Source organism: Arachis stenosperma, chromosome 10 (assembly GCF_014773155.1).
Source record: "Arachis stenosperma cultivar V10309 chromosome 10, arast.V10309.gnm1.PFL2, whole genome shotgun sequence".
Lineage (NCBI taxonomy): Eukaryota > Viridiplantae > Streptophyta > Magnoliopsida > Fabales > Fabaceae > Arachis > Arachis stenosperma.
The window spans coordinates 132,444,398-132,515,827 of NC_080386.1; the positions used below are offsets into that span (position 1 = coordinate 132,444,398).

The 71,430-nt window shown below is 32.0% G+C and overlaps 8 protein-coding genes across 18 annotated transcripts; 2 read left to right on the forward strand and 6 right to left on the reverse strand.

The window, feature by feature from the left end:
* Positions 1–439: 439 nt before the first annotated feature.
* Positions 440–5,151, forward strand: LOC130955186 (putative disease resistance RPP13-like protein 1). The gene is made up of 2 exons (XM_057882006.1): positions 440–4,294; positions 4,743–5,151. The coding sequence occupies exon 1, from the start codon at positions 684–686 to the stop codon at positions 4,272–4,274; it is 3,591 nt and encodes a 1,196-aa protein (XP_057737989.1). The 5' UTR covers positions 440–683; the 3' UTR covers positions 4,275–4,294; positions 4,743–5,151.
* A 152-nt stretch (positions 5,152–5,303) lies between these two features.
* On the reverse strand, positions 5,304–9,399 carry LOC130955187 (probable protein arginine N-methyltransferase 3). Of its 2 annotated transcripts, none has more exons than XM_057882007.1 (7): positions 9,014–9,396; positions 8,018–8,557; positions 7,789–7,886; positions 7,319–7,397; positions 6,945–7,205; positions 6,680–6,847; positions 5,304–5,989 (listed from the first exon to the last, which is right to left on the reverse strand). In XM_057882007.1, exons 1-7 carry the CDS (start codon positions 9,317–9,319, stop codon positions 5,528–5,530), a joined length of 1,914 nt encoding a protein of 637 aa, XP_057737990.1. In that variant the 5' UTR covers positions 9,320–9,396; the 3' UTR covers positions 5,304–5,527. The 2 variants fall into 2 exon arrangements, with proteins under 2 accessions (XP_057737990.1, XP_057737991.1); XM_057882008.1 differs by lacking the exon at positions 5,304–5,989 and adding an exon at positions 6,167–6,378 and having other exon boundaries at positions 9,014–9,399.
* A 653-nt stretch (positions 9,400–10,052) lies between these two features.
* On the reverse strand, positions 10,053–13,543 carry LOC130956109 (uncharacterized). 2 transcript variants are annotated; one of them, XM_057883140.1, is made up of 9 exons: positions 13,360–13,543; positions 12,704–12,802; positions 12,497–12,620; positions 12,022–12,135; positions 11,836–11,892; positions 11,469–11,515; positions 10,827–10,955; positions 10,452–10,506; positions 10,053–10,345 (listed from the first exon to the last, which is right to left on the reverse strand). In XM_057883140.1, exons 2-9 carry the CDS (start codon positions 12,800–12,802, stop codon positions 10,329–10,331), a joined length of 642 nt encoding a protein of 213 aa, XP_057739123.1. In that variant the 5' UTR covers positions 13,360–13,543; the 3' UTR covers positions 10,053–10,328. The 2 variants fall into 2 exon arrangements, with proteins under 2 accessions (XP_057739123.1, XP_057739124.1); XM_057883141.1 differs by lacking the exon at positions 13,360–13,543 and adding an exon at positions 13,072–13,312.
* Positions 13,544–17,786: 4,243 nt separating this feature from the next.
* On the reverse strand, positions 17,787–23,814 carry LOC130955635 (transcription factor TGA2.2-like). 7 transcript variants are annotated; one of them, XM_057882546.1, is made up of 12 exons: positions 23,730–23,814; positions 23,088–23,240; positions 22,554–22,640; positions 22,247–22,323; positions 21,929–22,126; positions 21,469–21,543; positions 21,189–21,248; positions 20,507–20,584; positions 20,338–20,389; positions 19,902–20,173; positions 18,807–19,055; positions 17,787–18,354 (listed from the first exon to the last, which is right to left on the reverse strand). In XM_057882546.1, the coding sequence occupies exons 2-12, from the start codon at positions 23,092–23,094 to the stop codon at positions 18,208–18,210; spliced, it is 1,302 nt and encodes a 433-aa protein (XP_057738529.1). In that variant the 5' UTR covers positions 23,095–23,240; positions 23,730–23,814; the 3' UTR covers positions 17,787–18,207. The 7 variants fall into 7 exon arrangements, with proteins under 7 accessions (XP_057738529.1, XP_057738528.1, XP_057738531.1 ...); XM_057882545.1 differs by having other exon boundaries at positions 23,088–23,151; positions 23,730–23,798; XM_057882548.1 differs by having other exon boundaries at positions 23,088–23,180; positions 23,730–23,747.
* A 4,613-nt stretch (positions 23,815–28,427) lies between these two features.
* On the reverse strand, positions 28,428–29,137 carry LOC130954538 (uncharacterized). The gene has a single exon (XM_057881293.1). It carries the CDS (start codon positions 28,981–28,983, stop codon positions 28,576–28,578), a length of 408 nt encoding a protein of 135 aa, XP_057737276.1. The 5' UTR covers positions 28,984–29,137; the 3' UTR covers positions 28,428–28,575.
* Positions 29,138–42,379: 13,242 nt separating this feature from the next.
* Positions 42,380–54,275, reverse strand: LOC130955861 (E3 ubiquitin-protein ligase KEG). Its single transcript, XM_057882846.1, has 16 exons — positions 53,242–54,275; positions 52,106–52,468; positions 51,781–52,011; positions 51,487–51,618; positions 51,072–51,408; positions 50,813–50,970; positions 48,665–48,822; positions 47,925–48,046; positions 47,647–47,781; positions 46,919–47,043; positions 46,628–46,732; positions 46,281–46,514; positions 44,945–45,278; positions 44,664–44,852; positions 44,243–44,548; positions 42,380–44,023 (listed from the first exon to the last, which is right to left on the reverse strand). Exons 1-16 carry the CDS (start codon positions 54,009–54,011, stop codon positions 42,809–42,811), a joined length of 4,914 nt encoding a protein of 1,637 aa, XP_057738829.1. The 5' UTR covers positions 54,012–54,275; the 3' UTR covers positions 42,380–42,808.
* Positions 54,276–58,972: 4,697 nt separating this feature from the next.
* On the forward strand, positions 58,973–64,593 carry LOC130954629 (metal tolerance protein 9-like). Its single transcript, XM_057881386.1, has 6 exons — positions 58,973–59,192; positions 60,019–60,131; positions 61,008–61,253; positions 63,492–63,572; positions 63,651–63,881; positions 64,092–64,593. The coding sequence occupies exons 1-6, from the start codon at positions 58,973–58,975 to the stop codon at positions 64,437–64,439; spliced, it is 1,239 nt and encodes a 412-aa protein (XP_057737369.1). The 3' UTR covers positions 64,440–64,593.
* Positions 64,145–67,771, reverse strand: LOC130954628 (pentatricopeptide repeat-containing protein At1g53600, mitochondrial). Of its 3 annotated transcripts, none has more exons than XM_057881384.1 (2): positions 65,217–67,771; positions 64,145–64,362 (listed from the first exon to the last, which is right to left on the reverse strand). In XM_057881384.1, the coding sequence occupies exon 1, from the start codon at positions 67,688–67,690 to the stop codon at positions 65,588–65,590; it is 2,103 nt and encodes a 700-aa protein (XP_057737367.1). In that variant the 5' UTR covers positions 67,691–67,771; the 3' UTR covers positions 64,145–64,362; positions 65,217–65,587. The 3 variants fall into 3 exon arrangements, with proteins under 3 accessions (XP_057737367.1, XP_057737366.1, XP_057737368.1); XM_057881383.1 differs by having other exon boundaries at positions 64,191–64,425; XM_057881385.1 differs by lacking the exon at positions 64,145–64,362 and adding an exon at positions 64,547–64,653.
* Between the last annotated feature and the right edge of the window lie 3,659 nt (positions 67,772–71,430).

Genomic DNA, 71,430 nt, shown 5'->3' on the forward strand with positions numbered 1-71,430 from the left:
GCCCACACAAGACAAGCAATTATCCCATTAAGTTGGATGGATTAAATACATAAATAAACCAACCAACTTGGTTTGGCTAAATAGTCAGCTCACTTGTCCGTTTAAGCAAGCGTCAATAATTCAAATCTCACTTTGCACATACAGCAACCCGTTGACCAGCAGCAGACTCTTAAATAAAGCTGAGATCTGTGGTGGATTAATCCTTAACCGGTCGGATTTATGTCAAAGCAGTTTCAATTATTTAGAAGTTCTCTACCAATAGTCTTAGAACAAATAAAAAGTTCTCTAGCAATAGAATTGTGCTCTATCTGATCAGTTCCACACAACAAAGAACTTCTAATACTTTAATTGTCTCTTTTAATTACATAAAGCATTTTAGATAATTTTTGTGTTAATAATCAAGAAAACATAATTACATATTAGTACTAAACTCATTTTACGAATATATATCAAGCGAGTGTCAAAGATTGGTGATGTCCATAATGTATTCAACATGTAAACACGACAACTCAACGAGATATTCGTGCTTCATTGCTTCGCATCAATTATTGTATTATTAAATCTTGTAATAGTAAACAGGTTAGAGTAAACAAATATTGGTCCATTTTGTTCACAATTCACCATTACAAGCAGCAAAACTTTTCCTCCAATCTTATTTGACTTTTGAGCATACTTGAGACACCATGGTTTTGGAACTCGTTGGTGGAGCTTTTCTAGGGGCTGTGTTTAATGTGCTGCTTGAAAGAATAGCTTCCCCTGAAGTACTCAGCTTCTTGAAGGAGAAGAAAATGAACAACAGGTTGCTGAAGAAGTTGAAGCTGATTTTGCTGTCAGTTCATGGAGTTCTTGATGATGCAGAGGGAAAGCAGATTACAAATCCAGCAGTAAAAGAATGGCTAGATGAGCTTAAAGATGCTGCATATGAAGCTGATGATTTGTTGGATGAGATATACACAAGATCTAAATATGGTGCTGGTGAGGTATGCAACTTTGACTTTAATTCTTGGAGCTCATTTGAGAATGAAGTTGAAGAAAAAATGGAGGAGATCATTGAGAAGTTAGAATTTATCGCGAAGCAGAAAGATTTCCTTGGTCTAACTGGGGATATAGGAGTGAAGATCCCACAGAAGACTCCCACAACATCTATAGTTGAAGGGTCTAATGTATATGGAAGAGATGATGATAAGGAGTTCATAATCAAGCTACTATTTGATGTTGAAAATGGTGATGACAAGATAGGAGTGATTCCTATTGTTGGCATGGCCGGAATTGGAAAAACAACCTTGGCTCAACTTGCTTACAATGATGTTAGAGTGAAGGAACACTTTGATCTCAGAGCTTGGGTCTGTGTTTCTGAGGATTTTGACATATTCAAGATCACTGAAACACTTTTGGAGATTCTCACCATGTGCAATCATGCTATTAGAGATCTAGATTCACTTCAAGTTGAACTGAAGAGGAGGTTGAAAGGGAAGAAGTATTTGTTTGTTTTGGATGATATGTGGAATGAAAACTATGATGATTGGGACATGTTGAGAAATCTTCTTCAATATGGTGCTCATGGGAGTAAGATCATTGTGACTACAAGAAGCGAGCGAGTAGCATCAATCATGCAAACCATTCCATCATATCACTTGGGATATTTATCAGATGAAGATTGTTGGATGTTGTTTGCAAAGCATGCATTTGATTATAGAAGCTCTGATACCTATAAAATCTTGGAAGGAATTGGTAAAAGCATTGCTAAGAAGTGTAAGGGGTTGCCTCTGGCTGCGAAAACATTAGGAGGACTATTGCGCTCTAAAACAGATGTGAAAGAATGGGACAACATATTGAAGAATGAGATATGGGAGTTGTCAGATAGAAAGAGCAATATTCTTCCAGCTTTGAGATTGAGTTATTATTATCTCCCTTCACATTTAAAGCGATGTTTTGCTTACTGCTCAATCTTTCCTAAAGGGTACGAATTCGACAGAGAGGAGTTGATATTGTTATGGATGGCAGAGAATCTACTGAAAGAACCAAAAAGAAACAGAAGACTTGAAGAAGTTGGAGATGAGTACTTTCATGAATTGGTAGCAAGGTCATTTTTCCAACAATCAAGACATAATGGATCACTCTTTGTGATGCATGATCTTATCAATGATCTTGCTAAATATGTATCTGGAAAATTCTGCATCAGATTGGAAAACAACTTAGATGAAGATGCCGGGGAAAGGACTCGTCACTTGTCACAAATTATTGCAAATAGGTATCCATCTATAAACTTTGATGCTTTCCAAAAGGCAAGTGGTCTACACACTTTTTTGCAATTAAGCTTGGTGGATCCACCAATATGCCTTTTCAACAAGGTGCCAAAGGATCTGTTTATGAAGCTAAGGCGCTTGCGAGTGTTATCTTTGGTTGGTGCGCGTGGTAGTCTTAACGAATTGCTCCATTTCATTGCCAAACTCAGACATCTGAGATACTTGGATGTGTCACAAACTCAAATAAAGAAGTTACCTGGTTCCATCTGTACTTTATACAACTTACAAACACTCAAGGCTGCAAGATGTCCTCATCTCATAGAATTGCCAAGGAATATGCATTGTCTAGTCAATTTAAGATACCTTGACATCTCGGCTTCTCGGATAGAACGGATGCCATTGCACATGAGTAATCTAAAAAGCCTGCAAAAGTTGAGCAATTTCTTCGTGAGCAAGGAATCTGCTTCTTCGATTGGTGAATTAGGCGAACTATCACATCTAAGAGGTTCTTTGATGATTCAAAACATAAAGAATGTGGTTGATCCTAAAGATGCAATGCAAGCAAGTTTGAAGGACAAGAGGAATCTTGATAAGTTGACTTTTGATTGGGGAAGGTCTGCTGATACAGAAAATTCCCAGCATGAAAAGAACATACTCGAAAAGCTGCAGCCGAATACAAATTTGGAAGCCCTTGAAATTGTGCACTACACAGGTACTCAGTTTCCAACTTGGTTGGGAGATCCTTCATTCTTCCACCTAGTTTCTCTGTCACTTAATCATTGTAAATATTGCCACATATTGCCATCACTTGGACAGCTTCCATATCTTAAAGAACTACATATTTCAAAGTTTAAGGAGCTAGTTAGCATTGGACCTGAATTTTATGGAGTCAGTGGCTGCACAGGGAATCAACATTTTCCTTCTCTTGAAATTCTAACATTTTATGGCATGCCAGCATGGGAGAAATGGATTCATGCAGGTGAAAGTGAAGGCTGCAAAGTTTTCCCTTGTCTCAAAGAGCTTCATTTGGAGGAATGTCCACAACTATCTGGTGATTTGCCTACTTTTCTTCCTTCTCTTACAAATCTTACCATGAGATACTGTAATCAGATTTCAACTTCACTCCCAAAAGCTCCGGCTATGCGATCATTACATGTTGATAACTGTTGGAAAGTAGAAATCCTAGAAGAACTAATGGGGTGCCGGGAATCACTTGAATCATTAGAGATATACAATAGCTGCCACTCTCTGAAGTCTTTCCCACTAGATTTCTTCCCCTATCTTAAGTCCTTGGTAATCTGGGGATGTGAAAATCTAGAATCTCTAACTACTTCAGCGCCACAGACGGAGGGAACACTCGAGCTTCTAGCATCTCTAAATTCATTGTGCATATGGAGATGTCACAACTTTGTGAACTTTCCTCATGCAGGATTGCCTACACCAAACCTTGCTTCTTTGAAAGTTCGCTACTGCAGCAAGTTAAGTTCACTTCCTAAACAAATGCATACTCTTCTCCCAAGTTTAAAGGAACTCCAAGTTTGGAGTTGTCCAGAAATCAAGTCACTTCCAAATGGAGGTTTGCCAACTAATTTGAAGTCATTCAAGATTAGAGATTGTGACAACCTCTTTGCTCGCCGGCTGGACTGGAATATGTCGTGCTTGGCCTCGCTCGAGCACTTTTCAGTTGAGGGAAAATGTGAAGATGTTGAGTCGTTTCCAGAGGAAGGTTTGCTTCCTTCCACACTAACACAACTGGAGATTCAAGGTTTATCAAACCTTAAAACTTTGGATATGAAAGGGCTTCAAAACCTCACTTCTCTCAAGAAAATTCAGATCCTTGATTGTTGTAAGCTTGAGTCACTAGGAGAAGGAGGAACATTGCCTTTATCTGCAGTTGATCTTGATATTTGGAAGTGTCCTTTACTGAAAGAGCAGTGGCAGAGAGAGAACAAGCCCAACATTTCTGGCAACCATGGCATTTGGATCTGTGACCAATACATTGAAGTGGATGAGCAGCATGATTTGTAGATAATGATCCCAATTCCCAAGTGAGTATCTTGCTTTCTTCATACTTTTTACTCAAAGTGAAGTACCACAATTACCGATGAAAGATCATGTCATTAACCAAACTAGCCATGGGAATAACTGGCCGCACCTAAAGAGTGTAATGTAAGCATCAATGGTTGATTCCACAACTTGACTCCATGATCTTGAAGTTACATGGAGAAAATTCAACTATTTCTCCAAGATTCAATTCAACCAAATTAATCATAGAACTAAAATTCACCTAGTGTACCTAAAGAGTAAAAGACTTCTTTGTTTGATAAATCTACCTAAAAAAAGTGGTTAATTTTGTTAGTGGTATGATCTTTTGTGATATTTTTCCTTTCCAAGTATGAATTTTTGTCTTTCATGGATAATTTTGATACTTTGCTCTTTTCAGTCAACAGTATTTACCTGGATCCCTACTAAAATGTTCATTTTGCATTTATTCAGGTGTTGACAGAATTTATACCCTGCAATTCAACATAAATACTTCATGATCTGCACAACTTAGTAATTGGCAACAGCAAGTTAATTCATAAGGTTTGTATTATATGTTAGTATGACTTCATATTTTAAAAGCATGATTCCAATAATTCAAAAGATAATTCTGCTAATGAAAACCGAGATTCTGCTATGAGAAAATTGGTCAAGTTAAAAGCCAAGAGTCTAATTAATAATTACCCTTAAATCAAAGTAGTAGACTCACACATAACATAAGGAGTAAAGAATGCTTCTTATTTCTAATGTTTGTGATTTTCTTGTTTGTATCAAAATTATCCATGATCGATAACTCCATCTAAAACATTAAAAACAAAATTGAAAACATAAAAGGATAATTCTGACACAAATATGTGCAACAATGGCTCTATATTCCTATTTTTGTTGTGTCTCAACTATCATACAGCAGCTAAGAAACTAGTACCCAGTCCAACGTATGTGGGTTCATATCATCCTTTTTAAGATACACAACTCTAGAATATATGCAACAATGAGTCCACAGCATCTATGCAACAATAATATGGCTACTTATATCTTTTTTATATTTTATCACGATTCAAAATTTTACCGATTAACGTAGCCTAAAACAACATTCTAAAAAATAATTAAGAAAAGGACCTATTTCCTCGACAAAAATGGAAACCTATGAAAAGGGTTACAACATTCTAAAACATTTTTGTAACTGGCTGCCAACAAGATGCCAGTATGAAGATCTTTGCTATTGTGGTGTATAAACTCTACTGCAAAGAAAAAAATTGAGCCGGCCAACTGCGTCTCCGGCCATCAGGACTAACACCGACAACTTCTAATGAAATATCAATACTGCGATGCTCTGTGGAACGTACAATGCTGACACGCACATCAACCTTTGCAGCAGGAAAGTCCTCAGTGCCGATTGCTGCCAGATCACCATTGTTTCCTTTCTGAAATCCAATCTCAACGGGTTCCTTAAAGGTTAAGATTGTTTGTGACCAATGTGTTTTTGGTGTGTAAGGAGATGTTGATAACACAGTTGGCGCTTCACGGCAGAATCTGCTTGTAAATCCGGTTTCAAACCACAATACAACTCCATAACACCGACAGCATGTTTCAGAATCTACACGCATTTCTCCATATTCCAAAACTCTTGATTTTGGTTCCAAAGTGGCAGTTGCAGTGAAATTAACGTCATTAGGCTTCATGGTTGCCAAATCAAAGGTCTGGACAAAGAAACAAAAGTGTACTTCAATAATCAATTATAGACCGGGAACTTACTAAAGAATATGCCCTGTAAAACTATACCTTTCCTCCTAGAGACATTATGATTTATCTGCTATCTAGACAGAAATAACAAGGCTGAAATGCTAATGTGATTAAATAGCACACGCAATGATTATACATTTACAGAGGATGATTAAAAGATAAGCAACATATCTGGAAATGCTACTAATAGCTTTAGAATCCTGTTTTTAACTTGAAAATATGCATGTATATAGTTACCTAAAGTAAATTTGGCATTCTTTACAGAAGCTGGCACGGTCAGAAATGGGCTTAAAGAGGAAAACTTGTGTAGAGGATTTTGCTTTCCAAAAGATCCAAGTAATATTTCCTATTAAATAAAATAATAGAAGGCTTTTGACCATTTACCATCGAGAAGAAATCACCATAAGGATACCAAACAGTGATTCTTTTATGTTGTTACAAATACATGCAATTCATAAAAGTTGAACTTGGTCTACGCTAAAGAAAATTAGTTGAAACAAATCATAGATGATAAACTAGCAAGATCCATAAGGTGATTGCAAAATTATCCAAATACACCTCAATAAAACGAAAGCAGTAAAGAATTCGACAATGTTATGTCTCATTAAACACCCACATACACAAAAGCAGCAAAGCAAAGCACCAACCTGAAGAACCGCAGAACTGGTAACTAAATCTTGAGAGTCCACAACATCGACTATAGGAATTTGGGCAGCATCTTTGACAAGTTCCTTCCCAATGAAAGACATGTCAAATTCACACACGTTTTCCCAAAATGGAAGACTTGTGCCACCTTTTCCAAATCCTGCAACAAACTGAAAGGGAAATTGGAATAACTGAATTGTTAATACATCGACTGATAATAGATAACCCCTAAATAAAATATAGTGGTGAGTGACGGGTGAAACTTACAATAGTTGCTGTGTCAGGAAGAATGGCACCTCCAGTCTTCAACCACCGGTCGCGTGCATAGAGCACAGAATCAAGCATGGATTCGTATAGCAGGCAATATCCCATCCATTCACTTAACAATACATCAACACTGTGAGGTTTAATTCCAACATTTTTGTCAATTTCTTCAACCATACCATGAATCACTTCTACCACTCCCTTTTGATGGCCATTCACACCACACTGGCTTTTATCCAGTAAGAGACCGTTATCTTGTGCAACCTTAATTTTTAAAAAAATATATTGAAGGTGAAAAAACCAACAAGATATTGATTATAGCACTAAATGCATAGTTAAGGAGATATCGTGAGAAGTAATGTACAGAAAATGCAAACCTGAGATGCTACTGCTGCCATCTTGGTACTAGCCTCAACTGCTATGACCCGTGATGCCCCTGCTTGAGCTGCAAATAGGCTGAAGAATATACAAGTAAAATATGTTACAAAAAAATGATTGAGTTATCAAATAAGGTATACCAACACACAGACCCCAAAGCATACTTTATATTATCACACTAGCATTAGGAATAAAAACCAGATAATCACCCTGGGCATTGTAATGCCACCAAATATATACAAACAAAAGCAGTCCACCCAGTAAGCTAGCAGGACAAATTGAGTATGAAATCTTGTACAATAGAAAGAAATATGTAATATCATTACAGACATAAAAAATATGAAAGATTAATTACCCTAGTAGTTTGTATTGTTAGTTTGAAAATTGAATAAAATAATTTGGATAAAAATTATGCCGCGTTCAATGACTAGAGAGTAGATATTGTTTACTTATAATCGAAATTTCTCACCTCAGGATGCCAGTTCCACAACCTACATCCATAACCACAGCACCATTTAGGAGAGAAGGATTTTTCAAAATTGCCTGGCCATAAGCATCCATTCTCACCTACATAAAGAAAGCTAGGACATCTATAAAATGATGATAACAGTAGAGTGAAACATCTCACGGTGGATTTTCTTAAGAAACACAAGGATTTTCTTAAACCTGAAGCAAACAAATGCAAATACAATTCATACCTTATCACTTAACATCTCACGGTGGATGCCGTATGAGCTATAAGATCCAAAATAACTTTCATTAACCATCTTAATCTGCTTTTCCATGTGATTTTGAGATTTGGCCAACAAGAGCCCTTCTTCTCTAGCCTCATCAATTGAGGGCACATATGCTCTAGAGTTCTTGCCATTAACCAGTTCCTTGTCTGAAGAACTAGCCTGGTTCAAATGATCATTAGGAACAGAAGCAACCTTCTGGCTGCTACTCGTATCATGTACACCATCAGTAACTACCACATTTTTCAAATCGAGAGTGTCTATAGAGTTCTTCAAATCCATCATAAGATCTTCATCCATTGATGGGATTTGCTCATCTTCCCCATCTTCATAATCAACAAAACTGTACAACAGTGAATCATCTTGCATAAAGGGTTTTAAATATCTATCATCATCCCACTTAATCTTTATATCACTTAAGTCAATTGCATCATGCAGATGATTCAGCAAGTCTTGGTTGGACTGACATGTCAATCCACAGCTCCAACATTTGTTATCTGCCACCTGGTAAAAAAACAAAAGAAACCAAAATTTAGCAAAATGTAGAAGTAAATTTATTGAAACTCCATGCTCTGAACCTCAAAATCCAAACTTAAAGGAACATTCAAACAGATTTACAAAATATATCGGTGGGGATCCACTTACACCAAGTGTAAGTCTTGTCTTACTTATGACAAATAAATTTACATAAATTACCACTTTCACAAATGCTATGCAACCATTGAATTGAAACATTTCACTTCATAGATCAATTAAATTACATAAATTACATATCTATTGCTGTTCGAATCTTCTAAATTTTTTATTATCAAGATAATATAATGTCATTCAATGATTGGATAGATGGAATTCATAAATTGAGTTCAGTTAATATTTTCTTACTTTGACGCCATTTTAACACAGAACCTTAGATTAACATCTAAAAAGGAGAAAAAGGAAAGTGCAGAAATGGAAAGTAACCTGAGAGCGGATATAGTTAATAAGCTTGAAGGAGGAATAGAAATCCAATGTAAGAGCTTTTCGAGTGGCATGGAAATCGAAGTGGTGAATGGAAGCGCAATGTGCAAAAAGGGAATCGCAAGAAGCGTAGCGAGAATCACAGAAGAGGCAGAGCAATTCCGATTGTGGATCACCGTCGTCTCCTTCCCAATCGTCCCATCCTTCTTCGCCGTCTTCTTCTTCTTCTTCTTCATAATCTTCTTCTTCGTCTTCGATTCGTTTGAAAAGCTCTTCGTCTTGTTCGTGTTGCTTACCGTTGGAAGCCATGAGTGTTGTAAAAAGCTTAAACCCTTAAAACCCTAAAAATCGATGATGAAAAAGCGGCGACTACACATTATGGGGTGTAAGCTGAACTGTAATAGTAATAATTTGGAATAAAATATTTTTAACAAAAAATAAAATGATTACTTTTAATGAATTAATAGTGTAAAAATTTACACAATTTTTTAACTAAATTTATATATTTAGATGACTTTTTAAAAAATAGGTTAAAAAATTAATTACTTTTGACAATATACATTTGTGTAAAATTTTTTTATACTGCACAAAAATTGATTTTCTTTTATAGAATATTTTCGTTGGACAAGGTAGTTACCTTAGTTATACTTTTAAAATATTTTGTAAGAATTTCGTCTATATTGAAGGAAATTGGAATTTCTTACTTTAAGAAATTAAAATTCCTCAATACAATTTTTTTTTTTAATTTGGAAAGTTCTTTTTATTAGTTACTTAAATACATTATTTTACTATAGAGTAAGATTATAACATTTTTCAAAACATTTGTTACCATTTCTCTATAATTTGTTCATTTCTGGTTGTATAGTTGATTTTGGGTAGACCTTAGAAATAAATAAATAAACCCAAAACAACAAAAACAAAGACTAATAAAAATTGTTACCATTTAACACACCAAATTGTTTATTTGACTGTTATCCTATTAAAAAAAATCCCATAATATCCAAGAAGGGAAATTGAATCCTCTAAGGCAAGATCTGTAAACTGAACAACTAATCATTCTCTCACTTCAAGGTGGAAATCTGAAAAGTAAACGATATTCTTTTCTGTTCAAGCAGCAATCTATCTTAAAAAACTTTAAGAAACTACACATTCATATGCAACTGACTAAACAAAAATAATAGCGGCTAAAAGAAATAGATGAAAAGCAAGAGAAGGATTAAGGTATGTAGAAGTTGTAACAATGTGGAAGCGAGATTCCAAAGCATTGCAGAAGCGTTCACAGGATGAAAAGACAATCATTATTATACAAAGGGATATCTTAATAGGTACCCTCATCTGCAATCAAAGACATGTCTTATTAGTAACTTCATCTGCAGACAATGTAAGATCATTAAAATGAAATTAAAGTAAGAAATGCATTGGAACTCTAAAGTGGCATTACCGTCCCCTTCATCTGCATCATTATAATCATCTTCATCATCATCAAAATATTCATTCTGCAACATTTTCAACTTAGTTAGAAACTTATTGTTGTACTTTCTCTTTTTAACATGAAAATCAAATCACAATGCTTTACAGCTCTATGCTATTGTGCCTCATTAGAAGAAAAAAAAAAATCATACCATTCGGCAGAGTAATCATAGAAAAATAATTGTCATATAGAATCTGCCTCTTAAAAAAATTTTCAAATAGAGCAACACCAAAGAATATTTTAAAGAAACCTCACAAAGAGCAAAACAAGAAAAACATCATGGAGAGAACCAACTGGGTTCAAGAATGCCAAAATTGAACATAAAAGTAGAGGTAACAATCGTACCTGATGATAATCATCATCACCAAATTCTTCTTCCTCCTCAACCTCTTCATCATCTACATTTTCTTCTTCCTCTTTTTCTTCTTCATTTTCTCCTCCTTTATTTTCCTTTTCATCTTTACCCTCTTTGACCTGCAAGTGAAAAGAAAAGGTCAATAAAATTCTCCATTGGACAAGTGGATTAAAATCCCCCAACAAAATGAATAAAAAAGGAAAATTTAGTATTCTGTTCAGCAAAAGGCAATTTTCTTCCCAAAACTAATATACAGGGCTCAAAGTTCCATGAGTTTTACAGATGATCAAGCGATGATGGCTTGGAGCTGGAGGAGATTTGCAGCAACGACTATGTTGGAGGTAGAAGAGGCAATGATAATGGAGCGAAAGCTATGATGAAAGTGGAGGAAACAACACTGGTGGCAACAGTGATAACAACAATAATGGAACCCCCAAGGTACCAATTCCACAACCACCATCCCCCCACCAATCCTAACAATATAATATATATTGAATTCGGAAACTTGCAACTGTAAGCATAGGTGAAGACTAAAGATGCATAGGAATCCCTATCGATATTAAGATGAATCCATAAATCAATTGTAAATATCGAAAACATATAGGCACTAACTGTAAGCATTGGTGCTCTACCTGGTTCTTTTTCTCTAGCTGTTCGAAGAAATCAATTCGCTTAATACCTGCCACACAACCATAGTCATCAGTAAGAAGAAAAATCTCCAAGAAAAACCATAAGTATACATACTGCTCAACAGTGCAGCATATATGCAACTTAAAGTAGTAAAAAGTTCAATAAGTTCTTCAAAGATTGCGGGATTTATTTAGGAAGATGAACCTTATTCCTGCCCTAACCGTTAAAATCCAAAATCCTTTTTCTTCATTGGGTGGCGGGAAGAAGAAAAAAGGGGGGGGGGGGGGGGATAAAATTAAATGTGAGTAGCTTACTCACAAATCAATTTACTAATAAACAAAAGAGACAGGTCATTTAAAATCATCAAACCTGACTCTGGGTTCCACCGAAATCTTTTACGGCTTGGACGCCTAGCTGTAGCTGTACCTGAAAAACACCATATTATGGTTAAAAAAGATTAATTAACAAGAACCTAAAATGCATAATAAACATCAAAACATTTTCTGATACAGGATGCAACCGCTGCAGTTAAAGAAAATTCCAATGATTTCATACCTCGAACCAACTCCTTAGGGAATTCCTTGAACACTAAAATCTGCGATAAAGAATCACGAGTAAATGTTGTCTTGTTCCTGTCAGAAAATCTTTCTACATGCATCCTTTTGTTCTCTGAAAGCAAAAGCAAGAAAATTTGTACATCTAATGAAGTTTTAACTTCTTAACACAATAAATGCTAGTATTCTTGACTTCCTGTTTGGGGATGGAGAAGGCATAGGCCAGATATTCAAGTACAAAAATGAATAGGATCGCACACGAGCAAAAATAAGTAAAAAATTTTAGAAGCTGTATGTGCAGCTTTAGTGGGTACAATTACAATTATGTGCTCATATTCCATTCCAGGAGCCAATTCACTCTTAACTGGTGTGGCGATGTGTAAGTGTGTATCATAAGCTCTATGCCTCTATGATTACTTAATGGCCAAGATAGGTATATAATGCATACAGAAAGAAGACAGAAGGGTTTAGGTTACCTTCTGTTTCCTCGATAAGATAAGGAGAGGCTTTCCAATAATTTTGAAGCCTGGCATTGCGTCGTAGCAAGTCCTTCATGAGAGTATCATCGTGATTGACTTTATTAGAAGGCAAAGTAACATCCTGCAGGGAGCAATTAGCAGCAAGAAGGCTAGAGATTAGCGATGGGATGCAATGGGAGAAGCTATGCAGTTTCAGTTAGTCACCTCAGGGAAGAGTTCAAACTCCATTTCTCTCGCATATGTCATCATGCCGCGGCCTCCTCCCCATCCCCCTCGGCCACGTCCTCGTCCTCTGCCTGACATCTGCCACCATCACAATTTTAGTGAGATAACAATTTTAGTGAGATAACAACAACAACAACATCATCAACATAATTAAGGAACCATTTTATTTGAAAACCAGGGAGAATGAGGGCACTTGATCAAGGTAAACACCATATAAACATGCTATGAAATAGAAAGATAAGCAGCGGAGAACATGAACATAGCATACGGCTAAAACCATATTTGAATAAATTATAAATTATATTAACTCAAATACTCCCAAACCAAGCCAAAATGCAAAAACTTGCCTTTCAAAGTGAACGCTCACATGCAGTTGTCTTCGATAGAAGTTGAAAGTTAAAAGCTGTTAGATAATAATTTTGTCAAACATAATAAATCATCTAACGATTTTTAACTAACAACTTCACATAAAACCAACTGAGCGTGAGTTTCTACCCCTTTCAAAAGAGAAGCATAAGATCAAACAGATGGTGAGCATCTCAAAATACAGTACAGAACGGAACCATGCCACGATTAATTGATCGATCAAAATCAATTTGCATGATGTTAAATGAAAAAAAGGAACTAATACTCACATTGAAAGGCAACTATGAAGTTGATGATGACGTGGCTCCTTGTGGTTGAGTTGAGTTGAATTGCGTTTCTCTCTCACTTCCTGCTGGCGGCACCGCCAGTTTGTAACTGCAGCAGGTAAATTAAAACCGAAACATAAGAAAAGGGAAAGACCAGTGAGTAAGGAATTTTGAAGTAACAAACATTTTTGAATATTTTTCATTGAAAAATATTATATAAAAGTATTTAGATATTATTTTTTTAAAAAGATTTATTAGAAATAAACTGCTAAAATGATACTCAAAAATTAATATTATTTTGTGTGATAAATTAATCCTTAACAAATCTAAAAATATAACAAAATAATAAAAAATATTATATTTTTTATAGTTAAAAAATGATTTTTTATGTTTAACAAACAATTTGAATAATTTTGTGAAAATAACAACAACAACAACAAAGCCTTGTCCCACTAAGTGGGGTCGGCTACATGAATCAAACGACGCCATTGTGCTCTGTCATGTATCATGTCTACAGAGAGACCGTTTACATGTAGATCTCGTTTGACCACCTCACGGATGGTTTTCTTAGGTCTTCCTCTGCCTTTCGCTCTTTGTCCATCTTCCATCTCATCCACCCTCCTGACTGGATGTTCTATCGGTCTTCTTCCCACATGTCCAAACCACTTGAGACGCGATTCAACCATCTTTTCCACAATGGGTGCTACTCCAACTCTCTCCCTTATATCTTCATTCCTTATTTTATCCAATCGCGTATGACCACTCATCCATCTTAACATCTTCATCTCTGCCACACTCAGCTTATGTTCGTGCTCCCCTTTAGCCGCCCAACACTCCGTACCATACAGCATAGCCGGTCTTATAGCGGTGCGATATAATTTACCTTTAAGTTTTAAAGGCACTTTTTTGTCGCATATAAAACCAGATGCACTCCGCCATTTTGACCAATCTGCTTGGATCCTATGATTTACATCCTGTTCAATCTCTCCATTATCCTGTATGATGCACCCAAGATACTTAAAACTTTTAACTTTTCGTAGGATGTTTTCTCCAATCTTCACCTCTATATTGGAGTTTTCCCTTCTCAGACTGAATTTACATTCCATATATTCCGTCTTGTTGCGGCTTATGCGCAGACCATACACTTCTAGAGCTTCTCTCCATAACTCCAACTTCTTATTTAGGTCTTCCCTTGACTCTCCCATAAGGACGATATCATCGGCAAAAAGCATGCACCATGGCACAAGCTCTTGGATGTGCTCTGTAAGTACTTCCAAGACTAATGTGAAAAGGTATGGACTTAAGGATGATCCCTGGTGTAATCCTATACCAATAGGGAATTCCTCTGTCACACCACCTTGAGTCTTCACACTAGTTGTGGCCCCATCATACATGTCTTTAATTGCCCGAATATATGCGATCCTTACTCTCCTCTTTTCTAAAACCTTCCATAAGACCTCCCTTGGTACCCTATCATACGCTTTTTCCAAATCAATAAACACCATGTGCAGATCCCTTTTATTACTACGATACATCTCCATCATCCTTCTTAATAGGTATATCGCTTCAGTGGTAGATCTGCCTGGCATAAATCCAAATTGGTTTTCTGTTACTTGTGTCTCTTTTCTCAACCTCCGTTCTATCACCCTTTTCCATAACTTTATAGTATGACTCATAAGCTTAATCCCTCTATAGTTTCCGCAACTTTGTATATCCCCCTTATTCTTGTAGATAGGTACCAAGGTGCTCTTTCTCCACTCATCAGGCATCTTCTTTGACTTTAAAATCTCATTAAAAAGCTTGGTTAACCAGTTGATGCCTTTTCTTCCAAGACCCTTCCAAACCTCAATCGGGATATTATCAGGTCCTACTGCCCTGCCATTTTTCATCTGCTTTAGAGCCTCTTTTACCTCGAAGTCTCGAATCCTTCGATAGTAGTCAAAGTTTTGATCTTCTTCCCTTGTGCATAATCGACCAAGGCTCGGAAGAGTCTTCTGTCCCTCATTAAATAACTCGTAGAAGTAGCTCTTCCACCTTTCATTAATCTTCTCCTCTTGAGCCAACACCTCTCCATCCTTATCCTTTATGCACTTAACCTGATCCAAATATCTCGTTCTTCTTTCCCGACTCTTTGCGGTCCTATATATACATTTTTCTCCTTCTTTCGTGCCCAAAGACTGGTAGAGACCCTCATATGCTCTTGTCCTTGCTTCACTTACAGCCACTTTTGTCTCTTTCTTAGCTGCCTTATATTTTTCCCAGTTATCTGCATTGCGGCATAAAGACCACTCTTTAAAGCATTCCCTTTTTATCTTTATCTTTTCTTGTATACTCGCATTCCACCACCAGGACTCCTTGTCTCTTGGTCCTATTCCTTTAGATTCACCAAAATTTTCTTTTGCTGTTCTTCTAATAACTTCTGCCATCTCCCTCCACATCTCTTCCGCGCTTCCATTCCCATCCCACTTTGCCTCTTCTCCTACCCGTCTTAGGAAGCTTCTTTGTTCCTCACCTTTCATCCGCCACCACCTCGTCCTTGGGTTCTTGGTATGATGTCTTTTCCTCAACTTTTGCTCAACGCGAAAATCCATGACGAGCACCCTATGCTGTGTTGTCAAACTCTCTCTCGAGATAATTTTACAGTTAATGCAAAATTTCCGGTCGACTCTCCTCAACAAGAAGAAGTCGATTTGAGAGCTTGTCATGCCACTCTTATAGGTTATAAGATGTTCGTCTCTCTTTTTAAAACATGTATTTGCGATGAGAAGATCAAAAGTTGAGGAAAAGTCCAAAATAGTTTTACCCTCGGCATTGATCACCCCGAAACCATGACCTCCGTGAATACTCCCATATCCAGTCACTTCTCTCCCAACATGGCCATTTAAATCTCCTCCTAAGAAAATCTTATCTCCCAAAGGTATGCCTTGAACCAAACTCTCTAGATCCTCCCAAAACCTTATCTTGTGTTGTTCGTCCAAACCCACTTGCGGTGCATAGGCGCTAATCACATGGAAAGCACCTCCCTCCACCACAAGTTTGATAGAGATGATTCGATCTCCCACCCTCTTGACATCCACTACGTCCTTCTTCCACTGCTTATCCACAATTATTCCGACCCCATTCCTATTCTTCACCTTTCCTGTATACCAAAGTTTGAAACCAGAAGTATCCAACTCCCTAGCCTTTGCACCAACCCATTTCGTTTCTAGTAGGCACATAATGTTAATTTTCCTCCTTGTCATGGTGTCCACCACCTCCATGGACTTTCCTGTTAGAGTGCCTATGTTCCATGTCCCAAATCTCAACCTTCTATCGCTTCGACCTTTACCTTTTCCTTTGTGAACTAGCTTATTTACCCTCGTCCATTCACGAAAACGCGAGAACCCTTGCTCATTTAACATTACATCCGGGCACCGATGCAGCGGCTCTTGCTTCGACACCGTACTCGAGCCATACGGCGCGTTGCTTCCGGGCAACGACCTAGCTTTAGCGCAATAATGTCTTTGATTCATGTCATGGGGGTTCGGCTATATTTTTATGTTGGTTGCCGAAGACCTAACACAACCCTCCTCCTTTATCCGGGTTTGGGACCGGCTATGTACCGCAAGTGTAACATAGGCGGAGTTTTGTGAAAATATTAAAATAATTATTTAAAAAGTAAATAAAGAAAAATAACAATAACTATTTAGAAGGTGTCATATGTTATATTCTTAATATAATACGTCATACTTAACTACGACACATAAAAAAAAAAGTAATAAAATAATCAAATAAATTCATTTGGTTAAAAAAAATTATTGAACAATTTTTGACGATCAAATTAACTCAAATATAATCTTTTAAAAATCGATCATTAACCCAATCTATTATTATATCTAAAATTTTCTAATAATTTTTTCCTCCAAATCTTACTTATATTATCTTTTTTTTTTTAAATCATCTTAATAACATGGGGTTAATAATGTTTATAACAAGCATATTTTGTTGCCTTTAAAAAAAAAAAAAAAACTTTTTAACCTAATGTGACAACGTGTGATTCGATCTCAAACATTTTAAATGTTACTTATTTTCTTCAAATATATCTTTAAAGTGAATTATACCAAAAGTAATTCAAAACATTTAAAAATTTGATAACTCAGCATATATCTTTTGTATTACACTCTTCCAATGGGGCACTCCTTAGCAAATATAAGTTAGAAGCTATATACATAAGAGTTTAATTTATATGTATTAACAATGTAAAACGTTTTATACAGTCGCATAATCACAGCCGTTTTTTAGATGATCATTCACGTAGTCAATATGAAAGGTAATTATTTTTACTGATATGACATTATGTAATTGGATGTACGTGTAAAACTACTTTATACTGAAAGTGCATCAAAATTAAATTCAATAATATAACGAATAATGACTAAGTAGATGTTAAATTAAGAATTAAAGAATTTATTAAATTAGGAGTGAAGACCATTTTCTTAAGATCCACAAAGATGTACAAAATCAATCACAAATACAGAAAGACAGAAAACTGCAGCAACAGAGCCAAACATTCAAATTTATCACAGCCCAACATTTTCTTTTTTGGGGGTATGAACTATGAACAACCATGAGCCCCTTACAGCTGCTATTATAATGTACAAACATTATTAGTAGTGAACAAAATACATACTACTTGTCACCAATTCAGTTTCTAAATAATGGGGTGATTCAGTCAAACACTAACATCAGTAACATGAAAACTACAACACAAGAAAATTGTTAATAGTTCAAACCTATGGTGACCAAGTAGAAATGGTGCCAGAACCAAGAAAGTTTAGTTTACATACTATTTAGTATTTACCACCCACATTATTAGTCTCTTGGGCGGGCGAGCCAGAGGGAACTAAGAGCGCGCAGCCTTGAAAAATAGTCGTGTATTGCAAGGAGAGCACGAGCCGATTGGCGAGTAGTCAATATGCGGTGCATTTGTTGCAATGTCTGCTGGCGCAAATTGTCAGCCTTGTCGATCACCACCGTAGAAATGAAGAATTTAGTTGGTAGTTGTAAAATGGATGTGTTTGACATAACTAATTTTCATGAAATGCAGTCTTAAAACTATAAATTTCTTGGTCAATATTTCCAGAAGATGTGGTAATGGCACAGATTTGTTTGCCGAGAACTACTCATACGAAGATATCTTCATGTGAAGATGATAGATAAGAATTGTTAAATGGTTTGACATATTTGACTAAACCATTTTATATAATGTGTCACTATCTTAACTATCATCTTCACGTGAAAACATCGGGATGTGAATAGCTACCTTGTTTGGTAGGTGGAAAATGTTTTTTATCAATTGCAAAATTATTAGGAAATCAAGATTTGAATAAAAGATACTTTGTTAATATCTTCAAAAGAATTGTACCAAACTGAACCTAAAGTTGTGATTTGTGAATGTAAGAAAACCTTACCTGCCGAATAAACCCCTCGAGTGTCCCGAGCTTACCCATGGCCATGGCCATTTGACCCATGTAATTTGCGACATTCCCTGATGAACCGGATGAGCCAAGTGATCCAGAGGACAAAGTCTCTGCAAGAGATTGTTGCAGTGCTTCCATGCCCTGAGACAATGCATCTTCTGCCTGTTGAGAAGACTGTTGTAAGTTGGTAATACCCACCAACTGCTGCTCAGTGAGAGGCTCCAACTGATTTACCAGGAGCTGCAGCCGAATTTGCGGAATTCAAGTCAAAGAGTAATTAAAAGAATAAATGAGCCTAGATCTCATAAATGAGAAAACCATTACAATAATTACAAGGAAACAATGTATTAAGGAAGTTTAAGACAGACACAAAATTGTTTATGCGAGCTATCGTGCATAAATTCAAGTTAAACAAGTTTTTAAGGTGAAATTTGAAACTTGATAGGTGTTTCTTTTCAACCAGACACTCGGGAAGCTACAAGATATCTTCATCTTCAAAGTAAGTTTATTTATTTAAGGATTCAATTCAGTTTCAAGGACTCATTATCTACTAACAACCTATACCTATCCCTTATCTCCTAGAATATATAGTACAACCTAGGAATAAAATTTGAAATTGGAAATAAAGAAAAAAAAAGAAAAGAAAGAAAAAGAAACAAAGTCATCAGAAGGGTTTTTTTTTTTTTTTTTACTACAGAAGAAAACTAAGAGTAAAGAAGGAATGATACTGTCTAAGAATCACAGACTTTTAATCTCATGGCACAAAGGTTTGTTATTGAAGAACTTGTATTATTGATGAAAGTGTTAGTAGGCTTGGCTTATATTAATCTTGAAATCTGAAAATTATGCTGCCTGCATTCGTGTTTATTCAATATAAGAGACAAGATGTAACATCATTTAGCCATCTCTTTTACAGAACTCTCAGGTACAGAACTCTCAGGTTCAGAATATCCGCATCTGATTTTAATCCTAGAAACATGTAAGCGATTACATTGTATGCTATCACCAAACACTATTGCTAATAAAAATCATAGACCTTAAAACAAACAATGAGAGCCACAAACAAAACGGACACGATAAGCTTACCTTAAGGAGTTCAGATGACCGAAAGCCACCGAGCCACAGAAAACACCTCTCAGCTGGGGTTTTCCACATGCCAGACAACAGGTGGAAGACATCAGCCTTAGCTGCAACGCCCTTCAGCCGAAATATGTCATCATAATGCGCCAATATACCATCAATAATCATTCGAAGTTCTGTATCACTAGCATGAGAATTTACAGCAGCTCTAAGCTCATTAATTTGTCGATTCTGCTCTTCCAGCCACCTTGCATATTCGACATCGAATTGCATGGCCCCTGTAAAACAATGTGGTAATGATTATTCATCAGATAGGAAGATCGAAGAGATAAAATGTTTCCTGTAATAGCATCTTTTTAACATAATAACTGCCACTACTTATAGAAACATTCTGATATTAGAACTTGTGGAATGAATGCCATAGTTTTAGAAAGAATGATACCATTGCCGCTCATTGAATGTGCTTGATCACCTGAACTTGATATGAAGATTCCCTAGAGGAAAGGAAAATGAAGTTTTGGCTTGAAGTGAAAATGACTGGAATGCAAAAGGGACGGAAACAGAAAACAGCAACAATGAGAAAATAATTCCAAGGAATAGCTAAACCACACCTGCTGCCTGGCTCGCTGAAGCTCTTGCTCCAATTGCGTCAACTTCAAACGACTACTTTCCAATTGTTGAACATAAGCCTGTAGGAGTAACCAGCTTATGGTACCAACTCTTGAATATAATGCACAAGTGGGGAAATGTAAAATAACTATTCCAATGACTAAAGGATAGACAAATAAGCGATAGACGAATTATTGGATTCTGCATTCGTCCACTACTAACGAATGAAGAGTTACCATAGCAAGACCTGCTACCCTGGAGGAACTTCAAGGGGATACTTTAAAACTTCAAATTAGTAAGAGCCCAAAGATGAGTACCCATTGGTGCATATTTAGTTATCAAAAAAGGAAGTACATTTGGAAGAACTATAATCTCTGTATATAAAAGATGAAAAAACTGAGAGAATCAACAACGTACAGCCAGCATAATCTGTCATTCCAAACAGATTGTCCTAATAATACATACAACCACATAAATAAGAATAAGAATTCATATCATCATGAGAATAAGAACTAGTGACAAGATATCCATAGATTTTGTGTCTGCCAACTAAACATGAAATTCTTGTGTTTCTTTCTTGTCATTATAATAGGAATCTTTATATGGAACAAGTACGATAAAAAGGACACATATTTATACTAATATAAGAATAAATATTATCTGAAATATAAAGTACAATCCTACTTTCTTTCGCAATCGGCTTTTCCTTGCAGCCTCACGATTCTGAGCAAGCCTGCGGAGAGTCTGTAACAATGAAAAATAACCATGATGTGACAAAAAAAAAAAAAAAAAGATTACCCTTACGGTAAAAGTTAGAATGAAATAAATTCTCAATTTGATGTCATTTTGAACATATGTATGGAAATAGAGGCGAAGATGTTGTGCATTTCTTGAGAGGATCAATGTGATTACATATATCTCTGGGGTGCTAAAATGCAGATTTATTCTTCGAGATATAAATTACCTTCTGATCTGTTTTATCCTTTGATCTGTCACTTGAGTCTGAAGCCACAGCAGCAAGGGATTGACTTCCATCAAACTGCATAAATATCAGATTGTCAATAACATCAGCAGAAAAGACATCTTCTCTGCTTTGTGCCTTTATGGAACCAAAAAGGTAAAGATTTTTCATTTATTCTCATGCATTATGGTTTTTATTTTCAATAAATTTTCAGCTCAAACCCAAGGAGAGCAAGCAAAGGATTACATAGCCACCACCAAGCCTCGTCATGCTTGGTAGCCAGGCTAACAGCCTCATTATGTTCAAATGCTATTCATAATTTTAGATTCAGATCAAGCACAGCTGAATCCATGAAGTTCGACCAGAATCAGTTCCTGTTTGTGCAAACCTCGAATATGGATTTGAGATTTATCAATTGAACTTAGAAAAGATGATAACATAACAGGTAAAAAGGAAACATCACCTGCTGATTCTTATCATCAGTATCGGCATCTGTAGAAATATCAGTTCTAGGACTGGCATCAGCCATGGCAGACCCTTCCTGATTTTCTATATCACCACTTGGTATTATAATGTGATTTGTTGATTGTACCTTTTGTGCCAGCAAGCTTAGTCGGTCTTCTAGGTACGCAAATGAGCTTCTATCAACTGAAATTGGCAACTAAATTGAAACAGGAAAATGATAGAAAAGTTACAAATAAGTGGGTTGTAAACAGAGATACCAAACACATTATTTACCAAGCTGTAAATCAGTTAGGTAAAAAGAACTTGAAATATTCACCCTATCAGAAGTGCCAAGGTGAACAGGACCAGGAGAAATTGTCTGGCTACTTACTTTCAGCGAGTTATTTACAGGATCTGAATCATATACCACAAAAAGTAATTAGAAAATGAAAGGATAGAGCATGATTCCTACAAAGATCATGTTCCTATACATCAAGCTCATTACCCAAGTAACAGCATATATGCATTTACACTATCTTTTTAACGAGCATCATCATGTAGTTCCAATCAATGTTTGTGAACAAAGAATTACAAACAAAAACTCCAATGAAGATGATTTAATGCAGAAAAAAAAAAATTCTTACTTCCATTCAATTCGACAGCATTCTCCAAGCGATTTCCAATTGATTGATCAAAGTCGGACAAACAAAAAGAATCAACTCTGCTTGCCTCTGTATATATGAAAAACCACATACAAACAGAAGTCTTTTAAATTAGAATGCAGCAACAGCCTTCTAACCTGAACATAGGATATTTATTGATTCTTGCAGTTTGATGAAAATATCTCTAGGAACCCACATTCACATAAGATATGAGATTCTAGAAGAAAAGGAGAAAGAAAGAAAAATGAACTTATTCGGAGTTAGAAGCATCAAGTCCAATTGCTACACCAATAGGCAATAGCTCATAATGATTAATCAATACCAAACAAAAGATGCAGAGTTATAGAAGTTGAACTTCTGGTTCAAACAAACTGAAAGTATCTATAATTTCAAAATTCCTAGTTAGTATCTCTTCATTATTACAAAGGAAACCCAATCCATTGTGAAAATCATATCACTATCTAAATCAAACACATTGAAAAAAAAAAGGAAATAGCAAATAGCAAATAAATATACCTGGCATTGGAATTGGGCAAATGAGAATCCAAATTCAGCATTCTATGCCAACAACCCTGCAACCCTGGCACCACATCACACATACACACACCCCTTCTTCAACAAAAATTCCTCAATTCAGTTGATTCCCAAAATGATATCAAAATTCAAAACCTAAAAGGTGAAAAAACAACTCACGGAATCAACAACACAGTACTCTACTTTTGCTTCAAAATGATGAAATTAACCAACAAAACTAGCTACCAAGACTATGATAACACAATCTCAAACAACAAACATAACTTGCAAAGCTAAGAGACATGCCAAAAGGATAACAATTTTAATTCAACCTTTTTTTTAAATTATAAAAAAAAAACCTAATAAGCTGTGTCACAAAAGCACAAGATTTAGAAGAATCCAGAATTTGAGAACTCACTCTCCAACTCACGGAACACGATAATGTCCCCACGGAAAAAGAAGCTTCAGAAAAAGTCAAACTTTGACGAACCATAGACTAATAATTTGACACTAAATCAATAAATTTGAATCATAAATATATAAATCCAACTTCATTGAAGAACATTGGAACACAGCATGGTTATATTTAAAAGTTAATAATCGTGCACACATTATTTGTTTCAGAAAGTGAAGAAGGGAACCAACCTTGGAATTCAGATGATGCGGGTTATGATGAACAATGATGATGGTATCTCTTCAACGTTTATTTTGTTCTGCGTCAATTATTATTATTATTATTATTATTGAATTAAATAAAAGTGAGAAAAATTAATTTGGTTAGTTGAGTAGTGACCTCGCTGGTCTGCTTAAATAAATATTAGGAGTTTGAATCTTACTTTATATATACAGTAATCTATTAACTTATGATAAATCGGTAAATGATATTCAAATTCGCGACAAATTAGTTCTTGGGCGGTCGAGTTAGATAATAGCAAAAAAATAATAATAAAATAAAAGTGAGAAGAAAGAGAAAGGAAAGAGAGCTACGTATGGATCATTCCAATCTATATATGTTGTCTTCTTCTGATTCCAAAAACTAATAATATAATAATCTTATTTATTTTTTATTTTATATAAATAGTTAAATACCATTCTTATTACTCTCTTAAACAAGTGTTCGAGGCACTAATTAGATACTTTTCCTCTCATCTTATCAATTCTCTCGTTTTAAAAAAAATTAATATTCGAATTCGCAATCTCTTAGTTGAGTATAAAAAAACTATATCATTTGAGTTATTATTTATTGACAAAAAAATTTTTTGTCGTTTCTTAATTAAATATAAATGATTTAAGCTGTATAAAAAATTAAAACTTGATTTAATATTATATCTAATTAGAGGTAACAATAAATTGAATAAAAATTGGATTTAAATTCTAACATAATCATATTTACAAGTATAAATTCCTCGACTCAAACTATTATCCTAAATTTCTCAAAAAAAAAAAGTTCACTCAAATATAATATTTAATTCTTCTATATTTTATAATATCAAATTTCGACACCTGAATCTAATTTTATTTATTGTGAACTTAATTATTAATTCGCTCAACTGAATTAGAATAAGTTAAATATCTTTAAATATCAATACTATGAGTCAAGTATCTGAAAATAAATATATAATTATATCCATTTTTATTAACTAATTTTATAATATAATATTATAATTGTTTATACTGTAAAAACTTAGAATGTATTAGTATTTTGATATAAGATATTTATTCTAATAAAAATATTAAAAATATTTTTTCATAAAAATATTTATATTAAAAATATAATTCATTTATTTAGTCATATTTTAAATAAAAATAATATTTTTATAATATCCAAAATCAAATTCTAAAATTCATAATGTAATGATAAAAAAAAATATCTTCCATAATGATAATTATAAAATTTTTATGAACTATCTAACTTGACGTGAATTGTATTTTTCTCATATTCTGTGCTCATGCATCTCTTTGCTTTTAATATTAATTCTTTTTGTTCTAAAATACTATATTTTTTTTCTCCTTACACTGTTTATTAAGAATGTCAGAGATATGCTGACACAGTAACAACACAGCATCTCACAGATTACAGCTATCTTTCACTTTCTTCAGTGTTGGAGCTTGGATCCTCTACAACAAGTCACAGTTGTCATAAACATGCACTTGCCCCCAATTTGTGCCACCAAATTAAATTACTTCAGTGTTTTTTAGGATTATTAATTAATGAACTTTTTATTTTTAAAATTTTAATTTGTCTAAAATAATTAGACCTCTAAATGAATATATGAAAATTATGTCATTTAAAATATAGTTCGTTGACAATTATTTTTATCAGTTTAGAATTTAATTGAAAATGTCATTCTGATACAAAAATATTAAATATTTAAATAAATTATGTAAGAATAAAACTATCTATGAAATAATAAAAATCCATCTAATATCTCGATTCTCAAAAAGAAAAGTATAAGTAGACAATTAAATATTAAACAATGTAAACAATAAATATATCGGATGTTTAATTCATTAGGTATGTAAATAGCTATTCTAATATTAAGATTTAGGTAAATAATTTAGGGTATAGTATATTTTTACTTTATTGGATCAATTTTAAAATCCATTATTCATATTATTCACAAAAGTCATTGTCTACCTAACAAAATTATCTTAAAAACATAGTTTGTACTTTAAAGGACATAAATATATAACACAGAGGTTACAAAAAAAAAATGGATACTCCAACTAACACTACATATTTGTTTTCATATGAAAATAAATATATATATATATATATATATATATATATATATATATATTTTACTATATTGAATAATAGTGAATTATAAAATTTAATTTTGATATATTATAAAAAAATTTTAAATCGTTACTCTTTCTTATAAGTATTGCTTTTACAATGTAGTTAAACAAATACCTTTGTAGAAAAATATATTTGATATTTTTATTAGAGCAAGTACCTCCAAAAAAAAATCATATTTTAATGTAAAATATGTTCTACTAAATCAAGCCATTTAAAAGTCACCAAAAAAAAAAATCAAGCCATTTAAAGATATTGAATGAGGTTTTATTTCTTTTACAGATAATTCCAGTAATCATAATTTTTCTTAGGCATTTATATTTACGAAATAATTTTTTGAAAGTGTATGCACGTGTCGCTTTACTCGATATTTGTAATCTTTTATTTTTATTTAGTGTTATAATTTATTCTTTTTTAATATTTTAAAAATAATTGTCTACTTTTAATATTAAGAAGATATTAAATATTTTTTAATAATACGGTTAGTTTAATTGTATTAATTGAATAAGTATTAAACTATTAATTGTATCAATTGTATGATCATTTGGTCATAGTATCGGTTTTGATGGCTATTGAAGTTGGTCAATTACGCACGTTAGCATATTCTTGAATGTTGTTTATAATTTTTATAGTACAAAATAATAAAATTAAATCCTATTTTATATTTTTTATTAAAAATATTACATGTATACACAAAATTAATTATCAAATTAATTATTATGTGTGTATGTAAATATATATATTATTTAATATATTTTAGTGTATATTTTTTATATTTTAATATAAAATTTAGAGTCTCTAAAATAAAAAAATTAATAAAATGATAAAGTAAAAGATTAAAATGTATGTCTTATTATTTTAATCTAAAAATAATTAATTATTTATTTTAAATGATTTTAATTTTTTAATATATTTTATATAAATTTTTAATATACATAATATAATTATTTATTTATCTAAAAATAATCTAAAGATAAAACTACTAAAAATGAAAAAAAATAAAACTATAGAGTTTAAATATCTTGTAGAATAATTGAAGTCCACTCTCCAATAAATTTGAAGAGAATTCCAAACTTGGAAGCACATGATTGGAAAAAGCAACAAGCAATACAAGAGCACAGCACCAAGACCTTTTGAGTCATATCAATCTTTTGGTTTTTAATGCATTCACACAATTTATTTGTCATAACTCATAAGTCATAAGTCATTCATTTAACGTAAACATTTTTGTTGGTTGTCATGGTATTCTTTATTTCAATATGTTAAAAGACTAATTTATTGTGAATCAATTTTTTTTTAATTATTATTAACCAATAAATTATTGTATATATAAATTAAAAAAAAGTTTAAGGATTAGTAATTTTATTATATTTTGGTCAATACGTAATTAGCAGAAAAAAATGAGTTATTGAATAAAATCTTACACCAATCTTACACTATTAAATTATTATTAATGGCTAGTTAATAACTACTAATTACAAATATTTCTGACCCCTAACATTACTTATAAATTAAAATAGTATTTAAATTTTTTATATTTATTTAAATCAATCAGTAAATTTACCATTCAACCAATTCAAATTAATTATCTAAGGATAACCATCTAATCATAAAAATTAGAAATTTAGAATGCTTGAATCCAAAGTGTAATTTAAAGTGTCAATTTCTTAATTAAAGGACGAGATTGATACTAAGCCATATTCAAAGTATGATTTAAAAGGTTACTTTTAGTCACAGAATAAAATAATAGGATGATCCGTACACGCATATTTTTTACATTTTTTAATTTAGATATGAAAAAGAAAATGGTATAGAATGCAGTTATAAAATAGATAGGTATTTTACGTAGAGTAAATTGAATTTTTTAATTTGTGTTTAAAAAATTAAAAAAATTTACAATACACAAATCGGATCATTCAATTTGTATTTTAAACAATTAAAAAAAGTTAATATTAAAATCAGACTATCCAATTTTTGTTTTTAAAATAAAAAATTTGAAAGTATAAATTGAACCCTCCAATTTTTTCTCCCATACAAATCGGATCGTCCATTTTGTGTTTTTAGTTTCTTTAATAAAATAATCGAACAGTTCGTTTTCTTCACTTCATAATTCAAAAAAAACTGTCCCAACATTCATGTCTAACACCATCCACTTCTATAATCATGCGCACATACAGAATTTTTTGTTAATTAATTAAATTTTATTTTTTTAATTTAAAATTTAGTATTAATCATTCAAAATTTTAGAATTCTTATTTTAAAATTTATAATTTAAAGTTCAGATAACACCATACTCTGCTGTTTAATTTTTTTAAAATACATTAGTATTTGCAAACTTAATTAAGTCACAACCTATATTCAAGTAATTTTTTTTCTCTTTAATCTTCTTAAAGTATCTTCTTCAATTTAACGAATTAAAGATTAATTCATCACAAATCTTAACTTTATTCAAAGAACCAGTAGCGGTCGCAGTTACCTTCAAGTATATAATTTCACTCAATGATATACCAGAAAAAGGGCAAAATGGTAAAACCACATCAAGCTTCAAAGAAACTCCAAAAATGGCAGCTTTGCTATGTAAACATGATGCCGAATCCATATCTACACGAAATTAAGAGGCTACAAGCTATTAATTCTAACAAAATTCATCTCAAAACTTGATATATAAATATATATATAAGTAATTTTCCTTCATATCATATCAAAGTTGAGAAAATCGTATTGTAACGACGATGGTTCGATCATCGAAGAAGTTCTAGAAGAATCCAGCAAGAACTCGGTGTAATCAGGTTTCAACCAGTTAGTAGTAGTTGAAGCATCGTGAAACAGATAAGATTCTTCATTCTGATGAAGATGATGAACACCATTGTTATCGTTGTTGATGACGTTGCAATTGGTGGTGTTGGTGGCTTCTTCCATGAAGATGACGTCAGCAACGTTGGAATCTTGACCGGTGAGTTCTTGAACAACGGCTCTGAACTTGGAGGCGCTTGTCTTCACCTTCATGGGGCTTGAAATGTATGTGACTTTGAAATTGTCCTTTTTACCCCTACTCTTGCTCTGCTTCTTATTGCCATGGTTAACACCAAGCATGTCCATAATGGTAATAATGGTAAGATGAAGGTTGTGTGGATATTGGATAGATTAAAATGGTTCAATTAGGCAAAGTATTTATACATGCTAAAATTGGGGGGGTTGTGTGTATTGTTCTTAGTCAAAGGTGACTTTCCTGGAAACTATTATGTTGATGGAATCATAGAAAATAGAAAACTTATTATTAAAGTGATGGGTTTGTTGATTGATGGTGGAATGGGAAGGTAATTGGAAACCAGGCAGGTTTATTAGGTTTGGATTTTTTATCAGAAGATTCCTTGAATTATGAAGGGACTTAGGGATTATATATTATTGAAACAATTTTAAGTGTATTAGTTATTAGTTATGTTTAAAACTCAAATGAAGTACACTTCACGTGAATTTGATATCTTAGAGCGGTTAGATAAAAATTTAGTCAAATCAGTTAAATTATTTGACGGCTCTCGACTATCAACTTCACATGAAGTCGACTACACTTGAGTTTCCACCATTAGTTATACCGATATTTTAAAAAAAATTTAATTTTTTATTTTAATTATAAAAATTGAAATATCAGTATTTTAAATATATTTAAAAAAAATTATATTATTATATAGTATCTTTCTATAATCTATTATTATTATTATTATTATTATAGTAAATACTTTTTTTAGTTTTTAACTATTTTGGATAATTTTTTTTTATAATTTAAAAATATTTAATTGATCTTTAACTATTTAAGTAATTAATTTAAATAATTTTTATAAATAATAATTTGTTGATGTATCAAGAATTGTTTAGTCTAATAACAAAAATTATTTAAACCAATTATTCACTAGTTAATAATTTTCGAATTGTTATTATTATTATTATTATTATTATTATTATGGGATCGAAATGATATTAGGGTGCCACGTAAGGTGGTGAATTTGTGATAGATAGGGATTTGTGTTCAATGAAGTGTTAGGGGTCAGTCACATGCCGCAGCCATGGATGACTCGAGACTTTGGGGTCACCAATATAATCTATCTAGAACCTACAATTAATTTCCCTAATCATACTTAACAATCTTCTAAACAAAAATAAATAATCTACTTTCTGTTTTCAAATCACTTATACTATACATGCATAAGTTTTGTTTTTTTTTTTTTAACTTATATGATGCATAAGTTATTATTATTATTATTATTATTTTAAAGTAGTATCTAGTGATGAGTATGAAATTTTTTATTTTTTATAAGCTTGGATAATAGATATTTTTTTAATTTATTAGCAAAGGGTGATAAAGCCCAACATTACACAACTCTATCTAAAGTCAAACTTGAGTTCAAAGATTCATGGTTGTCTCTTATATATTTTATTTGACTTTGAGACATGTCTTGTTCAACAATCACATATATATATGAGATTAGAAGAATAATGTAGTGCTTTAAATTTTCTTAAATAACTGTTGTTAGTCGTTAAGTAACATATATAAAAATAAATGTTTCTAAAATACTAATTAAACATGCATGAGATTTAATTTTTAAAAATATAGAATATTATAAAAAAGACCAATTTATATAAGATATACATGTGAATTTTCATGTGAATCGAAAATTTGCTTGGGTAGTTAAATTTTTATTCTGAAAACGCAAAAGATTATATTTGTCACTGAAAGTGAGTTGAGATAAATAGAGTTAGATTAAACTCAAGTTTGACTCACGAAAATTAAATTTGGTTCACAATTTAACTTATTAATAATCGAGTCTATTTTTTAAGTTTAAACTTGATTCACTGAAAATTTATGTGCGGATTCAAACTCATGAACTGACTTAAATAACACGAACATAATCTGTAATTGTATATTAATAAATTATAAATTATATATATTAAAAAATATTGATTTTATATATTGTATATCTATTAATTATAAATTTTTTATTTATGTCCTAAATTAAAATTATATAAAAAATAATCATAAAATTTTAAATAAGAACATTAATATATATAAAATTATATATATACTATTATATATATATATATATATATATATATATATATATAATCGAGTTAACTCACGAGTTAATTAAGTTAAATTTATTCAAATTCAAGTTCGACTCATTTAATTTATAAGCTCAATTCTAAACTCAAGTTTGGCTCATCAGCTCACAAACTCAATTTATCAAACTATTAACGAGTCAAGATCAAACAGACTCATAAATTGATTTGACTCATTTTCAATCCTATTGCTCACATATTCTCTAAAATGAAGGAATTAAATAATAAGCATTAATAGTAACCATTGAGACACATAGTTTAATAGTTATTATTCATGGGGTATATTTATTATATATTTCATCAGCTCACAAACTCAATTTATCAAACTATTAACGAGTCAGATCAAACAGACTCATAAATTGATTTGACTCATTTTCAATCCTATTGCTCACATATTCTCTAAAATGAAGGAATTAAATAATAAGCATTAATAGTAACCATTGAGACACATAGTTTAATAGTTATTATTCATGGGGTATATTTATTATATATTCTTTTTTATAAAAAAAATTAACCAATATATAATTTTAACATATACTATTAAAATACATATTAACCAAATTCTTATTTTTTTTGTATAATTTATATAAATATGGGTTGTTATCTTCCATTTTTATCCCTTTTTAAAATAATAACATGGAAGAATAATGTCTGAAAAAAGAAAAACTGAATTACTATAATAATGGCACTTATACAAATTAAAGGAAAATATCATAATAGAAATCTACGAAGAGAATATGAGAAGTGATGAGAAACAGAAAGCACCAACATTGACTAAGTGTAACGGTTGTTGACCCAATGGATATGTCTTTATCAAACAATGATGAAATAAATTAGATAATATTATATTGTCAAATAAAAATAAAATTGGTCGTTTATATGGTAAAAGAAAAATGCTGTCAATTGTTATGTGACCAACAATAATTGTGTGAAATAAAATTATAGAGAGAACATTACTATGTAAATTAAGAAATATATTAGAGATATAATTATTAATGTTGTATTTTTTTATTAGTTTAGTTTTTTTTAAAAAATAATTTTATTATGACATGATATTAGAATTTTATGATAAAAAAAAATTTAAAATTCGATTTTTGGTAAATTTCAAAAAATAAAAAATAGCATGAGTGATTTTACCAAAAATTAATTTAAGTCAGTAGAAAAAAGCAACATAATTCAAGAATAAGAAACAAATAACATTTTAGAAAATAAATTGATAGTAATTATTTAAAATTATTATATATTATATAATTTTATTTCTTACTACACAATTACAAGAGTTTAATAGAAGATTCAATGATAATACAGTAAAATTGTTTGCTTTGAATTCAATTTTAGATCCAAAAATAATTATAAATTTTTTAATGTTGATAAAGTATGTGAATTAGTATAGAATGATTTTATCCAGATCACTTTTAACGATTAAGAGAAATTTTATATTAGAATACAAGGTCAATATTATGAACTTGATATTCCTAACCATGTTGAATTAAATAATTTGGACACGATTTCTGAGTTATGTTAAGGATTAACGAAGATAAAAAAGTCTTTAATGTATCATTTGATTGATCGTTTAATTCACTTGTTATTAACTCTTCTTATTCTATCCGTTACAATTGATGAAAGATCTTTTTCAATTATGGATATTATAAAGAATCGACTCAAAATAAAATGGAAGATGAATTTTTTATTAATTATCTTTTGATTTATACTGAGAAAAAGATTGCTGAACATTTAAAATAATTTCTATTATCAATGAATTTTATGATGATACAAATAATCGACGTATACCATTTCATTAGTAAAAAGGACACACATATTTTTTATATTTTAAAATATATTCTCCATTAGCATATATTATTTGCATAAATTTTATTTTAATGTTATATATATTATTACTCTCCTCATAATAATATTTTTGAATATATCTCTAATATGAACGGTTATATTTTTAATAAAATAATTATATCAATAAAATACATTATATTCTCCATAATTCATTTCACAAATTATTAATTATAATTTTGAATCTTTTGAATATTTGTAAATTTGTTTAGTTGACAATAGAAATTAAAATTGCTTGACTAAAATAAGTAATTAATGATTGAGGAATACTAAAAATATAAATAATGAAAGTATAATAATGAATAATAATAAACTCTATTTGAGATAGACATGTAAGTCATAAGAACATGACGTTTCATGAGCTTGAGTGAAAAACCCTTTTATAATATATTAATGAGATATTAATATTGTTGTTTATATTCAATGATGAAAAGCTTTATCACTATTGCATATTTGTATCTATAAAAATTCTAGAAGCCACATGGTTAATATATTTGTTTTTATCCCTTTTATTATTATTTCTAATCATTTGTTTCATAAATTAGTACTTGTAATAATTGTAATAATTGTAAATTTATATAATAATTATAGATTTATTAAATTAAAAATAGGTAATTAAAATTAATGAATGAGAGTGGATATTATTTTATTAGCATCATGATTTAATTTTTTGTATTAGTGTTTTTATTGTAATTTAGATGTTATTTCTTGAAAGGACAACATTCAAATTACCCTTAAACTTTATTGGAGAAAAATAATAGCTATTCTAAAATATTAATCCTGAAATTTAATAGAATTTTCTTTTCATTTTTGACAAGTTGCTTATGGTATTGCCACAGTGTAAAACCAATAAAATAAATAAATAAATAAATAAATAAATATTTTGTGTTCCCACTGCTTCCCACATTAATTTCTGAGATGGTGATTGCTTGGTTGTATAGAACTGTTCTTTCTTTGAGTCAAAAGATTGCCTTTGAATAATTTAATTTAAGAAAATTTAAAATATAAGAAAGTTTTAATATTTTAATCTTTATGATTATTTCTCGCTTGATATTATTATTATTGATTTAAAAAAAAGTTAGATTTTTTAAATAAAAATTTGATAAAATAAAAAACTAATCCTATTAAATTTGTAATTTGTATAAAATACGTACTCTATTAATTATTATATTAATTTTAAAAAAAATTAACTTCTCATTTTATTATTTTATTAATTTTTTCACTTTTAAAAAATCTTAATCCAATTTAAAATATAGAAAACGACCTTTTTAACCGGAAAAAAGTACCTGTGTTTTTTAAATAAAGATTATCGATTTCTAAATACTTTTATATCGTAAATCAACACAAATATTAAAGTTTAATTTGAATAATATATATATATATATATATATATATATATATATATATATATTCATAGAGCAATTTTTGACGAAAAATTTTCATCTTCGTTCTAAAAGTTTTTTATAATTATTTGTCTACAAATTGATCTTTAATCCTTTTTGAAAGACATTAATTAATTTTATCAAAAATTTATTTATCTAATATATATAAGTTTAATTAAAAATGACAGAATAATCCGTTTATTTGATAGGAATAATTTAAAAACTTTTAAATAATTTTGGTGAAGATTATATTAAATTAATGGCCAAGTATTTTTAATTTATTTTCTACAAGTTATGATGCAATGAATTCATCAATCGATGTAACAAAAATGACGCACGTAACTTGGCCGCCACTTCTATAGAGTTTTATTTAAGACTAGAAAATATGTTCATAACACAAATATAATCATGAGTTATATATTGATAATAATTGAAAAAAAAAAATTCCCGAGCGTCTAGAGTATCAATTTATTTTATAAAATTGTATTTTATGAATTTGGATATTTTAAAGTGAAAAAATTAGTAAAATAATAAAATAAAAAATTAATTATTATTAATTTATAATTTTTATAAAATATATATTTTATTATTTTAATTTAAAAATAATTATTTTATCAAATTTTTTATTTTGAAAAATTTTGCTTGGTATCTTATAAATGATTTAGTTCGCTTTTGGTTTATTGTTAGTCAATTACTATTTATTGTTAGTCAATTATTATTTATTGTGTTTCTGATTTTTATTTTAGTCAAAATTCTCCCTACTGATTAAAAATAATTTCACAATTGTTATTTAGTTAAGTATTTTGATAAATTAAAATATTAAGAAATACTCGTGACGCTGGAAAAGAGAAGAAAATAGAAATAGAGTTTGTGGTTGTGATATTGGTAATGGAGGGTTGGAAAAGGAGCAACTCTAGAAGATGGTATTATTCGAAAAATAAATTGGAATAAACATTTTTCCTCCTTTTCTTTTCGTTGATTTTTTAACTTACGCGCAGAAGGGGAGTGGATCCTCTTCAGTGAATAAAAAATTGGATAGTGTGCAGTGTTTAATTTAACCATTCACCACACTCTCTCTCTTATTTATTTCTGGTCCCACGTTAAAATCAAAGATGAGAGATTGCACTGTATTTTGTCAAGTGTTGAAAAAACGAGAGAGAATCCATTTCCCGTGCAGAAGGATTAAAAATAATTATCAAAATACCTTTAAAAAAACAATTATATTAGATATATATTAAAATTAATCATTAAAATAAAAAATATATATATTAAAATAAAAATATATATTAAAATAAGTTAAATTATATATATTTATAAAAATGTATTAATTTATTATAATAATTGATTTTAATGTATTAATAATATTTTAAATAATGAATTATATAAAAATATATAATAACTTTAATTTAGTATGAAGGACTATTTTCTGCTATTCATAGATTCGGGTTAAGCTCAATAATAATAATAATAATAATAATAATAATAATAATAATAATAATAAGTGATCAATTGATCATGTACTACTTAGACGTTAGTTTTATAAACCTAGCTACTGGCACTACACTATACTACCCGTGAGGATAAATACAGCTGATTATAACCAGCATAACTAACTAACTAATCACACATTACAAAACTGAAGTTCAAAGAAGCGGGAAAACAGTTAGTTGGTTAGCTTAGTTTTTTAGTTTTTATTCTAAAATATTTCAATTCCTTGTATTCTTATTTTTTAAAGTATTGAATAGACTAAAATTTTATATTCTAAAATTAAAATTTTAATTTTAATTTCTGTTTATCAAATATAATATTAAAAATTTCAGTCTCTCCGTCTAAATTTTAATTTCTAAAAACAAACGCTAACTAAGAATCAAATCACATCATCAGAAACAATTTTACGTCCTAAAACTCCAAATATTCCAGAAGTTTCGGAAGAACAACAGAGCAAATCATAGCTATATGAATAGAACCTTGGTAATTTTAAAAACATGAAAATATACATTACAGGACCTGGAAAAGTAACTTTGTATAGTTAATCAATGTCTAATAAATCACTTTTCACGAATTAAGAAATCACTTTTTATTATCACGATTTTTAAATTGGTTAATAAAATGAGTATCTCAAATTATGATATAACAATGTCCAACATACTGATATAACAATTCAACAAAATGTTCATATTTTATACATCTCAAATGACCTATTTGTTATTGGAATAACCGTATAATATTATGGGTGTAAAATTACCTATATAGCCTTGTGTGTGTGTATACACACACACATATATATATATATATATATATATATATATATAAAGGGATCTAGGTGTGAGGGTGAGAATAATGAAGGGCTCTGAAACTAGGATTTTTAATCTAATATATAAATATTTCATTGAGACATCAAAACAGCACTTGAAACATTGTCAAATGAAACTATTATGTGAATGAAATTGAAATTATTACTTTGAGAGTTTCTAAAGACGTTAATTATTTAATAAAGTACTAGATAAAATTAAAAATATTAGGAGATTAATATTTTTTATTAATATTAGTTAATATTTTAAATTAATACTACTATTTACAATTTAAGATTTCGAATTTAGTAAAAAAAATTATTGGCCAAGTATTAACAAAAAATAACTGTTATATATACATTAAAAATTAGTCATCAAATTAGTTATATATACACAAAAAATTAGTCGTTAAATTAGTTATTCGTACAGAATATATATTAAAATATAAAATATATAATAAAAATGAGTTAAATAATATATATATTTATATACAAATATACAATAATTCTACGCATGATATTTTCTAATAAAAAATAACAAATTTAATTTATCAGGTAACAATTAACATTGTTGAAAATAAAAACTGATGTGAGTAGCAGCAATGCATAAAGCATGAGATTATGAAATTGAGAGTGAGAGAATAATTAAAAAAGGTTAGTTTATAAAACTCTTGTGCTAATTATGAAAGGCAGCAGCAATTTTTGACAATTTGATAACATTCACCGTCCTTCACGCTAAGTGGATTGCAAAGGCTAATTATTGGATATAACTTTTGCCTTGATAATTAATAGGAGTAGCTGATAAATAGTTAATAGAATGAATGAATTTGAATTTAAGATACTTTCAAATTAAATCACATCAATGAGTCGTGGTTTATCATGATCATTTCTTAGCTAATTGTTTCCAATGAATTGCAATGTTTATTAAAGGGCTGGAAGTGAGTCGAATTGAGTCGAGTAAGATCAAATTTAAATTTGACTCACGAAAATTAAATTTAGTTCACGATTCGGTTCATTAAAAATTGAGCCTATTTCGTAAGTTCAAGTTTGGCTCAACAAAAACTCACGAGTTGGTTCAAATAATAGAAACATAATCTATAATTCTATATCAATAAATTATAACTTATATATATTAAAAATATTAAAAAATAAATTTAATATATTATCTATCTATTAATTATAAATTTTTTATTTATGTCCTATATTAAAATTATATAAAAAAATGACTATAAAATTTTAAACAATTAAAAATATTAATATATATATAAAATTATATATATATATATATATATATATATTTAAATTATTAATACACATAGGATATGCATTTAATCTAAACTTTTAATATTATATATATAATCGAGTCAGTTCACGAACTAATGAATTAAACTTATCAAACCTTAAGTTCGGCTCATTTAATTTATGAGCTCAAATTCAAATTCAATCTCGATTCACCAACTCACGAGTTCAGCTTAGCAAGCTATTAATGAATCGAGCTCGAGCTGACTTGTGAGTTGGCTTGACTCACTTCCAACTCTAATATAGTGATATGAGTTACTGTTTGTCAATCTTATTTTTCTTCTTCTTCTTTTTCTTTTTGTTCTAAAAACTTAAAAATTTTGATTCTAGTATTTGTTGTTAAATTATTTCGTTAATTATTTTTGTCTATTTTTTTTATTACTAAACATTTCTGTTAAACATGTCACGTTAAATTGATCAATATTTTATTTTGTTTATATATATACACATACAACGAATGTATTTATATACATAAAACGTTTTATATAATCATTTAATCATATTTATTTGTTGAACAAATTACTTATATAATTAATGTAATAAATAATTTTTTTTATATGACATTATATAATTAAATATATATATAATATAATAATTTTATCGTGATAATATATCAAAATTAAATTTTATATTTATACGAAAATAATATATTTTTGTACATTCTCCTAATCTATACTTTGTTTAAAAAAAACTTTTTCTGGGCTCCAAACTAAAGACTAGTTGTCGTCAACACAAAATAATTAATGTTTCTGCCTTTGTATATGATGGCCAAGTTAGTTGACCTAAATGCTTCTCTTTCCATGATTTGTAAACCCTAAACCAAATATGACATCAAAGGCAGAGAAAAAAAAAACAAAGAAGAAGCTAATTTATCTAATCATACTCAATCATAGGGATGTACATGAGCCGGGTCATATTGAGTTTGGCTTAACTCAGACCTGATTCGAAATATAGACCGGGCCTAATTTTTATACCCTAATTCGATCCTAGATCCGATGAAACCTACGCACCTTTGAGTCGGGTAAAAATCGGGTAAAAACCGAGTAAAAACCAGATTTTTAGCATGTAAAAATTACCTAATCTCCAACCATTATTTTACAATTCACATAATAAAATTTACTTAAAAGAATATAATAAGAACCAACCCTTCTCTAAAATTAAAACATAACCATAATCAATACTAATATTATCTAATAACACCAAATATTTAAATCAATACAAATAACACAATATTATGCATTAGTTTAAAGTCTTATGCATTTTAAACATAAAATATTAACTTATAATCTTATAATGACTAATAACACAAAATATTAAAGTTTATCATATTTAAATTTCACATAAAAATAGTCATCATCCATCACTAATAACACAAAATATTAATTATGTATGATGACTGAGTCACCAAACCAAGTTCAAGTAACTTAAACTATGGCTCCGACCCAACCCAAAACAATGACAAGATTTATATTTGAGACCCTTACTTAACTCTAAACCCGATAAAATCACACTAAAATAACTCCTAAAGTGTTCAGAAGCAGAACAGTTCTTCGAATCAAACTGGCCATATACACCCCTACTCAAAGGAAATCATACACGAAAGAACTCAAATAAAATTATAAAACATACTTCATTTACTAACTTGATACACTAGGATGTATTGCCAAAAGCCACAACAAAGGTCGAACCCCTAATAACTACACCAAGAGAGTTGGCAAGTTGATAAAATAATTAAGATCTCACATGAATATTTTTTTTATTGTAAAAATAATAACTAAGATATTAATATATATTTTTAATTTTTTACAGTATTTCTCAATTTAACAGATTAAAAAATAATCTGTCGCTGATCTGAACTTCATTTAAAAATTTGTCATTTGTTAATAAATTGTTGCATACGCAAGACAGAATTTATTTGAACATCAATATTTGTTTAAGTGGATGAATAAGTAACTACTATAAAAAAAATCAAATAATCTAACTATTTTTAATTAAATAATTGTTAATACTTAAATAAATATTTCCTTAATAAAGAAGAAAGTGGAAATTTGTGGACTTTGTAGCATGTGTTAGGTTAGCTACAAATGTATGTATGTTATTTAAGATAAGAATTTCACATTGGATAGAAAGGGCACCGACATTCATCACCCGTCCTTTACGGCAAATAATGGATGATAAGAGTTTAGTTTATTTGGTAATTCATAATTAATGGAGCACACTTTAGAAGCTACATTATAAATAAAAAATACTTGAAAAATAATAAAAATAATAAAAATAATAAATAATATTACATAATTAAATTATTTTGATAACCACATTCAATTAAGTTGGTCAATATATACCTTAAAGATTAATAACAAAAAATTTTAATTGAAGAAAGGAAAAAAGGAGAGACAAAAGATAAAAGAAGAAGAAGAAAGACTTGACTAAACTCAATTATAAAAATAATTTGTTCACTTAACATTTTTTTATAAAAAATTAACCAAAAGTAATCTAAAGTTATCTTACTTTATATTTTTAATTATCATTAAAATAATTGAACAATATTAAATATAATAAATATATAATTATAAACATTACATGTATAAAATTATAGATATTAAATAAAATAAAATAATTTTCTATCACATTACCCATATTATAATGTTTATAGCATTCATGACAGAAATATTTATCGTCAAGTATGTTGATTAATTTTTTGGTTGTTTATGATTTATAAGTAGTTCGTAGAATGAATAGATGTTCATACATTTAGTTAGTTGGATTAGCTAAGTAATCTTTAATAATATGAATTAAAAATAACAATTATAAACATTTCGGTGCATACATTATTACATGTAATATTTATCAACATGCAATAATAATAATAATAATTTATCTGCAATTATTTTTTTTAGTTAACCTAAAATACCCATGCATCCCAATCAAAGTTAGGTTAAAATGATGACAAATTATTAGCCATTCACAAATTTAGGTTATCACAATTACACGGCTAAAAACTCGTGGCATCAAACCAAACCCTAGCTAGTAGCTAGCTAACACAAAATCTTAAAGGCATAAAATTAAACTTGATTATCAAAATTTTAATATAATCAACAGAAAATATTATTGATATGCACCAAACATTCATAAAATATAATAATATAAAAAGATTATAATAAATTTAATATTTAGTTTGACAGCTTTTGGATATGAACATGGCTACCAATGAATAATAAGCCAAAGCAATAAGATTTATGAAGAACCAACTCAATCCACTTCCATAGGAATAAGATTAAGTAAGAAAAGTGATTAGGTTGGTGTGACAGAAAATCAAATACTTCTTTTCTTTAAATAGAATTATTACAACTTACAAGTAAGAAATTATATGTAATTTTACTTAAAAAAATGAATAAATAAACAAAGAAGATCTAAAGGAGTTGAAAGATGGTAAATATCTAAATTTAAATATAACAAAAAACTCATCATTCTTACCCAGTTGTGTTGTCGAGAATTCGGCTTGAGATCACGAAGAGGGATTAGAAGATATCTTTGCAATTGGATCTTATTATCATGATGTCGATGTAGATATAGACTTTCGTCTTGTCTGAGTCAATGATTTCGGATCAAGTCAAAAAGAATTATCTCCTGTTTAAAGGGGTGAAGTCTTTTTTGACCTGATTGGAGATCATCAACTCCGACAAAATGTAAATCTATATCAACTTCAACTTCATGAGAAGCAAGAAGGAAAGAAACAATTATAAGTGGTTAGAAACCTAAGATGTTTCCAAATTTTGTAGTAAATGGAAAGGAATAGAGCAACCTGCATGACACAAGATGCATTGATGGCATAAGAGGCATTGGCTACATTACTTGTGCTGTATATATAATCACATGTGGGGTTGTTTAGTAATTTTACTATTTCTAGACTTTAGGATTTCTTTTATTTTTTGGAATGGGCTTTACTCTAATTAAATATTTATTATTCCTTTTCAGTATTTATTTTTCAAAATTCTTTTGCACATTTCTTTTTTGTTCTTTTTTGTTGTTTTCATTTTTCTTGGATTTCAATTTTAAATTAATACAAGAAAACATCCACACATGATATAAATTACAAAATCAGTGATAATTAAAATAATTTTTCCATGAAGGATTGAAGCCTTGTTTTTTATCCCTCCTCTTCAACTCCAACACAGAAAAGGCTTTCCCACCTGAATGATATTTACTTCTCATTGGAGTTGCTCTAACTGTTAAGGTTCTTATACCACACGTTGTTGATACTGTGTTTTCTTTCTCTGTACACAGCAGGATTGAAGTTATATTTAATCATTTTTCATTTATAAGATTGCTGCCTCTGAATGTTTGTTATTTAATAATTTTGTAAGACATATAATTTCCTATTATTTTATAATAAAATTACATGAGATAATTGGAACCAAAATTACACCCTTGTCGTTAAAAATGAAAGTTCCTCCACCATTAATTTCTTATTTATTTTTATGAGACGTTATCTCACAAATACTGATGTGGCTGTATATACGGCTTCAGGTGGGAACGCTTTAAAAATTAGAAAATGGTGATTAATAACCAAGAGACTCTGTAACAAGCAATTATATTCAAGAATATGCAACTGCATAGAGGTGAGTCAAAAAATGCATTAAGTTGTGAGTATGATTTGTACAACAATATCAAATAAACATATATATATTTATAAATATACACCTCAAAATCTGGGACTACAGACTTATATGTGAGTAATGAATATAAATGGGGCCATATGCCGAAATTTGCTCTCCATATATAGGTCAAAAGGCAACCAACTTTCCCTGCACAAATCCTATCCAACTGCATTCCAATATTTAGAGAAAAAGGTCCCATGATGAGAACCACCATCTGAAATAGCAGCAAGAATAAAGCTTTCTGCATAAGCTCAGGCCCTGAAAAAGCATAGCCTAAGGAGCTGAATGTGAAAATCATGTTAAATACAGGCTTCCATTTTCCTAAAGTAGCAACCATATCAGTTTCCATCAAGGGCAACATCAGCAGGGTCCCCAATCCAAGGCCTACCTTCCCTCCACCGGAACTTTATTCTCAGTTTGCCGTTTGCGTCTACTCCTACCACCTGTCCCTTGCTTGCATGCGTTTCCATTCCCCATCCCCAGCGCGGTGCCACGAGTCCATCTCTAATTTTTACCTTGTCCCCCACTTTGAATGGTCTAACCCTTTCCATTTCCCATGCCTTGCAAAGCCAGAGTCTCTCCATAAAGCAGAATGCCACCCACAGATCTCCATCTTCCATCCGGTGCACCACTCCAATGCTCGAGTGACTCACCTCCCCCCACTGGTGGATTGGGGTTGAAACTGACGCTTTAACTTTTACCCAGTCTCCGATACGAAGCTCCCTCTCTTCCACCACCTCCACTTCTGATGGGTCCAGCATCCATGTCTTCGATCCGGCTGGAGTGTATATTCGGAGCTTTCCATCGGCATCGATTGCTTGTATGGTTCCAATACTAGCATGGGTGTGCCCTGACCAACCAAATCTTGGTTGCTTTATACATTGCTTAACTCTAACTTTCTGTCCAACAAAGAGTTTGTCAACTCTTTCGAGATGGGAGGTTGGTCCTACCCACTTTTCTTGCTCCCCACAAAAGCCAACATAAGTGCTTCTGTCTGAGTCGTCTTGTTCATACCCTATTCCATGTACAACACCAATACTACCCGGTGCAATCGATTTCCAACTATTTGCATTATCCTTCAACCTCACCCATTCTCCAACTTCGAACATTGGTTCAATCTGTAGATCTGAAGGATCTCCTCTCCATAATGCTGACAAGCCAAAGAAAACAACCCTAACTTCGCCATCAGCGTGAATGCTGGTTATAACACCCTGAGATTCAGGCTGAGCTCCTCTCCAACCCCACCTTGGTTCAACCAGACCATTTCGAAATCTAACATATTGCCCAATTTTGAAGCTGGGAACCTTTTCAACATCTGTGTAATGAGCGATCCACTTCCCTTTACGGAAACAACAAGCCAGCTCCAAGTATCCAGAATCCTGTACACTATGCACAACAGCTAAACTTTCCCTTCCAACAGTATTCCAGTCATAACTTGGTCTATTCCCCAAGCTTGGTTTAGAGCGTACCCAATCCCCAACTTCAAATCCAGGAAGTCGTTCTGCATCTCCAGGAGAAATTTTCCACAAGCTTTGCCTACCAGTGACTTTCAACTACAAAAAAAAAAGAATCATTAAATCACTTATTTTGTCTCAAGATGAAATACAATAACTGAACAGAAATGTTTTCACCCTTAAGTGAACCGAGTCTATATAAAAGCTACCCAGATGAAAGCTATCAACAAGGCAATGTTTATATAGCTCTGTAAGTAAAATTAGGACGGTATTAATCTCATGCAAAAATTAGAAAAGAAAACAATGTAGTATACTTACATTAAGAGCACCATCCATGTCAATTCTTGCTATTTTCCCAACAGTAGCTGGTGATTCATTTGACCATCCAAGTCGTGGCTGAGAAACAGATGGCATCACATGAATTTCTTGTCCCACCTCAAAAGGAGGAACTTTCTCCACATCAGTTACTGAACAAGAAAAAGGCTTGCTTCTGAAGCAAAAGGCAACACCCATATCACCATCTTCCTCCAAGCTATGGATTACCCCAATACTGTTCCTGTTAGTATCCTCCCACCCATACTTTGGAGCAGGAACTGAAGCTTTCACTCTGACCCAATCTCCAACCTGCCCATGGACAAATTAGCAAGTTAAGAAGAGCAAGACAATAAGGCATCTCACAGCAAAAATATGAAGGCAACAATTATAAATGGCAGCCAAATGATAAATATCGAATTTGCACCTTGAAATCTTCCACCTTCTCCATATCAGATGGATCAGCCTGCCATGGTATGGGTCGGTTTGGTATTTCAATTATTAGGAGACCGTCATTCTCAATCTCGCTTATCCTTCCAACACTATGATGTGTCTCACCACCCCAAGCATATCTAGGTTCTGCAACAGAACGCTTCACACAGACGCGATCACCAATCTGAAAGATAAAAAAGCTTATTAATATATAAATCTAGTGATTAGATGAGGAGAATACTGTCTTCGGAAAAAATTAATTCACACTCTGCTCACCCTAAAAGGAGCAACATGCTCCACCTCCTCTGGTTCACAATGCCATGGATTTGGAAGATAGCTGAGTTCTATTAATAGACTACTGTCTGGTCTGATACAATATACAATGCCAATGCTTCCAGGTGTAACGGATCCTAATCCATGTTTAGCTGATGTAAGAGTAGGACGAATCCGAACCCAGTCTCCAACCTTGAATTCCTCAACCCGTTCCATCTCTGCAGGGTCAGCTTTCCATCCCCTTGATGCTCCAGGGAACCCAACACGGAGAATTCCATCATCATCAACACATAACACTGTTCCAATGCTGTCACGTGACTGCCCACGCCAACCAAACCTAGCAGACAAATAGCCATCAATGCCAAAGACAAATGCAAAATCATCAAGATTGCAAGTATACCATGCACAAGACACTAGTTAACATAATTTATGGTCAAGCATTGGTTGTCGTTTTTGCTCTTTTTCCTTTCTCCTAGGGTTCTTTTTGGTTTTGTTTAGGTGCCGGGGAGAAGTCCAAGAACAGACTATCATACAGAGTATACAAAAGTGATTAATACTAGTACAAAGAAGGCCTTAAAAGTGTCCTCTGCCAACCTATTTTAATATCTTTCTTCCAGGATATTATTTTGCCTCCTATTAGGCAGACTTTACTAATCAACACTTTCAGGAAGATTACGACAGCTCCTGGCTGACTAGCTCATCTTGGGTCGAGAGAAACATCCTTTTCCAAGTCTAAGCCCCAATCACTAACTGATACCAAGATATCAGTACCATATTTTAGATGCTCGGAGCAATTATCTCTCTTTTTAATTATTAGACGGTAGCTTTGACAGCTTGAAAATGCAAATTGTAGTAAATCTTCTATGTAATGAGAAATCAACAAACTTGGCATAGGAAGATTTTGGGAGAAACGAACAACCCTGGGGAAGTCCAATTTGCTAGCATGAATGATTCCATTTGGTAGTATCATTATGCTACCCTTTCAGCTTATTTAGAACAGTCATGTCTATATGGCCTCATTTTGTGCTTGGGAAACAAGTTCTATAACTGATGGTAATTTTCTATTCGTTTAATATATTTCCCATCTCTTCACATTTTTCCTTAGAAAAAAGAGAATCATTGATTCCCGAATTTGGAGGAGCTATGCCCGATGCTTTTGAAAAAGGCATACTAGAAAAGAAATGTATAAGCAGAGAAGATATTCTCCAACAGACAACGGAGCACTGCAAAATATGTAGGTATTTAATGCAGATCCAACAAAACCCCAAAATATAGACATAACAATGAAATCATAAATTTATACGAAAGATTACCGTGTAGCACTCATACAAAATCATACCTGGGCTCCTTCACATCTTCTTTCAACTGTACATGTTGCCCTCGGTCTAATGGAATGAGTTTTACAACTTCATTTGCCAAAACATGAACTTCTCCAGAGCAAAATGAAACGATGAGATTATCACGATCTTGAATACTTTGCACAAATCCAACACTCTTTGGTCTAGCACCTTGCCACCCATAGGTAGGAGCTGTGACAGTTCTTTTAAATTTCACCCAGTCTCCCACTTCAAATCTAAATTCAACCAATGACAAACAAATTTTAGTGCATAGAAGTCACATGGTAGAAAATAAATAGTTAAATACCAATAAAAATAAAATTAGCTGGAAATGATGTCTTATGCTCACATTGTAGGAGAAAGATGAACTCCTCTATTCATGAGTGCCTCCATCAGATCTTCAGATATCCATTCTCGGGGAAGGGCCTCCAAGATGTCACGTAGTGTCTTGCCACTGTCACAAAACATAACCCTCTCAGTCACAGTAGAGCATTCCAGTTGAATGTGCTTAATGTTATTATGGAATAGCAACAATCAACAGTTAAACAGAGTTACAAATGCAAAAATAGATATTAAGATGTGTACATACTACGTAACAAAAAAAGGTAGAACTTACTGAAAATGCAATGCCTAGACATACCTGTGGTTTCTGACTTCAACATCAGCATCGGAATTCCTTAGCATAACAATGAGCCAGTCAAGATTTTCACGTATCATTTTGGCTGTCTCTGCTGCTATATGGAAAGCATTGTCACCATCATCATCCTGAAATAATATTGAATTAGAACCTTAAATGGCAAGGCCATAAGGGTGAAGCCACCATCCCAAAGAATGGAAATCATCACCCTCAAATTGTTTCTTGACAACAAATAACATTCAATCATGAAGAGGGTTGAAGCAGAAACTGAACTCAGCAATTAGTAAGTCATATAAATATATAAAAAACGGCAGCCCAGTGCACAAGCATCCAGCATTAACGCAGGGTCCAGGAAAGGGCCATACTCAAAGGGTGTAATGTACGCAGCCTAACCTAATAATTATATCAGTGGCTGTTTCCACGGCAACCCGTGACCTTGAGGTTGAGGTCACAGGAGACAACTCAAACTCAACCGTTGCTCCAGGGCTCCCCTTGAAGTTGTATAAATATATAATATAGATAAATAGATCATTATTGTATAACTACATAGTAAATCAGAAAGCAGAAGTGAAAGCAAAAAATGAAATAAAGATGTTCGTTTAGCAGTTGCATGTGATCTTCATTTAGCAAATTATAAAACCACCAGAGATCAGTATTACTATGTCATCATAATAATGATTATATTTAATTTGTGTTGATGAAACTGCAGGAATGGAAACTTAAATAAGAACCTGCAAATTGTAATCTGCCCCAGCAGCTAGAAGCAGTCCAACAGATGCCTTTGCACCCCTAGCTAATGCCAAGTGAAGAGGTATACTGTTGTGTATATTGCAAATGTTCACATCAACTCCAGCAGCAAGAATGACCTACTCCACCCAGAAAGAGAAGGGGGGATTAACATTAATTAAATGCTAATGTAGAATATTAACAGGACCAAATGTGCATACTGCAGCCCCAACAGAATATAAAGGGATACTTAATTATTTTAGTCAAGAAGTGCTTCAAATACCTTGACCAAGTCCACATCATTTGTCATAGCAGCTGTATGCAAAGCTGTCCTCCCATTCTGTGAATCTTGAGCAGACGGATCCGCTCCTGCCGCAAGCAGTATCCGCACCAATTCTCTCCCTTCTATATTTGGCATGAGCAAACACCATAATGAGTTTAAGCAGTAACACTCAAATTTGAAAATGTTGAGGGATAAATAGAACAGAAGAATTATGTAATTTGAAGAGTATTGTACTTATTGCATGTTGAAAATTTTGAAATATGAAATAGCAAGACAAACAAGTAAGGCTCACAAAATTGTAGCTTTATGCAGGTTTTGCGATTTTTTGGAGTACTTGGGAGAAGCAGAATAATTGCATCTTTCAGGAAGATGATTATATAAATGGCCACCCTTCGATGATTGGCCAATGGTTTTTTTCCTATTGCCATTTGAGATTGGGAACCTTTGCTACATTCTTTATTAATTTACTTAGAGATACATTTGCTGCTCTTAATTTTATCTGCTCTGGAGGATCTATTATCCTCCCTCTGGTTTTCACTTCCTTTCTGTCTAAGCTTAAACATAAATGTAGTTTTAACCTCTTATCCCTTGGTTTTCATTGTCATCAACTAAATAAATCTATTACAAGGAAAATTAAACCGCTTTTGCAGCCAAGAAACAGATTTAACTAGAAAACAACATGCACTGTATCAAAACATAGCCAAATGACAAAATCATCATCGCAATGAACTTTTGAATACCGCTTTCATGATCTTTCTTAGAAGCTGCTGCCATGCACAAGGCAGTTCCAATTGGGCTCGGTATGTCAATTGCTTCAGCAATCTCATCTGAAGTTGCAACTTCCACCCATCTCTTCACAACAGCAACATTCCATGTTGCCACACACAAGTGTAGCGGTCTGCAACACCAAAGTAAAACCGAATCATCATATCTGTAAATTAGAGAAAATAATATATCCATTCAATAACAATGCAATTCATATTCTTAAGATTCTGGGCCTAGCTCTACCAAAAAAGCTAGCTCAAAGGAGGAGAAGACAAAACTCTCATGTAGACTATTTATTTCTCATATCCTTAAGCATTGAGCAACGAGACTTCACACTCCAACCATGGCTCACTTAAGTGAGGGTACAATCTCATAGCAAATGACAAATTACGTTATACTTAACTATGAGCATTGACCATTATAGCTTTCAAAATGTAAAATTACATGAAATATGATAGACCTAAAGATGTGATTCCCAGATTATGTGAGATTAACACTGAGGAGCAGTAGTTCCAAATCTGCTTCGTTTTACTTTATTTAATATAAATCATAAATGATTTCTTAGCAATTCTTTTGATTTCATCATACCGGTTGATTGTAAATATTGAGAAACTGAAATCCTTACTGAATATGATAAAAACTGATCTTTAATATTCAAATAGGGATCAAGAAAAGGTCATCTTTTGCTATTTGTTTTCCCATGAACAATAGGATAATGTTAATATAACAAGGACTGCAGTGCAAAGACAAACAAAAGTTGGATAGAAGTCCAAGCTCCATAAAAACAAAGACAATATTTATTGGCATGTTCTGATGAATATATCTATAATCAATTAACTAGAGTCTACCATAAAAGGAAAAGTAAATCAAATATAAATGATAACATATTTTCAATTACTTTATCCAAAGCAAAACACATTACCACCAGGGTGTGAATGAGAAAGAACTGTATTGATCTACTCTGTAGATACAGAAGGATCTTTAAATTAAGTAATAATCACGTTATTTTGAGTACGAGTAATTGTAAATTTTATTTTATGATGGAACATGTAACAGCAAATATGATTCCTCTGAAAATTAGTGATATCCGTTCACTTTATCATGTATTTTTGGACAAGCTTAATTTTTGTTCAGAGAGGCTTATGTTTGATAATGAAATACAAGGACATGTCAAGCTGGAAATGTGTTTCTGGAGACAAAGATAATAAAACCCTTGTGATCAAATAACAGACCAATAGAAGATCATATAATGTTTTACTTATTTTACTTTCTACTTAACAAAGGTAAGAGGCAAAACTCTCAATAAAACTATACAACCAGAAAGAATACAGTCCTGGAAACATGGGACGACAATTAAACTTGATTAATGCAGAGGACACAATGTTCAGGAAAGTGGGCATGCCAGTATGCTCATAGCCTCATATAATACAGTTCATACAGCAATCAAACCTTAACGCTTTTGGGGGGGATCTATAATTTCTTGGAATAAAGATAATTAATAGAATTATGAACAACAAATTACAATTTGCATTCAAAACACATTTTCATCCCGCTAGAACATTATATAGAAGGAATATACAAGTTTATGATAGTATAAGGTGCCAGTTATGTAGAAGTTACCATACAATCTTTAGTATGACCTGAAAATTTTTCATCAGAATGTAAAAGGAAATCACATTGATGATGAGATGAAAAGAATAAACTCTGTGTATTTTGTTGATGATCAGCTTCAAACATATGATGAACTTACAGAAATATTTCTCTACAGTCTATCCTGTTGCCATTCATGTTACCAATTACATGGGCTATAATAATGAAAATATGCCATAGAATATCCCACCCCTTTGAGCTGCATGAAGGTGCAAGCCCATGGAAGGATTGAAAACGACAAACACTATATTGATCTTTTGCTTCCTTTTTGCTTTTGAATGGAGGATCCTTTATCCCCCCAGCCCACCTTGTAATATTCTTCTCCCCTTTTATTGATATTCTTCCTTTATCACAAGATATTTCCCAATAGTTTAAGATCAATGATTGTGTACATCCATACTGCTTGGACCAATTGGCAGTTGGAACACAAATTCAAAGGTAAAAAATAAATTTTAAGAGAAGTATATACTCACGTCAGGTTCTTTGAGTTCATAATGGCCATTGATCTACAGCCTCCATTTTCTAATATTACAATGGCACAGTCTGTATACTTCTTAGCAACTGCCCTATGCAATACAGATTCTCCTTCATCATCCACTGCATTAGGATCAGCTCCAGCTAATAGTAGTTCCTGTTATTTGTACATACAAATGAGTGATTAGTGACAAATATTGCTCTACTAAAATATATCAGAAACATATGAGACCTGAGTATGATCCAAGTAAGACATACTCGCATACAATCTGGTTGTCCATGATAAGCACAAACATGAGCGACAGATGGGCCCAAGCCATCCCTCAGTCTTGATGTCACATTAGCATTTCTTTTGATGAGGCAACGAACACAATCTGGAGAGCCAGCTGCTAAAGCAAAAACAAGAGGAGGATCTCCATCTTTGTCCAAGACATCAACATTAGCCTCTTTATACTCCAAAATGGCCTCGACAAGCTCTGCACTTCCACGCCTACAAGCTAAGTGAAGAGCTGTTTGCCCATCAACATTTTGAGATTCCAGTAGAGAAGATATGTAATCGCTGCCATTTTCTGATGCAGCCTTTGCAAGAAGATCTCTGTAAAAGAAAATAAATGAAATGATCAAATTTAAACAAAAGAAAGCTCAAGCAGGATGATTTGTTATGCCAACTAACCTAACTCCTGTGGCATCCCCTTCAGACACAAAGCGGTGAAGATGGTTCGGGTTTGGCATTTCTTGAGGGACATCTAATTCAGGGGCTGGGGTCGGTTCAGTAACATTAGACACAGAGCGTTTGACAAAGTCACTGTATCCAGAGAAACATAAAACATTGCATAAGAGAACCAGTTTACAAAACAAAATGACAAGAAGTCCATTCAGCTGAGCTCATTCCTGGTGAAGCTCATATAGTCATATTTGCTTATTAAGAATATAAAAAGCCATCTTGATAATAACTTAAAAAACTTACTTATCAGGGCTTGCAGGAGGGCTGCGCGGTATTTCCTGCAAATGGCGGAGAAATATTGCTAACATTGCATTAAATGTAGGCCTTTTAGATGGCTTGAATTGCAAGCACTCTCCAATCATCTTCCACAATTCCCTTGGAATTCCACCACCAACCACACTGGCATACTGTGGAGGAAGTCTCTTGGCTTTAACAACTGAACGATAAATTTCTTCTGCACTTAAGCCAGCCCAACTGCACAAGCATATATTTAAACTATGAAATTCTAGAAAAGAGAATACAAAAGAAGATAATGAAGTTTAGGTAAAGAAAGAATTGCTCCACGTACGGAATGGCACCCGTGCACATCTCAACCAATGTACAACCAAAACTCCATGCATCTGACTCGGGAGATATACCTATTGCATCATCCCAGAAAATATTTAGTGACTTCTTCCCAGGTTCCCAAGCCTCGGGTGCTGTATAATGTGGACTGAGCATTATACATTCCATACAAGAGTGGATCTTTGAGGAGTCACACTCTGGCCGCGCCTTCCAACAGGAAGGCTTCTTTAAAATTGTAGCAAGTCCATAATCAGAAACTACCGCGTGCCCATTTGAATCAAGAAGAAGATTGGAAGGTTTTAAATTCATGCAAACGACACCAGCAGCATGAAGCTCAACAACCCCTCTTGCAATGTCTGCTCCATATCTGCATTTGGCAATCTCAGTGTTAGCTATCACGGAAACTCAAGTTCATAAAGTCAAAATGATTATTAGTCTCACAATAAGAAAAAGCGAAATCAAAGATAAAATTGTTCTAATGAGTTCTTTTCTAGAGTATTTCACAAAAATATAATCAAGTATATATCTATTTATGGTATGCTTTCTGGATAACCTATATGAATATACAAAAGCAGAAATACAGCGATAGAATACATAAATTAAGTCATTCTGACTTAGCCGGTTTTGGCATCACCTATGGCCAAGATACAATTTGCCTCCAAACAAACATAAGTAACCAACTGACAGATTGCATTATCTCAAAAATTTAACAAGAATGCAGTGCAACATACATATTAATTATACCAGTGAGATTACCATAATAATCATCATGGTTTTAAATTATTAATCAATATCGCGGATTAACAGTCATGGCATTAGCACCAACTGCATCGCCACACAGTCAACCTACAAGTGTCAGAAAATCCATTCCTGAGAGAAACCGCAACATAATGGATACATACAACACAATTCAAACACAACAAACAATGTGCTGAGGAAATTAACCTAACTACTGAAACACAATCATTACTACCCCCAACTTATCACCTAGTCACTACCAAGTCAAAACAAATTCCTAGCAACTAGTTTTATCATAGAAACCGTGAAAAGCAAAAAACTAGTTGCTAAATCTGAATATAGAACAACAAAAACAAGAGAACAAAATTATGCCAAAAGAATAAAACATAAAAAATCCAAAACCTTAGGACTTGTTCCAAAGTGAGCCTGCCCTCATTTCTCTGCATCTCAGACTGAACCGATCCATAGCACCTATCCATCACAAGGCACAAGCTCTCTTCATGCTTCATTGCTCCATGGAAAGTGCACACGTTCCTGCACCACATCGAAGCTCTCCGCAAATTCTCGAGATTCCCCTGAATCCACTCCAAATCCATCCCCTCCGTCACGGCCACCTTCTTAACCGCCACCTGGTGCCGGCACCGTCCTCCGCTTCCTCCGATCACCGCCGTCCACATCTCAACACCAGCTCTCCTCCCCTCCCCAATCCGCCGCACCAGCTTCAAGTCCGGGTGCGCTCCGACCTCGATCACCGGCTCGCAGCCGCCGGAGCTCGACGTCTGCGACGCTCTGCTGCACCGCCGCCGCCGCTTCTCCTCGTCATCACCGTCATAATCGTCCTCATCGTCCCCGCTTCCGCCACCGTCCTCATCCTCGTCGTCGTCGTCGGTGTAGTCGCAGTCGAAATTCGAGCCTCCAGCGGCACCTCGAGCTCCGGCGGCGGCGGAGTGGATGAGTGCCAAAACAGCGTAATTCTTTCGCAGAGCCTGTACGGAGTTCCCGACGGTTGACACGTGGCGGCATCGTGGACATGTGAGCGTTGCGTCGGGCGATGCAGAGAACATTCTAGAAAGGCACTCTTTGCAGAATCCGTGTCCACATTGGAGCAGCAGCGGAACTCGCTCCTCCTCGTTGTACCGCGTTTGGCAAACCGAACAGCAAGGGATTTTCATTTCCTTTAAGCTTCCGCTGTGTGCCAAACAAGGCCTTAAGTCGAAACAGAAAAAAGGAGTTTGATCCGATTGAAGTGAGAGGGATCTAATTGAAGTTGCGAATGTTAGATCGATCCGTTAAGCAAAGTGATGAATTAGGCTAATGATGAAGCAAATCTAGAGAGAGAAAGCAACAAACAAAAAGGGTTTTGAAACGAACAAGAGAGAGTGAGTTATGAGGGAGATTTTCGTACTTAGAGATCAATGAAACTTTCTTCTTTCCCTTTTCTTTATTGTTTTTTTAATTTTATTTTATAGGTGGGTGGGAAGGACCGGAAGGCACTGATGTTGTTGTGTTCTTATGCTTATGGCTTCCACTTTGGACTTTGTGGACAAGTACCCTAAAATTCTTTCTTTGCTTCATTCATAATACAAGTGGAATTTCTTGATTTAGGATATTTTATAGGTGTAAATACTTAGATATTGGGAATTAGAATTCGATTAAAAAAAATACGGTATATGATCAAATTTTTTTGTAATTAAGTCAAATCAAGTTATACAAGTTTAGTAAAAAAGATATGGGTATATGTTTTTCTTTTTTTTTACTTTTTTAACATAAAAATTTTATAGAAAAATATAAAAATTTATTCACATAATATAAAAAATTTTATATATAATATATAATTTTTTATAAAAACACAAATTTATCGATATATTATAAAAAATTGTACAAATAGCATAAAAAAATTTATAACACATAAATTTTTACTATGAATATAATTGATTAGTTTGGTAAATTAATATTTTAAACATGTGATTTTTAAAAAAAAAATCATGTTCTGTATATAAAAGATTTCTATATACCAAATTGATATCCTATATGTATTTTATTAGTTACGAAATGAATATTTTGGGGTTCACCAAAGATCGAACTCTTGACCTTTTTGAATCTAGCATTCTAATACCATGTCATGATACTACTCATTTCAAAAGTTTTAACTCGTGAAAAAAGGTAACACTAATGATTATATCTCTAATACTTAGTAAACCTTCATTGTACACATTGTACAAGTATTTTATTGACTCCTCATACGTTTATAGAAAGGAAAAGTATAGGGAGCCAAAGCGTACAATGCGTACAATGAAGGTTTAGGAAGTATTAGAGATATAATCATTAGTGTTACATTGTCCTATCAGGTTACGCTTTAATGACATGAGATGTTTATTTATCCTGGTATCCGGATGGTTATTCTGGATAGTATGGGTGATGTTCATTTTATTCATGGATCAAAGATTTAGCCCATTATACACATTGTACAGGTCATTGGCTCCCTAGCACTAGCTTCAACTTGATTAATTATTTAGTTTAAAAATTTAGATACATAATTTTATTGTAAAAAAATATTATGTGATCCGCTGTTTATTCTTAAGTAAATAAAATATAATAAAGAGATTAATCATTACATTTGAGAAAAAATATTTTTGAGAAACCAAAAATATAGATTGATATTAGTTTAATTTCATAGTTTTTGAGAATATTTTATATAGATAAATATTAAAAGTTCAGATTTAAAAATTTAAATTTCGTATGAAAAATATTTTTTAATCAGCTATTTGTTTTTAAGTAAATAATATATATGTTATTTAGATTTTTTTTATTAATAGTAGATATAAATTTATTTGTTATTTTTTAATAAGAGTACATAAAGAATACATAGTATATAAAATGTAATAACTTAACAGATATTTTTAAGAGAGATTTTTTATTCTTTTCAACAATGAGAATAATTTTTTTTGTTTTGAAGACAAAAATAAAAAACAAATTGAATAGAAAATGCTGCATTGATCCTTTTATAAGCCCATAAGCTCCAAATTCGGTATTCCTTCTACAGCTACAGTATCCCAATTCTCAACATATAATTCCTAATAATTAACTTCCTAACCGCGAATTTACACTTTAAAAACATTAATGGGAATAAACTCAGATGTCAAAAGATCAATATATTTTGTCACACATATATTTTGTTATACATTGTCCATCTTCATCTTCCTCCGTGACTGTGTACTTGTTACGACTTACCTTGCCATAACCTTTGTCTGTCCACCCTAATTTCTATAAATTTTTTACTATATAATATTCTTCCCATTTTTTTCTTTAATCATTTTCCTTTTTCGACCAATCACCAAAACATTATGGGCATATTTAGCATTCTGAATAGCTTTTGGATCACCATCATATGTAGCATCAGGTTCTAAAAAAGAAAATTCTCTTAGCGCTAATAATGTTAGCAATAATCGGTTGAGTTTCCGATGCTTTCTATATATCTGACACACCGCTTCATCATTTCTAAATTTATATTTAGCCTCTCTCTTAATTGTATTTAGTTAGCTTTTTTACTATGAAGGGACAAGTTTCCTAACTAACACATCCATTCTTAAAGGCCCGGAGGAAAGTAAAATAATTCTCGTTGTAAAAACTCAGTCTTTTCAAGCTTAGAAACTCCAATGGGATAACTAATCAGCCATTCACATTATCAATAATTCTATTTTTTATAGAAGAACCAATCATATTAAAGACTATGACATCGTTTCAAATACCAACTAATATTTTTAAGATAGAATTGTTATATTTATACAATTCTAATTTGCGGGAGAGTGTTACCTATATTTTTTTTATCAATAATTGATATAGGCTTATTTATTATATTTTGTGTGGGAATACATAAAGAGTACGTAATATATAAAGTGTAATAAATATTTTTAAGAGAATTTTTTATTCTTTTCAATAATGAAAATAACTTATTTTTCTTTCTATTTTTATCTCTTTTAGTTCATTAAATTATTAATATCACAGTTTGAACAACTTAGAATATAAAATTTTTTTAATATAATAAAAAAAATAATTACTATATTCAACAATAAAACTAAAATATGGATTAAAATTCATTTAATATTTTAGTTTTAAGAATATTTTATAAGAGTAAATATTAGATATTCGAAATTCGAATTGGGTATGAAAAAATATTTCGTGATCAACTATTTCTTCTTAAGTATATATATATAGTAAAGAGATTACTCCACCGTACAGAAGAATAAATACTCTTGAGAAAAAAAAAATAGATTGATGCTTATTTGACTTCTTCATATCTATATGCGAATTGTATCTGTTTTTAAACTTCAATGAATTAAAATAATTTTTATTTTTTTTATGACCAATTTTAATCATTTAAACGACTAATTTAAATTGATATTTATTATATAAAAAAATTAATTTAACTCAAATAACTCACAAACTAAAATAACACATGAACACCGAAGCAACGTTAAGGTATTTTATAGATATGCTCTCAACTTGTTTAGATGTTTCTTTTTTTTTTTTTTACTTTGTCTTTATGCAGAGAAAATTTGTTAGTAAGTAAACATTCATATTTGATTTATTAATTATACTTTGAATGTTATAGGTCTACTGTTATTTTTTAATTTAAATATAGAGAAATTAATAAAATTTAAAAAAAAAAACTTCAAAGGGAAACATATTACTCAAATGAAACAAAAATATTAAAATATTTAAGAAGTTAATTAAGTTTAATTAATTTAAATTTGAAATTATGAATGATATGGTATTTAGTTTGATGTCAAATAGAAACTAAAATGTTAATGGAACATGGCTATGGTGCACTGTGCAAAGATGAAGAGAAATTGGTGAATTAATTTTGGCCTATTTTATAATTTTGGGGAATTTTGGGAACTCTATGGATTTAACCTTTCCTTAATGTTGTGGGTATTTATGTAATTAGGGACTTTTGTTGGAGTTGTAGTTAAATAATGAGAATGAAGTTCATGGACCATAGTGAAATTTCTCGATTTTTATATTTAAATTTTTAAATATTCACAAGAAAATCTAACTAATAATATATTAAAAAGTGAAAAAATAAAACACTATGAAAGAGATAACAAAAATCCTAATAGAAGACACCTAAAAATCCTAATTTCTCGATTATTATTATTATTATTATTATTATTATTATTATTATTATTATTATTATTATTATTATTATTATTATTTACAATTTGGTTGAGTCCCAAACATTTCATCACATCAGCAACATTCCTATTAGTTTGGACAATGATTTGACATTTTTTTTTTTAATTATACCTTGATAAAAAAATTTCTAATAATTAAGATAAGTTTTTTAAAAATGTAAAATTATTATGTGAATTACACGTTTGTTAATTATCATAATTTAATTAATAGTTATAGATTAAATGTACAAAATAAAATATCAATTTAGATATATAGAATTTAAATATCTTTTTTTTTCTTTTTACAAATCTTATTTGTGTGTGAACCACACGTATATTGTATATTTAAGGAAATTATAATCTATCCTAAGTGGATTATTCCATTCATATGAATATAGACTAATTTAGAAAGTGTATTAGGTATGTTAGTTTATAACCGATGATGTGGTTGATCAAGCTAAGCATGCATTCTCCATGCTTCCTTTATTACCACTTATTAGTTTATAATTAATTTATAGTGAAAAGTGAGATACAGTTAATTTCATGCCAAATTGATAATTAATGAGAGTTATTCGTCAGATAATTTGACAGGTTTGACTAAATTATCATCTAACAGTTATTAACTATCAACTTCATATAAAAACAACAGTATATAATTTTTCATCATATTTTATACAATTTAATTATTTTTGCTATGTGATGTTACTTAATTAGATACACGTATAAAATTATTTTACATTAACATTGACAGTATATCAAAATTAAATTAATTTATATATACCATAAATCTTGATGTAGCATTCTCCATGCATTCTTGGTTACTTTTGATTTATATATTTATATGAAAAGTAATAAAGTCATAAATAAAGTACAAGAGAAAGAAGACATTTACCTATATTTGACTTTTCTATAAATATATGAATAGAAATTTGCATAGGTCATAAGCAATAACGTGCAAAATGGAAGGAGAGAATAATAATAAGAAGAAGAAGAATGGAAGTAGTAGTAGTAGTGAAGAATGTTCAAACTATAGAATGGAGCTTCTTTCTCCAGAGGCAACTGCTGAGAATGTTTCAATGGCAAGACAACCTTCATGGAGGATCAACATGGATCAATATCGATTACCACAGAGGAACATCATCGACTCTCGTTTTGGTCTTTCTTTACTACTTGCATTAAGTACAATACTGAACCCTTGTATATTTTTACTAATCTTTTTTTTATTCTAATTATTAATATTGCAAGTGTGAAGAATAGTGTATGAAATTAGTCTCACATTAAAAGAAATAAAGAAGAAGAGTGAGAAGTTTATAAAATAAGAGACACGTCAATTTACTATTTTAAGGTTTTTGCATTGAAAGTGGTATCTTCTCACTTTATATTCTTTTCTTGGATTCTTTTTTGAAATATTTCAGGTGGTTGAAAGCTCCTCATAATAGTCCGATACTATTTTTTTAATTTATAATTTTAAAATTTATTAGCGTTAAAAATTTATAGTTTGAGATTTATTAGAATAAAAATTTATTAATATCAAAAAATTAGTTGATATTAATCTAAAAATTTTGGCTTTCTAAATAAACTTTTTTCTTAATAAGTCTTTTATATTCACCTAAAACTTTACCTATTTTACGAATACTAAAATTTTGTTAAATCCTTATTTATGTATTCATTCATTCATTTTTTTGTTTTCATATTTACTATTTATTATTACTAGTGTAATAGTATTAAGATGTCTATCATCAATTTACTTTTTTATAAATTAAATATGGACAATAGTAGTAATAATAATATTTTAATTTTAACCAAGATGATAAGTATGCTATATGTAAAAAAAAAATAAAATCATAGATTCAATTTTTGAGTTAACAAAATATTTTTTTTTAATTATATATGATAACCGCCATTTTAGAAAAGAAAATTTATACATCTATTTTTTAATATATCCCATTATATATAATAGATTTTTGTTTATGAAATTTTCATGTCTGAAAATTGAAAATTGTAGGGAGACAAAAGAAACTTGCGGAGTACTACAAGAGGCAGGAAAGGCTCCTTAAAGGGTATCAAGAAGTGGATTCATTTACTGACTTGGGAATTTTACCTTCTCAAATGACTAAGGTTTTTTTAAACTTCTATTTGAATATTCACCCTTTATTTTGTTTAGTAAAGTATGAATTAGGTCCTAAACATTTTAACTTCGAATTAATTAGTTTTTTTTTTTTAAGAAGTATTAATTCGGTCTTTTACAATATTAAATAATAGATACGTTATATTTTTTTATTAATTCATCACATAAAATTTAGCAGCAATACGTATATGTACGGTTAACTATTGTGACATATTTATTTATGAAATATCGTCGCATAGAAAATAATTTTTAGAACGAAATTTCACTTATTTTGATAATATTGTAGTAAATAGAAAACAATTAATAAATGTTATATAAAAACTTAAAAAATAATAATGTTTCACGGTCTAAAATTATATTATTTTTATGCTCATATTACAACAACATACAGGACATTCACCATTATAGATAATAAAATATATAGACAACATTGATCATTTCGTTTCATACTATTTATTGATGAAAGAACATACATGTCTATTATTTACGATATTGATATATTTTTTTAATGACTAATTAATATGAAGTCAAAATCTTTGAAAATCTAATTATCACTTTATTCTATTTTTTTAGTAAATTCCCAATCTCATTGCCAAGATAAAATCATATCTAGGTATTTAAAAGTGATATTAATATCTGGTTGCTTTTAATTAGTGTAAATGACACCATCAAATATAAATATGTTTGATTGAATTAAAATTTAACTATTTTTTGTATACATAAAAAAATTATTAAATACATATGAGAATATAAAATATATGTTAACAATAATTTAAATAATAAATATATTTATATACAAATATATAGTGGTCGATTTGGCGACCGATCGATTAAGAAAAACAAAGAAATGTATTTTATATTTTCAGGAGGAAATGAAGGAAGTGGAAAGGAGTGAAAGAGCAGCAATATATGCATCAAACATAGGAAACATGGTGCTGTTTGGTGCAAAAGTGTATGCATCTGTTGAGAGTATGTCACTGGCAGTGATTGCATCAACACTGGACTCACTTTTGGATCTCTTGTCTGGCTTCATACTTTGGTTCACTTCTTACTCTATGAGTAAACCAAACCATCACAAGTACCCTATTGGCAAGAACCGCATGCAACCTGTGGTATGTCTTCTTTAATTATCTTAGGCTGCGTTTGTATACAGAGACAAGACACTGAGACATAGACATTGAGACACAAAATCATGTTTGACAGAGACAGTGTATCTAGAGACACTGAATTAGTGTATTTTGTGTCCATTATGACAGGAAGAACACGGAGACACTAACAAGGAACACAACTTATTTTTTATTTTTTTATTATTTTTGTTAATTTTTCATAATTATATTTTTTATTATTATATTTTTCATCTCAAATTTTTTGAATGAAAATAAAAAAAGAATAAATTAGATTTTCATAATTTGTTCTAGTTTATCACCAAACAGAATACAAGAACACAAAATTTTGTGTCTCTGTCCATCAGTGTCTTGTCCTATCCTGTTCCCAGTGTCTTGTCTTATTCTTTTCTCAGAAACAAACGCAGCCTTAGTTTCTATATGCAATCCCATTGTATTTCTCTAGTCCGGCAAGTTAAGGACTAATTCGTCACAGTATTAAATTCCATTTAAGGGTTTATCATTGGCCAATAGGTTACTCCATACATAAAGTGAAATTTAAACGTCTGACACTTATTTAAACAGACTAGTAAACCAACCTAACTTGATTCTTCTATATTCAATATAATAATGCACAAATTTCAATTGAAATCTATCTAAGATTCCTTAATTATTATGGGAATGTTTTGTAGAAAATAATTATTTTTTGTTTGGAAAAAAATTTGAAAAGATATTTTTTCGAAATGATACATATTTAAAAGGTCAATAACAAGTGCTGTATTTTTTATTAATTAAATAGTTTTTTATTTTTTATTTTTTATATTTTATATCAATAGTTTCAATGTAGCGTTTAATATTTAAAATTTAGAATTTAAAATTTAAAATTTAAAATTCATAAAATACTATATTCATTTTTTGCATTCACCTTTAGAAATAATTAAACTATTTTCTTTTTACTATAAAGGATTTAAAGGTTGACAACTTTAACCATAAAGTATATAAACTAATTTGATACTCATCAAAATTGAATTAGTTAGAGAAAGATATCTAAGGACTAACCCAATATTTGATGGATTAAGGTTTTTTAAAGCATAAAAATTGATAAAGTTTGAAAATAAAAATTTAATCATTCTTTAGTTAAGATAGTAGCGTTCAGATAAGACAGAAATTATATATTCAATAGTAATTAAATTATTATTTTGTGACTTTACAATATTTCTCACTTAGAGGATTTTTTTTTTAATATTCGATGGATATTAAGTTAGTCTATGTCTTTCATAATTGGAATTTTCGTCAACAATTAAATTTATATATTAAAAATAAAAAATTATTCTATTTTCGAGTATTTTGTGTTTTTCAAAATAATTTTCACCCAATATTTATATCCAAGTATTCCCGCTTTCTACATGCATGGGATGGGATTGTATTATTCATGTGAAAATGTTTTTTTCCCCTTATAAAAAGACAAAATTACACCATATGCCATATATCCATTATTGTGATCCAGTTGGTGAAAAAATACAAAATATTTTCCTAAAAGTGCATATATCTGCTAAAACTATTTCCGGTGGCATGATAACGTTGCAGAATTCCTATTAGCAAGAACAAAACAATTAATTCATCTATCAATAATAGGGTTAATAATTAAATTAATGATTATTCTCTAATTTTATTTTTAAAAAGTTTTGTCAATTAAATTAGTTTTTTTAAAGATTATAAATTAATTATTTTTATTTTTCTGTCACTCAATTAGTAATTTCTACCAATAAAGATGATATAATATATTAACTAATAGTATACATGACACTTATTCTCCTAGCACGTGCAATTGAAGGCTGAACAAATATTTTTATGAAAATATATTAATTTAGTCTATTTTTTCACTATATTCCTAATATAATCTAATGACACTAAATTGATAAATTTTTATAAATATATTTGTTCAATGTTTAATTGAATATGCTAGGTGTCATATATTATTTGAGTTAACATTCTATATCATCAATCATTGACGAAAACTGATAAATGAGTGACTACAAAAATGATTAACTTATAATCTTTAAATAACTAATTTGATTGATAACATCTTTCAAGGGCGTCTTTGGAAAATGTCAACTTTCAAGGACGTATTTAAAAAACGAGTCATCTTTTATGACTAATTTTACTGTTAACCCACCAATAATAGCATTGTTGTGAGTATGTAACATTATTGCTATTCTAAAATTATGAATTGTGTGATTTTGATAGGGGATTGTTGTATTTGCATCAGTCATGGCCACTCTTGGATTACAAATATTGTTTGAATCAATTAGGCAAATCATCACCAAGGTACACATCCAAAACATGCTAATTATTCATAACCAAAGTCACTACTCATTACCTACCATAAAATTCATTCACTGACAGACTCAACCAGAGAGGGATCCTGTAAAAGAAAAATGGATGATAGGGATTATGGTGGCAGCATCTTTGGTAAAACTTTTGCTCATGACTTATTGCCAAAGGTTCAAGAATGAAATAATTAGGGCCTATGCTCAAGACCATTTCTTTGATGTCATCACAAACTCTATTGGCTTAGCTGCAGCTGTTCTTGCCATCAAATTCTACTGGTGGATTGACCCTCTTGGGGCTATCTTGGTAAATTCCATACTACTTACTGCAGCTGTTCTTGTGATTTTGATAACCCTAAATACTTGTTTGTTTCACTCTTTTTGGTTTATCGACTCTGTTTAATTATTAATAAACCTAAACAGTGAATGAGATCATTGTTATAAGATGGAGGGAGTAATAATTAAAGTAATTCTCAATTTTGTTCTAATAATTAACATATGTTGAACAATTATGCAGATAGCTATATATACAATCAGCAACTGGGCAAAAACAGTGATGGAGAATGTATGGTCATTGATTGGAAGAACAGCCCCACCAGAGTACATTGCAAAGCTTACATATCTTTGTTGGAACCATGACAAAGAGATCAAGCACATTGACACAATGAGGGCATACAGATATGGTTCCAATTACTTTGTTGAGGTAGACATAGTTGTATCAGAAGACATGTCACTTATTCAAGCACATGATATTGGAGAATCACTTCAGGAAAAGCTTGAGAAATTACCTGAAATTGAGAGGGCATTTGTTCACATTGATTTGAACACCACTCATAAGCTTGAGCATAATCCTAAGGTGGTGTAGCATAGCAAGAAATTGATTAAGCTATATTCAGTGTAATAGTAATGGTGATTACTTATTGATTACTTCGCATAGAATATTACAAGCATTTGCTTCAAAAAATAAATTATGGGTGAAAGAGAATGTAGTGTTAGTTATTGTAAAACAATTTCTTCAAATGTATGATATGACTTTCTAGTTTCTACCAAGCATCCACACAGACAAATGAAATTTCCAACTGCAAGAGAGAGTCACTGTCAACTATCACTAATTTACCCAAACAAAACCAGTATTCATGTAAAGAAAAGATAAACATGCCAAAGGTAATCAAAGAAGTAAAGTTCAATCTTAGTTCGACTCAAAGTAACATCAAACAACATATTTGATTGATTAGGTGAGGACATTTTTAAGTTTTTCCCAAGAGTCGTTAGTTGTTTGGTGAATTCTAGTTGTTTAAACAGAATTTTCCCATCCATCAATACTTCAAAATTATGACTGGAGTATTGCAAATGTTTCCAGTAGTTTGCAGTTTACACTGTTTATAGTTGATAGTTTACATTGTATCTGTTTGACAAAACAATCGGATCAACAAGTGCTTTCTTTTTATTTTCTGGTGAGAAGAATAATTTCATTGATCAATAGAAACAAGTGCAGCTTGAAGCAAGTACTAAAATTTGCACAAATTATGCCTTGGTTAAACAATATACAATAGCTACAATTATGACTTCTACTTGGTGACCTATTTGTTTCTATCAATAACACTTGCAAAGGTGGCAGCAGTAAAATATGATCAAATGTTACCTTTACAATATCAGAAATGGTTGACTTTGGTCACTAAATCACTTTCAACATAGTGATTTTTTCCCGTTTCCATACTTCTCTTGCTGTTTTGTTATTCTTGCCTTCTTCAGAATCCGATTTTTAAGTCCATGTTATCCGCCAATAGGGTGCAGATCATGCAATAACCGGAACCTAAACCAGAAATCCCATCGATCCGCTATTGAAGGGCATGATTTGTTGAATGCTCTATGTTATAACGCAGTTCTTTGGATCTCTAGATTGGTATAAGGCAACTGATGTTTTAAATTGAGGAAACTTTAGTAACTGCAACACCACCAAGGTTCCAGGAGATGTTCATTAACTAGAATGGTTCACATGGTTGACTCGGCATATTACAACAGCATCTCCTTGGCCATAGTCAATATAGTGGCGTTTATCTCTTCATTATCGCTACGTTGAGCTCCGGCAAGAAACAGATGAACCTCATCTTTCAGGGTAATCCAACTACAACCCGGATTTTTTCTAATTCCTTTTAAATTCTTAGTCTTTCTTATTAAGTCACCCTCAGTCTTTCTCCCAGCAGCAGAATACAAGTCAGATAATACCACATAAGGAGTCGCATTTTCAGGATCCAGTTCGATCATATGCTGAACAGCAAGCTCGGCAAGGTCAAGACGCAGGTAGGTCCTGCTCGCAGCAAGAATAGCTCCCCAAACCCCAGAATGCGGCTTCAATGGCATTGAACCTATTAAATTGATTGCTTTGTCTAGCAAGCCAGCACGACCAAGGAGATCAACTATGCATGCATAATGATCAATTTCTGGCTCAATTCCATATTGAGATTTCATCGCGTTAAATAAATTCCATCCCTGTTCAATTAGCCCTGCATGAGTGCAGGCCGATAGAGCAGCAAGAATCGTAACACCATTGGGTTCAAGGCCTTTATTCTGCATGTTCTTATATACATCGAGAGCTTCTTCCCCAAAACCATTTTGTGCAAACCCATTGATGATCGAGTTATAACAGATGACATTTGGTTCAACAACATCTAAGAAGATCCTGTAAGCATCCATAACATTTCCACACTTAGAGTAAAATGATATCAGAGAATTTTGTACAGACAGATCATATTCCAAGCTCGTCTTTAGAACACAGGCATGAATCTGGAGCCCTTGGTTCAAAGCTACCATGGCAGCCGAAGCTGCTAGAACACTGCTAATAGTTAGAGGATTCGGCTTACATCCTTCACGATTCATCCGAGCATACCAATACAAAGCTTCCCAATATACCTTATTAGTCACAAACCCAGATATAACAGCAGTCCAAACAAAAGTGTCTTTCTCTGGCAACATACCAAACATCGCCTTGGCCTCTCCAATTCTTCCACTCTTAGAGAATCCAGAGATCATGGCTGTCCAAGAAATCAAGTCTTTCTCCGGCATCCTCTCAAAAAGCCTGTAAGCTGCATCTACTTCATCTCCATGAATGTATCCAGAAATCATAGAGTTCCAGCTAACCACATCCCTTTTACTCATGGTACAGAATATTTTGCTCGCTGCATCCATCAAACCGAATGAACAATACATTGTAATAAAAGAATTACTCAAAAAGCTATCAAATTCAAATCCCATATGCGAAACCAATGCATGTATCTGCATTCCCTCCCACATCCTTCCACAACCTCCACAACCTTTAAGCAGAATAGTCATTGTTGTGGAATTAACTCCAACCAGGCCTTCCCTCCTCATATCCAAGAACAATCTAAACCCTTCTTCAAAGAAACCTCTCTCCATGTACCCATCAATCATGGCGCTCCAAGAAACCACATTCCTCTCTGGCATTCTGTCGAACAATCTCCGAGCACTGGCAACCTTCCCGTCCCGGCACAAGCCATCAATAACAGAACTCCAAGAAACAACATCCCTCTCAACCATGCCTTCAAAAATGTGCAACGCCTCCTTCGTTTGGCCCATCTTGAAGTACCCATTGATCAGCAAATTCGAGCACGCCGGGTCCCGGAACTCAACCGGGGTGTCACAGTACAACTGTTCAGCCCTGTGTATCATTCCAGCCTTAACAAACCCCATGATCATGGCAGAATATGAAACCAAATTGCGTTCCCTCAAAAGGGAAAAAATCTTGTAAGCATTGCAAACATCACAACCGTTGCGAATATAAGCAGAGACCATGGCGTTATAAGAAGAAGTGTTTCTTTGGGGCATTTCGTCGAACATCTTGCGGGCATTTGCAATTTGACCGTTTTGGGCATAGGCAGTGAGCATGGCTGTCCATGAGACCGTGGTCTTCCGGGGGATTCTTCGGAAAACTCCTTCCGCGGCTTCGACGTCGCCGTTTCGTCCATGTTGGGCGATTTGGTTGTTGCAGTAAATCAAGAAGTTGCTGCCATTCGCACATTTTGCAAAGTGAGTGTGATTGGAATGTGAGAGTGATGGCTTCAATTTGGTGATTGGTTTGTTGAGGTTTCTGGTTAGCATGTTTGGGTTCGAAGATACTGCAAACTTTCCATAGCGTCACACTTGACTCAATTACTAAGCATTCAAACTAAGAGTCATTATAATTTCTTCACAAGGTAATTATCTGGGTTAACCTTGGCATTAGAATTTGGGAAAAATAACATTTGTTAGGGTAGATATCCTTGGTGAACATTCAGGTGTTTTTGTGAAGTTTTTTTTTTTACCAAACCGCATCCCCCAATCTGACAGGTTAAAGATTAATTCATCGCAAATCTGAGTTTCATTTAAGAGTCTGTCACTAGCCAATGAATTATTGCATACACAAGACGGAATTCGAACTCTTAACATTTGTTTAAGAATAATTACACAATTTAATTAAATTATTATTTAATAATCTTTAATTATTAATTTTATATTGATAAAATTGTGAAAGAATAGAGAAAGTAAACCAAGTTGGGTTGGTCTAGTGGTTAGCTCACTAGTCCGCTTAAGCAAGTGTTGGGGGTTCGAATCCCGCCTTGTGCATGCAGCAATCCATTGGCCAGCGGCAAACCCTTAAATGGAGCTCAGTACCGCGACGGATTAGTCCTTGACCTGTCGGGTTGGGGGATACCGTGGGAAACCAAAAAAAAAAAATAGAGAAAGTAAAGAAAGAATTTTTATTGATTATTAATTGATTGAATTAAACATGTGTTGTAAACTATGAGGGTAAAACTAAATATATATATATATATATAGAGTATTGTCCTATAAAAGAGAAAAGTAAAGATAAAATAAGAAGAAAAAATAATATAAAGATAAGATAAGATAAATTAATAAAGACTAAAATTAGAACTGAATTTATGGGCCACAAGACTTCTTTATTGTTGTCATGGGCTAATATAGAAGAGTAGTTTAATATATATAAATTATTTACACCTAAGTCTCTATTATTCTAAAATTCTATCAAGTTATAAAAAGTAAAGATTCACGAAAATTATTTTCATACAAAGTTAAAAATTGAATTATTTAATAGTTTTTAACTTTATAATATACTTATTACAAATTTGAAAAGAAAGTTATACCAGATTTTTGTCGAATTTATTAATTTAATAGGATATAATGTTAGTTTAGATTAATTTTTTTTAGTAATTTTTTTTTAAATAAAGTATTTTTATTAAAAAAATAAATTATTTTTTTAAAAGTTAATAATATCTTATTTAAAAAAACAAAAAAAATTTCATACTTAAAAGTTCTCTTTTTAAAAATTTTATTTAAATATAAAATTGTTACGGTGGGTAATTGGAGATGAATAAGATAGATGGCTTTAGTTGGCCCAATCGTCCGCGGATGGTGGCTTCCGAGCTGGTTTGCACGTTGGAGCCTCCTTCCGACTTGTATTCGTGAGTGAATGGGGGTGGTACCTGCAAAGACACTCCGATGCCTAAGTTAGCAAGGGTGTGAGCAGGTCTAGAGAGTATTGGGCTTAGAAATACCTGAGGGGTGTCAGTGTATTTATAGTGGTGAGCCAATAACCACCGTTGGAGTAGTGCCATATTTTTAGGGTGTTAACCGTCCCATTATCTTAGGGAGGTTAAGATATGGCTCGATAAAGTAGTTAGAGAGATTTTAGGGGCAGTTACTCATTTGAAGGAGTGCTTATCTGCCAACTATTCTCCGTCCCGACTTCTTGGGAGTAAGTCGGGTTTAACACCAACTTCTTAGTGTGAAGGTTGGTGCTTAGTAAGGCTCAATCCTCTGGACTAGGCCTTTCATTTGGACCTTGGGCCTTTATTATTGGGCCAGGGTATGAACAGTGCCCCTACTTGAGCCCAAGATCTTTATGAGACTTGGGTTCGAGTATTTTACTCGGGGTTGTTGTCGACTTGTTGGAGGACCGACGTGATTTTCTGAAACCGACGTGACTTTTCCGTGTCTTTTTGGTTCTGACAGTTACGTCTAATCAAGCGTCGTGTCCGTTAGGAATGTGCGTAGGCTTTGGTAACGGTGCATTCTCATTAATGACTGCTCCGCTTTTACCTTTATGCCCCTTAGCATGTTTATAAATACTTTCCCTCTCTTTCATTTTTTCGTTTCTGCAATTTTTCAAATTTCTTCTTTCTTTGTTCGTGCTTTGTTCTTGCATTCGGAGACCTCTGCTTCTTCCAACCTTCACTTTTGGATAAAGGTTAGTGTTTTACTTTTATGACATGCTTTGTGATTGCATGCTTTTATTTTCTTTGGAGAGGGAGAAGTGACGTTGTAGACTTTCGTATCCCCTTAGGGACTTTCGTTTTTGATTCTTTTTCCGTTTTCCTTTGTAGGTTTTCGTCGCGTTTTTAGAGAAATGTCTTCTGTAGAAGCTCTTTTCAATGGGTTGATGTCACAGTCATAGGAGAGGAACCCTTGGTTGATGCGGAGTTTATTACTCATCTTCGTACTCACCACAGGATTTGTGTTTCTGAGGATGATGAGCCAAAGTATGAGTTGGTAGTCCCGGGTCCGGAAGACCGGGTTTGTTTTGGGAGGGCCAATGAGGCGGCCCCTCATTTTTTCTTTATGTATGAATGTATGATCACCCGTCTGGGTGTCTTTCTTCCTTTTTCGGATTTTGAGATGTCTGTTTTGCACCATTGTCGAGTTGCCCCTACCCAACTTCACCCCAATTCTTGGGGTTTTCTGAAAATTTATCAATTTATTAGTCAAGCTCTGGACTTCCCGACCTCTTTGAGGATTTTCTTTTTTCTTTTCCATATGACTAAGCCCTTTAGTGGGCTAAACAACAAGCAGCAATGGGTGTCCTTCCGAGCCATATAAGGTCGGAGAATTTTCACCCTTTTTGACGAATCCTTCCATGACTTCAAAAATTATTTTTTCAAAGTGCAAGCTGTAGAGGGTCACCACCCCTTTTTTCTGGATGATAACTCTTCTCCTCGCTTTCCCTTATACTGGCTGGAGGCCTCCCATTGTGAGAAGTATGGTCTGGATGACCTGGATGAGGTAGAGGCTGCCATTGTGGGGTTCCTCCGAGAAGTGTGGGGGAGGGCCCCATATTTGGATACTAAAAAGTTTCTCCAAGGGTCTCCGACCTTTATCCAAGTGCAGCTAGGTAGCTTTTTGTTTTGAATTCCCGACTTATCAACTGATCATTCCGACTTGTTTAATTCCTTAGCTATTGTTTTTCTTTTTCATAAATGGCAAAGACAAACGCTCAAGAATCCTTTCAGAGAGTCCAGGAGGCCAAAGCCAAGTCTCGCGCTCGGGCTGGTGGTGCTAGGGTTATCTTTCCTCCTCCTCCTCCTCGGAACATTGGGACTCTTTCCAAGCCCATTGTAATTTCTTCTTCAGCTCCTCCTCAGCCGCTCCCCGTCGTCCGACCTTCCCCTGATCCAAAGAAGCGCAAGACTTTAGAGTCTGGCTCTTCTGGTGAGGTTAAGGCGGATACTATTGCGTTCGTCCGAAAGAATATCTATCCCCATGTTCGTATAAGCATGGACGATATGTCTGTTCGGAGCCACCTTACCACTATGGTCGAGGAGAGTCTCAAAGCGGCGGGGGTTTGTGGCAAACTCTTGGATATCTTTGAGAAGGCTCTTCTCAGCTCTTTAGGGACGACCTCGAAGGTCGAGGAGCTGGAAGGAAGGCTTCGCTCATATCAAGAGCATGAGGGAGAGTTGAAGAAGGAGATCGCCAAGCTGAGGGAGGAGAGAGATACCTTCCAGGAGAAAGGGAAGGTTTTACAGGCCCAGTGCAACATGGAGATGGAGTTGAGAAAAACAGCG

Excerpts from the sequence above, each read along its gene's own strand:
- LOC130954538 (XM_057881293.1), bottom strand. The coding sequence starts at position 28,983 with ATGGACATGCTTGGTGTTAACCATGGCAATAAGAAGCAGAGCAAGAGT.
- LOC130956109 (XM_057883140.1), bottom strand. The coding sequence starts at position 12,802 with ATGTCAGGCAGAGGACGAGGACGTGGCCGAGGGGGATGGGGAGGAGGC. Across the intron at positions 10,956-11,468 it reads AGCTAGAGAAAAAGAACCAG|GTCAAAGAGGGTAAAGATGA; the intron begins GTAGAGCACCAA and ends TTTCACTTGCAG. Across the intron at positions 10,507-10,826 it reads GTGATGATGATTATCATCAG|AATGAATATTTTGATGATGA; the intron begins GTACGATTGTTA and ends AAAATGTTGCAG.
- LOC130954628 (XM_057881384.1), bottom strand. The coding sequence starts at position 67,690 with ATGCTAACCAGAAACCTCAACAAACCAATCACCAAATTGAAGCCATCA.
- LOC130954629 (XM_057881386.1), top strand. The coding sequence starts at position 58,973 with ATGGAAGGAGAGAATAATAATAAGAAGAAGAAGAATGGAAGTAGTAGT. Across the intron at positions 59,193-60,018 it reads TTCTTTACTACTTGCATTAA|GGAGACAAAAGAAACTTGCG; the intron begins GTACAATACTGA and ends TGAAAATTGTAG. Across the intron at positions 60,132-61,007 it reads TACCTTCTCAAATGACTAAG|GAGGAAATGAAGGAAGTGGA; the intron begins GTTTTTTTAAAC and ends TTATATTTTCAG.
- LOC130955187 (XM_057882007.1), bottom strand. The coding sequence starts at position 9,319 with ATGGCTTCCAACGGTAAGCAACACGAACAAGACGAAGAGCTTTTCAAA. Across the intron at positions 7,398-7,788 it reads TGTGGAACTGGCATCCTGAG|CCTATTTGCAGCTCAAGCAG; the intron begins GTGAGAAATTTC and ends TATATTCTTCAG. Across the intron at positions 5,990-6,679 it reads CCAGTTCTGCGGTTCTTCAG|ACCTTTGATTTGGCAACCAT; the intron begins GTTGGTGCTTTG and ends TTCTTTGTCCAG.
- LOC130955186 (XM_057882006.1), top strand. The coding sequence starts at position 684 with ATGGTTTTGGAACTCGTTGGTGGAGCTTTTCTAGGGGCTGTGTTTAAT.
- LOC130955635 (XM_057882546.1), bottom strand. Across the intron at positions 22,324-22,553 it reads TGCTGTCGAATTGAATGGAA|ATCCTGTAAATAACTCGCTG; the intron begins GTAAGAATTTTT and ends TATATGATTCAG. Across the intron at positions 20,585-21,188 it reads AAAGCCGATTGCGAAAGAAA|GCTTATGTTCAACAATTGGA; the intron begins GTAGGATTGTAC and ends TTACTCCTACAG.
- LOC130955861 (XM_057882846.1), bottom strand. The coding sequence starts at position 54,011 with ATGAAAATCCCTTGCTGTTCGGTTTGCCAAACGCGGTACAACGAGGAG. Across the intron at positions 48,823-50,812 it reads ATGAACTCAAAGAACCTGAC|ACCGCTACACTTGTGTGTGG; the intron begins GTGAGTATATAC and ends TTGGTGTTGCAG. Across the intron at positions 44,853-44,944 it reads AGCATGTTGCTCCTTTTAGG|ATTGGTGATCGCGTCTGTGT; the intron begins GTGAGCAGAGTG and ends TTTATCTTTCAG.